Source organism: Patella vulgata, chromosome 5 (genome assembly GCF_932274485.2).
Source record: "Patella vulgata chromosome 5, xgPatVulg1.2, whole genome shotgun sequence".
NCBI classification, from domain to species: domain Eukaryota; kingdom Metazoa; phylum Mollusca; class Gastropoda; family Patellidae; genus Patella; species Patella vulgata.
In genome coordinates, this window is record NC_065883.2 from 17,249,483 (window position 1) to 17,321,571 (window position 72,089).

General features: G+C 36.4%; 1 protein-coding gene across 1 annotated transcript; it reads right to left on the reverse strand.

The window, feature by feature from the left end:
* Window positions 1-17,164: 17,164 nt before the first annotated feature.
* LOC126820992 (uncharacterized) lies at window positions 17,165-50,186 on the reverse strand. The gene is made up of 4 exons (XM_050549237.1): window positions 50,046-50,186; window positions 28,553-28,730; window positions 18,786-18,974; window positions 17,165-17,421 (listed from the first exon to the last, which is right to left on the reverse strand). The coding sequence occupies exons 2-4, from the start codon at window positions 28,725-28,727 to the stop codon at window positions 17,327-17,329; spliced, it is 459 nt and encodes a 152-aa protein (XP_050405194.1). The 5' UTR covers window positions 28,728-28,730; window positions 50,046-50,186; the 3' UTR covers window positions 17,165-17,326.
* Window positions 50,187-72,089: the final 21,903 nt, after the last annotated feature.

Below are 72,089 nucleotides of genomic sequence, written 5' to 3' on the forward strand. Positions count from 1 at the left end.
TTAGTAAAAAGTTACATGCATAGAAGTAAGCATATTAGCATACGCATTACTAGGTTAGGAGTTAGACTAATGACGTAAATTCCGCTCCATAATTTTATAGCAGTTTTGAAGGCTAGCTGGATATGCAATAAGTTAGTGCGTTCAGATTATTTTGAATGCTATTAGATTAATTACATATATTTTCATGTTTAATGTGATGAGGCTTATTTAATGGGTTTTTTTTCATCCTCTTTACAGACCATATATCTATTTTCAATTTTATAATATTTATACAATTACGTTATAGGAAACAGGAAAATAAGTCCCCGCTTCCTCGTCAGTAATTTCGGCAATAACTTTTCACATAGTTTTGATAACTGTAATTTAGGTACTGTGTGCGAATTTCTGGCATTCTTTTAATTCTTACGGCACAGAAAATCTTCCTACGATTGTTATGATTTTTACACATTTTTCTCATGAAATTTATGGGTATGGGTGAGGGTGTGTGTGTGTGAGGAGAGACATGAAGAGGGGAGGGTATGATGAAGACACTAGCCATTACAGCTATAACATTATATGTATATGTCATATTCCTCTGTGTGTTATACAGGTTATTATAATAATGGACTACCGGATGACTCTGCGCTGCACGGATAACTCCGACACTGGGAGTGGTAATCCATCGCCACCAGGCCTATGTTACTCCCCGGTCGGAGCTACCTCTACACACCAAATTTCTGCCTCGGGACAGCTCTAGTTTATTCGCCAACCCCGGAGCTTCCCCGTGGATCTGGAAAGCTCTGGGGATTCCGTCCCGGTCAGTTTTCCCAACAAAACAATTACGTTACAACTGATCACACCAAATTTCTGCCCCGGGACAGCCCTAGTGTATCCGCCAACCCCGGAGCTTCCCCGTGGTTCTGGAAAGCTCCGGGTCAGTTTTCCCTACAAAACAATTACGTTACAACTGATCACTTGGTGCTTATATATTAAACAACTGGATCCAATTGCCGGAATCTCATCTTCTCTGCAGTTGTAAATATGATTAGCAGCTAATGACAATTTTTGAAAACCGCCTACCTACGTACGCTACCTACTGTTTCAAGTCGTGTGGTGCTTAAAGAGTGTGATTAGTATCCATTTTTCGTGCAACACGTGTCCCAGCACTCAAAGAGGACGTAATTCAATAGACATTAATACAAGTACTACGGTTGGATGACTTCTATCAGCATTAATCAATAATCATTTTTATTTTTTTATTTTTTTCAATTCAATCAAATCTTTACTTCGTTTCGGTTTCATTTTTGTACTTTCGATGACCATCCGCTTAATGAAGTGAAGCCAAATTTTGACCGTAAAAAGAACCAAACGAAATCGGGCGTGCGTTTTAATCTGATTGTTTTTAATTGTACTATTTTGATTCAGTTAGCATTTCAGCACTTCAAGTACAGTGTAAGTCCAACTTGGTTTTATTTGATTCATAATGTTATTCAGCAATATGGCTACATTGTAGGTCTATCATAGTTCACACCATAAATTCAGAAATATGAAACGCCATCATAAGATTCTACGATATTCACGTATTGGATTCACAGCTTATATATTTGAACAATGTTAGCCATACAAAATTTCACGCTAGCTTTTGACAACCTGAATAAGACTGTTGGTTCCATATGGGGAATATAGGATATCTCCCTACTGTACCTCTTGAAAGAATTGCACAATAATTCATGTATGATAAAACATCAATGTGCAGGGTTTTTTTTAAAAAAAAAAAAACATTGACTTTTTGGATACAATTTACATTTTATAAGACCATAAAAACGAAATAAAAGATAATACAAAACAAACTTGTTAATGGCTATTCATGGCACGAAGCTTCCATCCTCTAGAAGTGTCAGCTTTTAAACGGTGCAGTCATATGGGTTACGTGAGATGGTGTTAATTTTTTCTTCTTCTTAACTTCAAAGTTCATTTTAATTAAACCCATAAATTATTGGATAAACAACATGGTTTGGTCGTCATTATGGGTTTCTGAAGCCCATTTATACCTTTATAACCTGTTAGATGACACAGATAAATTATGTTATTTGTTCATATTTGACACATTGTTCGCTGGAGAGATGTTGACTTAAATATAGCGCTGTATGAATATGCCAGACTGGTTGAATGCTCGACGCCATTTTACTTGTTCATACCTGGAAGAATACACGAATAATGTCTTTATTCAATTTATGGGAAAATAATCAAGGACAATATCAAAATTCCTGCAAATCAATAAGTCACTCAGGAAGCAATTCTGGTTATTCTATCCACAAACAAATCACAATATCAAATTTTACAAATCAATGGCGAGTATGGCACACGTCATGAAGTGCGGTCTCGAGTCGCGTCAGGTGTTAGGCGCGTGCTCACACGTGATCGGCCATCCATGTCGTGTGCCCAGTGTTGTTGCATTATAGGTCTGCCTTGCCTCTCGATTCGTATTTAGAAGTTACAAAGGTATAATTCCTAATTCAGCCTTTTCACTATTGCACATTATCGTTGGTGAATCTCCACGTTTGATCGCTGACATGAAACGTGAGAAACCTACTCGAATTGCATTTGAATTGATTTCACCATTGGAGCGAAAAAAGAGAAACAGCTCACATATGAACAGCAACATTCTTGATAAACATAGCTTACTTTCATTAAAATATTTATCAGTACAAACTTTATATTTATTTAAATGTTAGTATTTCAATTGGGTTAGAAGAAGACATTTAATAGCTTATTTTAGTTTGTTATCATATAGGCCAGGGAAGATTTTGTGGAGACTAAAAAGATTTCATTCTTTTATTTATAAAGTTCATGATAGAGCTGTTTTATATGGGCTATGGAAGATTTAGTTGAGGCCAACAGAAATGTGATTATTTAATTAACAACTTTTTTCAAAAAGCTGTTGTAACTATAATATTCACCAGAACATTAGGGCGGGGATTATTTTTTTTTCTTTTCTTTTTCAATCAATCTATTGTTATTTTATAGAAATTATTCTTGCAATATCATTTATTTCTGTTTATCAAGATAATATATATTTTTTGTTATTAATTAAAACGCGTGTTTGGTGTAACTATAACGACGCGGGGAAAAAAACAAGAAAGTTCGACAACGTCGTCAAGTAGCAGTCATGAACTATTGATTCCGGTCATGAACGGTTTATTCCGGTCACAACGGAACCTCTCTTCAAGAGAACGCGAGAGGCCATAATATGGTTCTAGCACCACGGGGTAGCGTCCATGAACGGTTGTCCCGATGACAACCAAACCTTCCTCAAGAAGAGCATACAGAGAGAGGAGAGAAATGTGGTTTAACATCCCATAACCTATGTCATTTCTGGACTAACATGGTGCGATTTTATTTTAATTATTCGCTTGCCCATGAGGGGTCTTTAGCTGTGGGATGAAACCGGGGGTTTGAAACCACGCCATTTGACTCAGTGACAGACCTTACGACCCAATGCAATAAAAGCAGAAGAGACGAGAACGCTCCTTTCGATGAGATTTTTAACTTGGGCATTTCCTGCTAAGACACTATGTCTCAAATTAAACTGGACCAAGCCTAATCCATACGGCTTCCTCCAGTAAGTTTCTTCGGAAACATCTTTGTCTACGATATCACCTTAGGTGGAAGTGGACGTAAAACACCAGAAATGAACGAACGAACGCGAGCGGTGATTAAACCATGGGGTATAACAACATATCTTCTTGAATGATTTAACTTGGTTTAGATAATCTTTCCGCGTCAGTGTATACTTTAGGTGTAGTCGTGTTTTTGCCAATAGTACCAAGGATTAAATCATGAAATTATATTCTTATAACTGGCATAATGATATAAATTTACTATAATATAAATGTATAACATATATTGTTCCCTCTGATGACAGATATAAATTTCTTATAAGAAAATCGTGTGGTTAGATCCGCTCTAACTCATCACCGACAAGAACCGGGAGGGCTTTTTTTGTCAGTAGCAAAGAAAATGAAATGAAATGAAATGGGGTTTAACGTCCTACAGTTCTGCTCCTATACTGGGCTAATGAAGACGGGCATACGCCATACAGTGTGCTATGAGTGAAATTTTGCCCGGGCAGCGGCACTATCGCCTACTCTTATATCGAATTCCAACTAAAAGTGAAGCACAAGGAAAAATATTTTATAGATATGCATATTGTACACATGATCTATTCGAATTTAAATAATTTCTTAAATAGTTGAAAAAATGTATAGCTAATTCAAATTGCTAAGTAAAATTAACTGATGGCTATATGTATTTTTCTACCACCCGTATAATGGTAAGACGCTGCTTTTTCAACATCTTAATTATAACCTTGCCAATAGTTATGAAATTAATGTTATGATACAGATAATATGCATATCTATAACATGTATTTCCTTGTCGGACAACTTTTGCAGTACTTTGGGTAATATTGACCAAAAACGTTCTTGTCGGTTCATGTCGGTGATAATAAGGCCCGTTAGATAACTCTGGGGGTGGGGGTGGGGGTTGTTCTGAAAAGACTGTTTTTAGTTTGATCCAAATAGTCTAGAGAGTCACGGTTTGGACTATGAGGCGACTCGCCATGAAGTCGATTTGTTGGATAGGAAAAAAAGGTGATATGTAGACGAAGTTATGTTTTCAAATTTGAAATGTTTTAGATATTTAATAAGAAAAAAAGTAGAAATATTAGCGACCTTGTTTTGTATTAATTGGTTAGAGATTGTGCCAGTTTTTTTAGTAAGTAACATATGTTATCTGTAGAATTTCTGGTTAATGAAAGAAAAAAGGTGCATTATGTAAGATTCAGAGCTTATCATAGTTCAAACGTAAATATGAAAATGAACATGTTTAAATTTCATTCAAATTACTGTATTCTGAGCTAAGTTATCAGTGTTTGAAGATGTAGGGTAGATTGTTCATTATCGTACTTGACAACCGAGACTAGGTCTAAATTATCCATTTTTGAATTAAATTATTAAATAGCGATCGTGTTTCAATTCATTTAAATATCGGCCATCCGATGGCCTAGAGGCTTGAATATAGCCTTGTCATGCGAATAAATGTCTAAATAATAATTTATATACAGTTTGAGGTCATAATTATATGCAAAAGGCAGACAAGACGTGGGTCTTGCATAATGTAGCTTTAAGTAGATATTGCACAACATAATATTCAATATTTGTTTTCGGGGCCGTCACGGCTATGTTTTGGCCGAGAAAGTTTCTCGGAGTTTCCCGTGTGCTTTCTCCTTGTCAGTGGCGTCGTAACTGTCACGAATTTCGAACTCCAACTGTCAACAGATTTGTTACGTGCATGCCAACATGTATACGGTTTACAAAACCAATTCGTTCAGATGGCACGAACAACAGGTTTTGCCGGACAAAATGTATCTCATAACACACGGTATGGATTATATAATATGGCCGTCTTCATTGGTGCAGAAAAGCAAGACTTTTTACACTTCAGTTCATACCAATTTTCTTGGATTAAAAGATTGTATCGTGACGTCTCGAGGATTATGTTTTTATTTTGTAGTTAAAATATGGATATTATTTAATGATAACAGTTTTATACATCAAAGGTATTCAAAACACGTTTTACGATCCACCCCCTTTTAACAAATTGGTGATTATGTGTCAAAGACAGGTGATGCAATAATTAATTAATATTTAAACATTAAAGGTGCACTGTTGCATGATACATGGTAAATATATAATCTTTCAGTCAAAACACAAAAAAGTCTGAACAAAAGGCTGGTTGGTGCACACCTTACTAAAATTGATCAATTGTAACGAAAATGTTTGTCACCTATTATAGCTTTTTGTAATTTATGTATATGTCTATGTCTATGTTTGAACGATAACTCCGTTTTGTCCAAGAAAATTAAATGGGGTTTAACGTCCTAATATTCTGAACCAACGTGTACTCAAGGCCTGGGTTTTGTCAGGCCCGCCTTCCTGCATCGTTGACAAGGGGACACCATGTTTGAAAATCTCAGCCTACAAAGGAACTTCCTAGTTAGTGAGCTAGCGCCTTTCTTACTGGGTCAACGTGGCTCCTTTTTATCCAATAACACTGGCCCCTTTTTATGTAAAGGGATCACGTGGCTAAGTTGGTAAGACGCTGACTCGCTAGCTGGAGGTCGGGTGTTCGATCCCTGCATTGGCCGAGAAAGTTCATTCAGATTTTCCGGCGTGTACCCCCCTTGTCAGTGATGCAGGATGGAGGGCCTGACAAGGATAGCTGTCTAGTCGTTCGGATGGGACAAAAAACCGAGGTCCCGTGTACACATTGGCGTGCACGTAAAAGATCCCTTGGCAGTTGGAATTCGATATAAGAGTAGGCCGTAGTGCCGCTGCCAGGGCAAAATTTCCCTCATAGCACACTGTATGGAGTATGCCCGTCTTCATTAGCCCAGGTTAGGAGCAGAACAGTAGGACGTTAAACACCATTTCATTTCATTTTTTTATGTAAGCATAGGGAAAATGCCTAATGCCGAATTTGTTCATTGAAGTGGTAGAACTAAATGGTGCATGTATGAACTACCAGGCTTTCCCGTCGAGCCATTGCCATGGGCGTAAATGACAAATGTTTGATAACAGTGCATACAGAATCCACTATGATTATCCAAATGAGTAGATACCTTCGTAGATTATTGAATTTTTGGACTAGGAACTGGTCTCCAAGCGGTACTAATTTAATCGTTGTTCTTTGCTGCCACGCACTTCGAAAAACCCCATGAGGCTCCGCCAATTCAAGTACGGTCGACATAAAACCCGCCATGCTTGATTCTTGGACAATTTCGCATTGATTGATGGACTTCGATTTTTGATGTGACGTCAAATTCTTAGATGGCTCCGGTGTCGCTCTTAAGAAAGGAATAAATAGGCTTTATTATATCTACAAAATGGTAGTTTGAAAATATGGCCATTTTATATGCCCTTTTCATAATTCTATTGTCGCCACTGTTGGTTTGTCGAATTCCTTGGTGATCGCAGGTCAAACTTGGTGATCGTCTTCGACTCTATTGGATGATGTTTATTGTTAACTTCTTGGAATTGTTGAACCCGTCAATTATATTTTTGGAGTTAATGCCCTTGTAATTGAATTAATGTAATCGACTTCATATATTTTAAAGCTTTTTTTCTTTAAAAAAAATGTTGTGGGAGCCTAGAGAAATTGTTTTGAATACATTAATTAGGTGACAATATAGCACAAACGACTAAGCTGTCTGAGAAAGTATGTTTCATTTTAGGCACCCTGTGTGGATTGCGTCAGGACGAATCTTGAAATGGCTGTGGTATTTTATACCTATTCTTCTCGGAATTTTATAGCTGACGGTTGTTTAGTCACATTTGCATTTGAAATTCAATGTAGAGTGGAAGAAAATTTCCCTCATAGCACAATGCATGGCGTATAGCCTACCCATCTTCAATAGCACGGTTTGTACAGATAGTAGAATGTTAATCATTTATCATTAGAAAGATAATAAATATTACCGTGAAAAAATTCTAAATTTGGGACTTTTTACTTAGCAATGAGTTCATTGTTAGTATAGAAGCTCCATGAACATTCAATATACATGGGAATATAAAGCCAGACATATCAACAATTGCTCAAATGACGGAATAACCCAAATCCTTACAGCTGGTAGTATTTAATAAAATGTTTTCAATGTACATATCTTAAGCTGACAGAGAGGCAACAAGACGTTATATTGCAAATATCCATTTGAAGTTAGTTGGGGTAATATTGTCTTTAAATGCTCTGTCTTGTAGAATACATCATATTTGATATTGTACATTATACAGTTCTTTTGGGGTTTAAAAACTTGATTTAATATTTTTTTTGTTACTTCGTGTAATATCTATGTAGTTTGTCTTTTCCGCAGGTTTTGTTTTGCGTGTAGTGCGTTTCTCCTTCACATACTATTATATTTAGTGATAGCGTATCTGTATGTAATACATTTCATATTTAAATTTAATTGAAGTGGTATTTCTTTTAAGTAAAGTGCAATTATTATATTAAGCATTTCAATACAAACCCACATCTATTATAGTCTGAATTAAATATCTATGAAGCAGTTTTTTCAGTAACTGACATATTTCAATGTAATGACTGTCAATTTAAATTTGTTAAAGTCGCTCTTACTCTATACATCGACATTAACCTGTTCAACGAAGCATTCATAATGTCGGTCATTTCCTACAGCGAGTTTTATTCGGATATTGAGAGGGTGTGTCATCCACGCGCACAACCAGTCGTGCATGGCAGAGCGTGCGATAGGAGGAGGGTTGTTCGCATTGATCGAACTTATATATATGACATAGCTTAAAAGAGGGGTTTCATCACGTACTCAACTTCATCAGTGCGAGCAGTGAAACGGAAGTATTTAAGGCTTGCTGGATTAAAACATGTCCGCTGATTCAACAGATAAATTATCGGGATTAACAGATAATATATTATGGAATATAGGATTATTCACAGACAAAAATCTATCTAATAACAATGTGAATTATTCGTCAATATTTGACGTTTCCTCAGACTGTGAAAACTCTCCGTTTCAATCTAAAAACGTCACTTCCACAACTCCATCGACACATGGTCGTAAAATGAAGAGCGTTTCCTCAAGAAAGACTCCACGACAGAGACGCAAAGTTAGCAATAAATGTACCAACCAGGAAGAGTTGCGTCAACGTCGTTTAGCAGCGAACAGTCGAGAACGACGACGGATGGAAAGTTTAAATGTTGCTTTCGATCAACTACGTGCTGTGGTTCCCCAAGGTGGTGACGATACACAACTTTCTAAATACGAGACATTACAAATGGCACAAACGTATATTCAGGCATTGCAAGAGATATTAGATAAATAGAAAATGATATTATAATCGGCTGATGAATGGGGGCAAATGAGAAATTTTGAACATTTATTCGTATGGAAGTGTTTTTGTGTGTTGTGTACATCGAATAGGACAAAAGTTTAAAAATTCCTAAATAGTGCTAGATTCTAGGGAAACAGAACACAGATTTATGTCCTGTTATATATTTATTCCCAACATTTAGTGCTCATATATATTACTAAATCTGGTTAACAAGGACTTGCGTGTCTTATACATTATATATTATATATTGAGTCTGGACGATGGTTTAAAACGTTCACTTCTTGTGAGAAGAGAAGTTGTAATGGGTAATTTGGCTAACTATTACCACATGTGATGATATGTTTAAAGGGATAATCACGTCTACTTGTTAAAGAGAGATACAGAAAGCATAAAATTACTGTTTTATCTTACTTTATCTTTTATGTTACTTTCATTTTATAGTTATTTATTCGTTAAATCTAATTCGAAATAAGATAAAAACAATACAGTTGTCTCAATTAATGCTGATCTCTTATTTTTCATATTTATAAAGAGACCTTATATTCTTAACATTAATAGTAAACAATGTTATGATATCTTCAACTAGTGTGTTAACTTTAATCCAACTGCTTGTAAAGGCGCATATATGTGATTGGGTGCAAATTATTACAATAATGTGAAACATGTCATCAATTTCAGTGTACATTCTCATAAATATATTGTTTTGTGTAAATATTCATGTATATATATATATATATCATATTAAAAGTTTTTAGTAGCTATTTTTTATATTAAAATCTCCATGTTTTTTTCTTGTTTTATCTTTTTGAACATTACCAATTTAAGTTTTATCTTGATGCAATCTCGCTTTCCCAGGATAATAAAAGCGGCTTCGATCAATGCAAATTGTAAAATGTTGGGAGTTTATTTATCCTAGAACTCAGAACTACAGCTATCCTCAAATGTCGGGGTTTTTTTTCAATGAAAGCCAATTAAAGCTGCGTGAAATGCTTTTTGATTATTTGGATTGTAGAGTGGAGAGTATTGTACCGGCGAATCGTTTTGTTGTCAAACAGTTAATCAATGTTTATAAGCATCTGTACTACCCGAGTAATTCAGAACAACGAAGCCCTTTATTTCCCTGCTATTACCCGAAAGTAAAATGTTACTCAGGTGTTCTTCGGTGCAAAAATCAATTAGCACCAGTGTGAGATGACAGGCATAGCGTATGGTGTGTGGGAGGCTGGAAATAATGAGACTCAGGGATTTCGTTCTCTAAGCTGGTATTGATGAAAGAGAATTGCTCATTCATTCGGCACTCCGTGCGATTTAGACGATTTAACAGGTAGCAAACAATAGGCTGTTTAATTTATAGTCAAGTGGACTGGAGTGTGATTCAGTTTATAAAAGTGCAGAATCATTTAACCCAGTTTAACTTTGAAGTTCACCAACAAGAATACGGAACCGTGGCTGAATGATGTCATCATTTATAACAACTTTCATTAGAACAACTATGCTAATTTTAATGTCTAAAAGATTTGACTATTTCTGCCCAAATTCAAATATTCAAACGACCTGTTCTGATATATTGTCATGGATTGGGTTAATTGCTATGAGAAAAATAATCCATAGTTTAATAGGTTCTTATTAAGAATATTGTCAATATTGATTAACTGGTGGATACCATGTTGTAATTGACCACTGTAGCGGTAATTCTTCTCAACTTCGTGTGATCCCTTTCAAAACTCTATCCGCAGCTGCTCAATAGTGACGTCGCCTCATTTCCACTGGAAAATTGACCCTTCATAAGAATACTTTTAATAAAGTTGGCACTGGGATGCAAATATGACAATATCGAAAAGGGTTACCTCCACCATGGCTGTCGGAACGAGGGGAGGGGGCGGTGGAGTCTTCAACAGTCTTCAACACAAATCATTTGCAAATATGTGTTCATTATAAAAGTTTTTCCCTGGAACAAGCTCCCCCCCCCCCCGTACCTTCCTCCATTTCGGTTCGCTACGCTCACGATAACCAACAAAAATCATTTGCAAATATTTATTCATTTTAAAAGTTGTCCTGGGGACAAGCCACCTTCCCCCATTACGGCTCGCTACGCTCGTAGTACCCATGACCACATTATGAATCCGTTTGAAAAGGGTTACCTCCGCCATGGCTGTCGGATCGGTGGTAAGGCGGGTGAGGTCTTCAATAAAAATTTGCAAATATGTCCCGGGAACAAGCCCCCCCCCCCCACCACCCACGATTCCCATTTCGCCTCGCTACGCTCACAGTACCCGTACACTCCTTCCCCCTACCCCACACCACATTATGAATCCATTCCGACGGGGTCTTCTCCTATATCCATCCTACTTAAGTGCATTTTGTGATATTCCTGCAGACCGGTTTTCAATTATTTCGGCGTGTCCCCTTATAGCAATTCGACTTAAGTGATTGTGGTGATATTTTTGCTGTACCTTTTCAATTATTTCTATATCATTCACTGGATTTGTTCCATGGCAGAATTTTAGCCAGATTAAAATAATATCTCACGTTGGCTCTCTCAACCTCTATAGCAGTCAACCTTTATTGTTGGGAAACGTATGCAACGCCGCATTACCTTGAAGAATAAGGCAATCTGCAAAATATACAAGTTACCAAGAATATTCTACCGTTTATTGTACAAAATACGGTAAAATAAAGACAAAGTCTTATAAATAATAAACGGACCCAGACTTGATATTTTCTAGTCTCTGTACTTAATGAGAATGCTGGGTTGTCTAGATTTCGTTGTCTAGGCTACACTTTAACAAATCTATTTCCCTTTTTGTTTATAATTGTTGTTTGCTCTTACGTCACATGGGATTGAGATCGTATTATCTTCACAGTAAGACTTTTAAACGTCACTAGCCCACATTGACGTATTATGGTGAGATGGGGTGGGACATTTCACATATTCATTGGGCTGTCGAAACAATAGTTCTTACCAGATTCTCCCAACAAAATAACATAATTAATCCCAAACGTAATTTCATCTGAAGTAATATGTGCTACCCCCACCCCGAACACTATTTGATGGAAGCACCGTCATATTTAGAAATATTGCCATGGAACAATCAAATATCACTCATAATACCCCCACTCCCCTAACAAACATCTGTGGCACTCTCTCCGATCTTTGTAAATTTTATTTTCCCTGTAGAAAAATCCGTTTGACATTGATCAATTAATTTTTATTTCAAAATCTGCAAGTGATTTACTGCAAAAATGATTCACCTGACTTGGCAACTACACTAAATATTGAACAACAAAATCCACGGTTTCCATATAATTTAATAAATATAATAATAAATTGAAATCGGACTCTAAATTACCACGTGGATGATCTGCTGCTCAAATGATCATAATGTGGTTATTAAGTAGAACGACAATGACTCGATTTGGTGCTTGTATAATTTGGCCATAAAAATGCATATCGTATAATCAACACTAACTAAAACGATCTAGCTTCAAAAAGCGGCGTTTTCTATGCCCTTCAATTAGCGTATGGATGCAGCATGATGATTATGGGGCAGATAAGCCTTTTAACGATTATTTACGGATGACCATCACGCTACAAGAATACAAGTTTTACACTGTACATTGATGTGATATTGGGCACACCTGGCCATCTTAACACTATACAAGTCTATATAATATTACACACAAATATGACAAAAGAAACTTAATCCATCTGCACCGAAACTTTATCCCTTATTTCAAGTACATTAATATAATATTATGTGTGATGAATTGATATTATTCACCTGAACGTTTTTATTTGTTTTTCCATGAAAGGCTGGTAGTTTTACTATTGAGGTGTGGTCTGTATAAATAATCTCTATAGAATATATATATAGAGAAATGGGGATTAACGTCCACTCGACAAAACTAGGTCATTACGGGACTAACATATGGTTTAATTTTATTTCAATAATTCGCTTGCGCATAGGGGTCTTTAGCAGTGGGAGGAAACCGGAGGACCCGGAGAAAACCCACGATGTTGGACAGGCGACCCTACTTCTTGTCACGTATAACCGGGGATTCGAAACCACGCTATAAAATATAACTAAAACATATATATCATTATGAAGTTTTAAATTGGTACAATTTCTTTTTTATTAAAGAGTACCTATTACAGTACCCTATTCAAAAACATATTTGGACCAACAGTTACTCAAAATCATCCATTCGATTGGACTTTTCGCCATTTAAAGTTTACATTAGTTTCTTCATGTAAATGTGATGCTGTATGTATTTAATTTGTGTCTGCTAACATCGATGCCATGACATTATGTGGCCTATAATATATATTTTTAGCATGCAAAATCACTATTTTAACAACCCGTGGCCCTTAATTTTAAAAAAAAATTGAAAACAACGACATTTGTTTATTGGCCTTCTGTCATATTGCTTGCAGTACATCTCAGAGTAGAATTGAAAATTCAACATAATAATGTCCATGGTTCAAGAGCATGTTTGAAATCAAATGACAGAGAAATTAACAAAGGCTATCTTCAGTTCCTGGACATAATAATTATCCGTTACGTTTTGGTGTAAGTGCAACACGTATGGGTCTATTATTTGCTAAAAACGTCAATAAAATCTAACAGAACAGGTAGGGAAAAAAAGCCAATCGATTATCCCAGGAATAATTACGTTTCACTGTTTAAACAAAACGTAATAAAAAAAATAAAACTACCATTGCATTGATTAAGTGTCAAAAGAGTAAAATTTTAATTTAAATTGACTATAATTTTTAAAGATAAATATTTTATGAAATATTGTTGTATTTACTGATATGTTGGTTTGTCCTTCTTGACAAAGATAGAACGCAAATCCATAAGAAATTTTTTTTTTTTTCGTTTTTATTGACTTCTTTATAGTTGATTTTATCTATAATTTGTAGCTTTCACTTGTCAAGTTAAATTCTATTTCAGAAGATGTCATTTGTATTGTTATGAATGCATACATTGTTACGACCTGTAATGAAACGGTCTATTGAGCAGCCACCTCCTCAGAGAGACAGCGCTGTTATTATTTCTTCCAGAACAAAACTTCTAGTTATTACGCTTATGATTGCAAATTATCCGGGGTTTGACACGTCTGTCAGTGGTCCCGGATATAACTCGAGGATTTAGTCATATTTAGTCTAACAAATTATTTATCTGTTTAATAATGCGATTCAAATTGCCCTTATATTTAGGTTATGTGTCAGAATCTTTTTTGGACCGATTATGCCTGCCATTTCTTTAGAAGCTTGGTGTCAGTTTGTATAGGAATGAAAAAATAATGATGTTTAAGTGGATGTCGATCTTAAATTTACCATTAAAGCAATCATTAAATATGAATTGGAGGGAGAGAGGGCGAGAAAGAGAGAGACAGGGATAGAGCAATGGCGTTTTAACGTCCACACGGCACACACTAGATCGTTTTGGGACTTACGTATGGTTTAATTTCCTTTCAATAATACGATTTTGCGTACGGTTTCCCGAGGAGAGAGAAACAACGAGGATGGACAGGCGACCCTATTCCTTGTGAAGTGGGAAGTCCAAACCAAGCCAGTTGCCTCAATGACAGACCTTGTGATCTTACTCTCACGCGTTAAAACATCTCCCCCCCCCCCAAAAAAAAAAAAAAAAAAAAAAAAATTAAAAAAATAATAATATGGTTTGGAATTTCGTCTCGGTGGGAATTATCTCTTGTTGAAACGAAATAAATAGGTAACTTTATCCATAACCCAGATGAATGACCTCCTTAGCCTGCCCGATCAACAAACTTTAGTCGATGGATCGCTGCCTTGACGTTCCGTGTTCGATTCCGGTCTTGGTCCCTTGACAAGGAACAGCGTCTAGTCGTTCTGACAGTTTGAATTCAAAATAAGCGTAGGTTGTAGTGACCGTACCCGTAGCCACGGGGGGGGGGGCTATGAGGGGGCCCGCCCCCAGCCCCCCAAAAATATCGAATTAGCCCCCCCCCCCCCCAAATATTTTGCCAACAATAATGATTTCTTAGGTGCGTTCTTAGCCGGCCACATCCTCAGCCCCTCCAAAAAATTCCGTAGCCCCACCAAATTTAATGACCTGGCTACGGGCCTGGTAGTGACCCCATAGAAAACTGCTTTACCTATGAATGGCCTATGAATGTTCATCATGAATCGAATATAGGCATACGGACACAGATCACCAAATATTCCTACGCCGTCACCACGAAACAAGGGCCAAAGCTATTTTTAGTCTTCCTCTCCCTTTTCCTTTTTCCCCCTTTTGCATGGCGATTTTTGTTGACTTTTTGGTGTAGAATTGAGGAAAAGGGTTTGAAAATACATTTTCTGCCAGGTTTTGGTGAATATTCATAATTTTGATGCGGAAGGATACAAGAGTTGAGAGGTTGGTTACGTTGAAATGTAGGGCCTGAAATTGCATGTTTACTTGTCTCTACTTCCAGCTTGTGTATCTCAAGTTTTTCATGAAGAACCTCATACGTGCTTTTGGGCAAGTGGTTGCCACATGTTGCTCCATCTGTGGTAGAAAGCGTTCTACCCAACGAAAATTTGGGAAAAAGTTAGAGCCGGTCTAAGATACGAGAATAAAAATTGGAGTCAATGGGGAAATCTTTAGTGATCTGTGTCCATACGGTTGTCACAGATCCTATTTCCGCGGGAGTTCTTCCCCTTGATCAACTTCTTGAAGGTACATCGTCATATAGAATTAAATAGTGTTCACCTATTTATAGCCATTCTTTCTGTTTCCCGCTTTGCCCCGATTTCTATGTGGTAGTTGCTATCACAAGCCAAAGGGAGTGTTCTAATTTAAATTTCTGTCCAGTTTTGGTAAATATTAATAACTTTAATGAATATTCAGGATTTCTGGGGTGGAAGGAGCAGAAGTAAAACCACCATCAATATTTTTATCATATGCTTGAGGCATGTCGTTATCAAGATTAAGATCCTCGAAATGTGCAAATTAGTATAGACTAAGAAATGGCGGGTTTAATCCTGACTTCAGCCATGTAATGTGGCGGGGGTGGGTGGAGGTGGGTGGAGGTGGGGGCGAGAATGTGTATTAATAGAGGAATCTACCCTTGATCAATTTCATATTCACCATCCTGCAGGTAAATCCCATGTCTCACTCTCTGAAAAATCATAGCCAGTCTCGAAAACAACATTATATTAACTGGATTTAAATATTTACATAAACATTTATTATACAGGGCGAATGAACAGTTACAATACTACTTTGTTTTCCATAATATATGTGCTCTTTGGTGGTGAAACTTTAAAATATTAGGTGAAGGTACATTTAGATTCAGAGAGAGAGAGAGAGAGAGAGAGATAGAGAGAGAGAGAGAGAGAGAGATGTACATCTTAACAATCGGGATTTAGGACAATATTATCATCACCTAAAATAAACTCTGAGATGTTCATATTTCATGTTAGTGATTCGTCGCGCTATCTTTTACAAAATAATATCGCGTTTATTTGTTTCTACAAAGGACTAATGCTCAATATGTTAATATCAATGTGTATTGTGTACAGCTACCGTCAAAATTGTGTTGTCACTTCCGAATCAGGTAACTTATTTCAATAACGTTCAGCATTTTAGGGTTAACTCGGTTTGTAGGTGAAAGTAACACACACATGCATTATATAAGAGCTAAATCTGCCTATTGCAGGGCTTTCATTTGTCTTCACATGTTATATAAATTATTATTTAGACAATCAACACCCTAGGCCATCGGATGGGCGACATTTAAATGGATTTAAACATCCATATAAAATGGTAAATCGAGGCTAAGTCTCGGGTGTCGAGTGGCATTGCTACGATAAAGAACAATCTATGCTATGTCTCCAAACAGTCAGAATAAAGTACTTTGAATGAAATCTTCATTATATTCATTTTACATTATCTATATTTGAACTACTGCTTCAATCTTTAATAAATAAAGAAGGGTTTTTATCCTTAGGTCAATATGTACCCCCTAATAAAACAAAAGGATGTTGGGGTGTTAGAGCTTCTCCGAGGACAGCGAATTACCATTTACAATTATATCACGATAAATGAACTTATTTTTCTTAGATTCTGAAACATTTTAAGAATGGTTTCTTTTTCAAATTTTGTTTTTTATATTTTAAGTAAAAGAATTCTTAATTTTTGTTAATTCTACCCCCCCCCCCCCAATTAAACAAAGATTCATATGTGATTAAGTCGACTGCATTAACCCCCCCCCCCCAGCCCCCATGTCCTATTCTCTTTATTTTGGAATACTGAAATATATAATTAGTTCTAAATTCTTATGGTATTCATTTATCCACAGCAGCAGTTCACTGATTATTCACCTATTAATATTTGATATATAATAATTGTCTTAGTGCAAGAAAACAGCACAATATATGAGTTGATACAAGTTGTTCAGAACGATGTATCACTAAAATCTGAATAAGGCCTACAATAATCTTTCACTGTTTCAGATAAAGTAGATATTCCATTTCTGGTTACCATTTCGCCTGTAATAAAAAAAATATATAACAATCTTATCATATTCATTAAAGTGTTCATGGAACAGGGTATTTATGTATGTGTGCCCCAAGTACCGTTCTGGTTACCAAATGGCAAAAATACATGGCGGCTTCTTGAGTAAATCGCTGGCTCGCAAACAAACCAGGTTGTCACAGTTTGGGCCGAGAAGGTTCATCGGGGTTAAAAGGGCTCAACAAAGAACAGATGTCTCGTGCGCGACTTATTTCACGGGACGGGCATAACTGTGGCATGTCACAATTCTGTGCCACTCAATACTAAGTCTGTCAATTCGATACTTACAGGACTGAAACCCGAGAACCTCAAACGCATCAAGCAATGTGCTTGATTGAAGCAATTCCGACAAAAGGTACGTTGGCCACCGCGCACCAATGACAAACCTTGAATGCCGAATGCTAGATAGAATTCGATTAAAATTCGACCTTTTTCTGATTCCTGACTCTATGAAGTGAATTTAAGACATCAAAATACTAAAACGTAAAACATTAATGTAAATAAAGGATTCAAACTTAAATTCTGTTCAATCCAACACGCCCTAAGCAGATTACCAGATCGCATTAAATGGGGAATAACTCTATTTAACATCGATCATCACAACTGCGACGCTTTTGCTTGGTTCTTTGATCGCAGCGTTTTTATCTTAAATATCAAATAATGCGTGGGTCGGTCCAATTCAGTTGTTAGACATTTGCGCTATATTTACATTTCTTTCTAATAAAGTTTAGCCCGAGAGCTTGGTTCAGAAAACTGAATCAGGGACATAGGTAGGTGTATGGGATTTCGTTTTATTCTGAATCTTCACATTACAAAAAGAGAGAAGCGATTATAGCTCGGACACTATGTGTGGCCCAATACCTGGATGTCTCGGTCTTGGAGTTTGCTTATAAAGGTAAAAAGTAACTCGTGATTTTCCTGTCTGGCTTACTCTTGTCAGTGATGCAGAATGAGGGGTCTTACAATGAAATGTGTCTATAGTAGTCTCGTGTATACTATTGGCATCACGTCAAAGACTCTGTGGCAGTTGGAAACCCCAATAATAGTAACCCGTAGTCTGCGCCAAGTTTAGAACGAATTCCAAAATGGCTGCCAATCTCCCCAACACCAGCTTTGGAAAAGGAGCAGTATTTTCAACGTTTTCAGAACTGAAGGCAACAATTAAGAAATGGGAAGGGTTAGGGTTAGGGTAGGACTATTTTTAAGACTATTCAGTTTTTAACTTCGCCGATGGAGGGCGTGAAAGCATCGTCGTAACAAAAACCTGAGGACTATTTTTACGACTCGTCGTAACAATAGCCATAGCCTTACTAATTATATAACCGTTAAACATACTCACATAAAAGTGATAATCGGGAGCCCAGATGTTGTTCTGTACCACCACGTTTGCTAAACTGATGTTCACAGGCTACAGCACAGTCTCGATATCTTCCTATCATTCTGAGAAGATCATTTCTCAATGGCCCCATCATTGGTCGATCATCTGTGGCTGTTATTAAAGACTTTATAAACTCATCAAATGATATATCTGAAATAAAAACGTAATCTTGACGTTAAGGAACCTAAAGCTTCTTGATTTAGATCATTAAATTGGTAATTGGGTTATTTGGATTAGTTCAACAAAGTTTCTAGTGATTTTCTAGTCTGTTTTCCCTTTGCCAGTGGCACAGTTGAGAGGTAAATAAACGCGTAGGTATGACAAAGTGGTGTATAACTTTCATCGAATTGAACGATAATTTAGGTGCATAGAACTTATTGACCCCAGCTGGGTTTTTTTTTATTAATATATGATATTGACCTTTCAACTCTGTATATACTTCTGTTAGGCATAAATTGGCTATGTTATAATTAATCCTATCTGTCATTTACACGCTACATATGATCTGTGTACAAGCTCCGCATGACGTTAAAGGAAATACGCATCGGCCAGTTAATCATACATACCATGACGTGATAAATAGACAATTCCATATATTATGGCCATTACTCTTTTCCATTTTCCCTAATTGTTGGGTTATATAACCAAGAGTTTACTGAAAGTTGGGAGAGAAGAGACGTAGACAAGAGACGAGCGGAAGAAGAGGGAAGTAGAGACCGGCGAAGGGCTCGTCTGAGTTCAGCGAGGCAGCAGGGCTGATTGGTTGAAATATAGTCATATTATACTATGTTAATGTACCGTGTTGATGTTTAATTTATGTTCCTGTTGTATTCATGTAGCTGTTTTATACTTTGTAGTGTAAATAAATGATATATTTACTAAACTGATTCTGTTATCACTAAAATAGTGTTACATAGGGTCTTCGGGTGGGACGAACAACCGAGGAAAATTGTATACATTGGCGTGCACGTAAACGAGAGAGAGGGAGAACTGGGGTTTAACGCCCAATCGACACAAATTAGGTCATTTCGGGACTAACATATGGTTTAATTTTTATTTCAATAATTCGCTTGCGCGTAGGGGTTTTAGCAGCGGGAGGAAACCGGAGGACCAGTAGAAAACCCATGAGGTTGGACGGGCGACTCTACTCCTTGTCACGTACAACCGGGTAATCGAAACCCACCAGTTTACTCAATGACAGACTGTATGATACAACGCGCGCGTGCTAACCATTCGGCTATCCAACCCCGCGTACGTAAACGAACACATAATAGTGACGACAGCTCAGTGTGTAAGGCACTGACTGACTAAACAGGACGTTCGGGGTTCGATCCCGGTGTTGGTCGAAAAAGTTACCCGGGATGTTGCAGCGTGGTTTACCCTTGTCAGTAGTTCAAAACGGGGGTAGGTTGGGGCTGACAAGGGATGTGCCTAGTTGTGTAAAAGTTGGTGTACATGTAAAACTGAAAAAAAGCCTTTGACAGGTGGAATTCGACGAAAGGGGAGGCCATAGCGCCACTGTCTGGTGGACAAAATGTTCCACATAACACTTTATATATGGCGTAAGCTCGCTTTCATTAGCCCAGTCGGCACAGAAAAGTAGGACGTTAATCCCTTTTCATTTAGATTAGTAGTGTGAAAAGTTCAAGATCATTATTGATTGGTAAGATTAATTCGGTATGATTACTAATATGGACTTGTCGGATGGTTCGTCAAGACGAAGCTGAGTGATATTTAGTCTAATTGTTCTCGAAAGCAGATATTTCTGGCTACTTATTCCAAACCCCAGCTTAAGCATGGGCCACTGAATAGGTCTCTTTTTTTGATCAGATATTATGCAATTTCTTCTTGTATCACATACCGTTTAATTGTTTGTTTCGCAATGACATTCAAAATGATATAAAATAATCTTTTCGTAGCATTAGGACCCGCTCCGTTTAAGCTGGGCGTTGACTTTCTTGAACGTATACTGTAACAGGCGGATAATCTTAACGTGCCCTGCATGTGTACATTCAAACAGGTGGCGGACCTATGAGATTAGGTGTGTGGATGGGGGGGGGGGGGCGGTGCGTCTTCTTCCGCCCAAGGAGAGACTTGTTATTTGTTGCGCATATCTGGACCCGAATGTAGCATTCAATTTTATCGGTTACCACTTCACTAAATGGCAATATAGTGAATGAAATTTGAAAATAAGTGATTTTTTTTTCTCAGACGTTATTTAAGAGGGTGGGGGAGAGGGTCAACTGGGTCTGCCACTGGTTCACATCCGAACGGCTACTACACTCTGAAAAAATCAGAAAACCTCGGCAACACAGTATTGTTTTGGTATCTTGTATGTATGAATTGGCCAGAAATATAAAATCTTAATCAAAATTATGTATTTAGAGCTCAATATTTAAAGCTCATATATACCAAAATAACCGAAGACGATCTTTAAAAAAAAAATCCATTTTAAGCATTAACTAGATATGAAAGGCGTGTGAAGGCCTTCAATAATTCAATAGAGGATGCTTAATACAGTGACGAACGGGGTATTTAATATTGGTCTTTGTACGGTGTGTACAATACACTTCAATATTTGTAGAATCACGTCCCAAATGCCAACAGAAAGTTCGCAGACAGATTATTATTGGAACTAGAAATTAATAGTAAATAGGTAAAAATTTAATATTCTTCGGTCAACGAAGAGAAAAAAAAAAGATTTTGACCATTCAGCTAAAATTGTGAATAGTCTCTAGGCTACATGATTTATAAAACGTCATTAATCACAGAACACGTGATGGGCGAAACATGTGTTCAATCGATAGATCAATAGATGTCTTTGCCTCATGGCTAACCTCGCATAGTGTTTTGTGTTTATCGGCGTGGCCAGCCTCAAAGTACAAAGTACAAATTGTCAGTTGTGCTGGGCGGAGGGCCTGGCAAGGACTGTTGTCTAGTTGTTCGGATGGGCCGAGAAACCGAGGTCCCGTTTACACATTTGCTTGACAGTTGGAATTCGATATAAGAGTAGACCGTAGCACCACTGTCATAGTCCACTGTATGGCGTAAGCCTGTCTTCATTAGCCCAGTCGGAGCAGAACAATAGGACGTTAAACCCCATTTCATTTCATTTCATTTCACAAAGACGCACATGAAATTCTGACCTGAAATTTCATATTTTATTGAACGCCACCACCTACGACCCGTACGTATCTATCGCTCGCAAACTAAATATAGCTCTAGCTGCATACTTCTCCACAGGACGACCAGAATGCCTACAGCCAAGAAACTGATCATTCTAATCACAATGAGCTCAACATGTCAAAATCATTTTATAAAAATATTGAAGAGGTTTGACCTTAACGAATTTATTTCTACGCGTAGATAATGGAATCTATAGGCTGTGGTGTCATGTTTATTTATTTCCGCCTCAAAATCATAAATACATTTACTAATACCTGGCAAATAATGTAAATTTAAACACTCTTCTTCGATTGTAGACTAAAACGTCAATACAAATTTACCTTCTATATGGGGAGTGCGGGGGGGGGGGGTGTCATTGCTATAAATAGACAGGTTGTGAAGTCGTGCACTGTCTGACTTATCTGGCTGGTTTTAGTTTTTCAATATCGGCTCACACCGGGCCTGGGGTAGAGTGCGTAAAAGATCTCTTGGCAGTTGTATTTAAAAAAAAGAGCAGCCATAATCGTGAATTGGCCGTATGTTAGTGTAAGAAAGTGTAACAGCCAATCAAGCCATGCCCATAAATACCCCCACCCGCTACACTATTTCAAGGTAAGCAGTACACATTTATCATTTTCAACCGGTTTGTTAGACCATTCAAATCATGCTTATATGCACTCATACCGGTAAAACACACCTAAATGTATACACTTTAAAGGGAGTAAAATTACACAAAATTATAACAATGTATATATCACCCTTAGGCATGACCAAATATATATACATAGATTGAAATTGGTGTGAGTGATTCCTTTCCCATGACAATTTATTTCCAGACAATTATGGAATTAAATTCTTAATAATTCAATATTGTCGGTTAATTGAAATACGTAGGTTAACACGACGTTAAAAGTTTTGCAAGAACGATCTGGTTATTATCGACTTGCTGGTCAGAATCAGTGACTTCGATATTTCTATCCAAATGCATGCATGCGTTCTTAAAGAGTAGGTATGATTCTATTCTAATAAGCGGCTTGCAGCCTAAATGACCATACTTGCAGCCATGACAGTAAGTAGTTGACACCAATGTATTTGATTAAAAGTTACAATAATTGTTTTAAAAAATTCTAAATAAATCACTGTGTATATACAGTCATATTGTATTAATATATGCTTTTGGACCCATTTGGTCTATTTTACGGTTCAAAAGAATTTTGCCATTCGCCCTTTAACATACTTTTGCCTAATTAATAGATTTATTGTGACAACTGTTCTGTGAAAATCCGAATCAGCCGCCTTGTTGGTGGTCAATTATCTGATAACAGTATATATGTCTCTAGTTCATTTGTTCTATTTTTATGACTATTATGAGATAAGAATAAGTGCACGGGATAACTTTTGTACTATGATATAGTTATGGTCTCAGACTAGCAATTATTTGCTGATTGACTTCAATGTTAAATGGCTGCAACATCACAGGCTACAGCTTTTTGCTAGGAGTACTGGATGCTGACTTGGGCTAAAATCTCACTTTTGGCGCGATGATTGCTCTACACAGCAACTAGGCAATTTACAAACTCTATCCCTCCGCTATAATATCACCAATATTACCTAAAAGTACTATGCAATTGCAAATTTGATCCATTTTTTCATATTCTAGACCTAAAGGTCAATTCAAAAAATGCAGAAAATGGGGAGAAATAAATTAAGCGAAAAATTGTCTATTTATAGCTCTTCTACATTCATGAAATAATTACTAGTCTCAGTCCTTATATTAGATCAGGCCTACATATTTCGTACACTTGGTAATTAAGGAAGGCCATGTATTATGTGTTTTATCTAGAGGGTCCACAAACAAATTGTGGACGGACGGACGGATAGGGGCGACGACAATATACGTCCACATGAAAATGTGGGCGTATAAAAAGGGGGTGGAGAGCCGCGTGGACTCAACAACTAAGTAACTGGCTCAGTCGGTGCAGAAAAGTGGGACGTTAAAACCCATTTCATTTCAATTAAAAAAAACCCCAAAATGTGACCTGAAATGGTAATGGAATGTCATTTGGATTGGTGTTTTTTTTTCTTTATGTATTTGAATAAAAAGATTGATAACTCAGGATTAAGAGAATTCGTGTAATGTCTTTTATGATAGCCCTTATCGATAGAGTAAAGCTTGCTTAATCATCTAACACATATTGACAATAATTTCCATTGACAATCTTATGTGATGAGAACATAATTCATCGGATTGTCAATGGCGGAAACCAAAAACACGCTTCTTCTAAGTATTTACAGCTTCTGCGGGCCATGTGGTTTTTTTAATCCGTCGTCTATTAATGGCATGGCATTATTAAATGGATTTTCCTATATATGTAATCACAGGATTAGATTTGTAACGACGGTAATAATTATCTCTGTACGAGTGTGATTTCCAATTTTAGTTCGTGCCAAATGCTATCAAAATGGCGCGTCGAAATGTCAGACTTATCTCCACTTTACTTCCACTTTACAGTATTAGACAAGTTTCATTTATAGCCACCAAATTAAACGGTATTGCACAACTGAAACAAACCTAGCAAGAACAGTGGTTTTATGTCAATCACAAGTCCAGAATAGTACACAATTAATCGTGGGGATAAGACAATTACGATTCTATGGTATAACGGCTTGGGTTGGAATATTGTAAATACCAGCGTTGACATATTGGAACATTTTATAAAATAACTGAAATAAATCAAGATACCGACCAGGCCTATACGAATTCTAAGAAGAATGTAAAATTACCAATCTAATCAATATTCGCAATTTTTCTTCTCTACAGGTACAAACAAATGCACCCCTTTTCCCTTATAAATTGGAAGAAATATCCAACTTCTTTTAAGTTGCTTTCTTTTTTTTTTTATCAGAAATGAATGCCATTAAGCCTATACTCTATACAGAATATGCTGCCAATTTAGTACATTTATAAACAAGTATCATTTACCAACTTTCTAAAGATGCGGGCATTTCAAATGCAGTTTTATTAACCAGTAGTTTTGTAATTGCACCACCATTCAATAAATGAAATGAGCACAAATTATCAAAGATTGTTGTTTCTTTTTAGAGAGGGGATGCAAAACAGGCTAATAATAAATAGATTTCGGTTTCGGAACAGAACATAACTTTTTTACCATATCACATATTTTGTCCTTTTTGAAGGGGTGGGGTGGGGGTGAAAAAGAGTCGCTTAAAGCCGAAGTGGTATTGAGAAGGGGCTGTGGGTGAAGCGGGGGTGGGGTAATTTATTGTAAAATACTCAATATATAAAGCAGATGCATTTCATGACGATGGTCTGTGTTTTAATGAATCGAAAATTTAAAGCGATTTTCAATATACGATATTTATCAGCAACAGTGGTTACGGGTGTATCTAAAGGTTAAATAAATTTGTGGCCAATTCGTTGGACCTTCGTGTATATTTAAAACTTGAAGCTCCAAACCCAAACCCTGAAACTGCATTGCAATTGACAAACGCGTTATTAACGCGCTCCTTGATAAAATCTAACCAAACTTCCCGGTTGATTCTTACAGTGTTCGTCTCTACATATAAACAATTCAATGTGGTTGTGGGCCAACACATATTTCTGTTTCGTTATAATTATCATTATATCCACGTAGTCCTATGGTATGATAAGGGAGCAAGTTTTACGATTGGTATCGTTTCCTGAACAACGTCCACGGTTTCGAACGAGCTTGCGGTCATAAACAGTTGATTTCTGTGACAAATGAACTGTCCAAACGGACACAAACTAGGTAATTTCTGATTTCGGGAATAGCATATGGTTCAAATTTATTTCAATATTTCGCTTTCGTATAGATATCTTTACCAGTAGGAGGAAACCGCAGGAACTGGAGAAAACTCAGGAGGTTGAACAAGCGATCTTACTTCTTGTCACGTACAAGCGTGGAATCGAATCCACGCTACTTGACTCAATGATAGATCTTGATCCAAGGTGCACGCGTTAACATTTCGGTTACCCAACCCCCTCTTCGTTTTTTTAAAAGTTCATTTCCTTCTGCACAATTCTGTTGGTATATATATATCAAAAGAAAGGTATTTGGCGTCTACCCAACGCTAGTATACTAATTGCCAAAACTTGTGTATACGATTTTCTGGGTTTCTTAAAGTAAAACAGATGGCTTAATTACAGACATTGTTAATATGGAGATTGGTATAAGATATAAAATATTGTCATTCAACGTCTATACCAGATACTGTCCAACATTTACAGTATCTGTTATTATAATTAATTATAACGGTTGGAGTTAGCGATAATAGCTCGGGATGGTTCACATATATGACACTGTTGGTCTTTAGTTTAACGTCCCATGCGCGCCCAATAGTATGGAGTTTAAGCGTACATGTTCGATCCCCGCAAGGAACCCCGATTTACGTAATGTTATCTTAAAGGGGTATTATGTAAGATTAGATAAAGAGCAGATAAAATTGATAATGAAAATTGAATATGTTGAAATTTTCTGTCAAATTTTCAGTCGAGTTTTCGCCGTTACAAAAAAATGTCTCCTCGATTGTCATTTCTACCCCTGTTAAGATAATAAACAAAGTCCCCATTATTCATTTTGAAATTAAATCATTAACCGCAAATCGTATTTAAATCTGTTGAAAATCTAGAGAATAGGGTGGCATTGAGCGTTGATTATGATCTTGGTAAGTTAATTAATTTATTAATGTCTAATTAATAATGTATATAACATTTAAGGCGAAAAAAAGACATGCAATATGCAGATTTAGCTCTTGCATAATGCCTGTTTAACGACTGAAGAAAAAACACCCCGTTCTGAAACCCAGGGGACATTATCCAGGATATTCACCAGAAACATGACTATAGCTATAAATCCTAATTAATAGTTTTATTTCGGTTCGTCTTTATGCTTCTTCAAATGTGTTCAAAGGGGTTTACATCAACGCGCGTCATGTTATGCACCAGACTTCAGCGAGTTTACAAATAGAGCAGTGGAGGATGTTTTGACGTTATTGGGAGAGACCCTTTTCCGTTGACAATACACAAAACAATGACAAAGCTTGTCATATGTCAAATAGAATATAGAACATAAAACCAATGAATAAATGAAATGGGGTTAACGTCCTACTTTTCTGCACCTACCGGGAAAAACATCAAATGGGGGTAAACGCCGTACTTTTCTGTGCCGGCTGGGCTAATAAAGACGGGCGGGATAATCAAGAAGGGCATATGCCAAACAGTGTGCTATGAAAGAGATTGTGCATAGGTAATTTATTTAACTGCCAAGGGTTCTTTTACACGGAACCTCGGTTTTTCTTCCCATCTGAACGCTTAGCCACTGTCCTAGTCCGCCCCCGCCTCCTTCCAAGCCTGCATCACTGACAAGGCGGAGCCGCCCAGGTAAATACCGAGAAACTTTTAGTTCCCAACACCGAGATGGAACACGGGACCTCCACCTTACAGAGACATCGCTTTAATCACTGAGCCACCGTGGCGTTTAAGGAGCATAAAACGAAAGAAAGGGAAAAAACAATTCAAAACTGGGTTTAATCATATTGGGTATAAATGACTTGTTCCTTTATAAAAGACATTGCATTGTTGTATTATTAATTTACAATTGGTTTGTAAAATATTATAAATGTGACATACAGGATTACTTGTATGAAATTGTTGGTTTTATCAATTTATGATTACAATAAACAAAAGACACAGATTATGTGCTGTTTTGGTATAAATTGAGTGCACGTACACGTTATATTGCATTATAAGACTAATGAAGCAGGTGATAAAAGTATTTGCTATTTGAGTTCTGTTTCAACACCAGTACATTAAATTTAAACGTATCGAATCCATATCTTTATCAATGGCAAAAATACTAAAGGTTTTACTAATCTATAAATTTCACGAAACATTTAGATACAAAATTTGATAAGGATGGCGTTGGTGACCAAGGAGAACCGTTTACAAGGACATGATACCTACAAATTCTATTACAACTTGTAGAATTTGCCAAATTAGATAAATTGAATCTATTCATTTTAATAAAAGAGTACAATGAAAGAATTCATTCCACTGAAAATATATTGTTCAAAAGGGTATGCGAAAAGACTAAAATCAGCAACAGTCACCAAAAATAAAATCTGATCTTAGTACAGCACCTCAGAACTGGTGTAATGTATTATGCAAAGTAGGATTTATAAGTTGTTGTAAATGAAATGAAATGAAATGGAGTTTAACGTCCTACTGTTCTGCTCCTAACCTGGGCTAATGAAGACGGATAAGTTGTTGTATCTTGTATACACGGGTAATTGTTTTATAACAGGCCAACATGAGAAATAAAATTGTTACATGATATTCCACTTGGCGGGAAAAAATATGAACTGTTTGGGGGGGGGGGATATTGAAAGCCAGTTTGAGCTCTGCTCACAGGTAACCAACATGAACGTCAGTTTTAAACCTATAAAGTTAAAATGAAAACAGAAACCCAAAGACCGTTGCTGATATATTTGATGTATATGATTGAAAAGTAAATACTACCTACCTGAACCTGTCATTCTTCTCAAAGAACGGTTCCACAGAATTTTTAAAGTACGGAGTCGTGGGTTTGCCCTTTCACACCGATTTTCACATAACGTCGATGCCGTGCTAAGGGCTAACAAAAATGTCAGTAAAAACAGATACAGCGGAGCTCTTTGCGACTTCACCCTTTCCTGCATACCCTGTGAAATAAGAAATAAGACGAAATCAAATCAGAAGTGGTCTAAAATAGAAGTCAATTTGATCGATTACCAGAACTGTTCATTTCCCACGCATGTAAATACACAAGGCGGGTATTATAAAGCATTATAGGGTTAATACAGCCCAACCGCCCACAACACCAAATAAGGAATGTAAAATGATTTTGAGTGGTTTGTGACAAATTGAAGGAAAGACTCCTTATCCGTTATCGTCTCGGATCTGTTCAGTGCGTAATAATTTCTTTTGATTTGATAGAAAATACGATATTAATGGATGGCAATATTGTATAACGACTTTACACACTGGATCAGATACCTGTAATATAAATCATTTTTTGTCAATATTATTGAACGATTTTGACCACGGTGTAAATATCCTGTCTTTACTTTCAACTTCTTACTTCTCTCTTGTTCCAGAAATGTCTAGATGAGATTTCTACTGAAGCCAGTTAATGAATTAAATCGTAAGTGAAGTGTCATTAAAAAGGGGCTTGTTCGTTTATATTGTTTTCCTTTGTAAATAATAAGTCATTTTAATCATTGTTTCAAACAACTCCGAAAAGTAGAATAATATAAGCACAACGCCCACTGTCGCCAGGTTAATCCTATAGACATGCTTTTAGTGCAATGTGTGCGTTTACACGTCTTCTTCAAACCGGTTGGTGCACAACATCATTGCTATCACCTTTGGTAAAGTCACTAGCGTCAACATTTTAAATACACTGGAACTCGTTGGAACCGGATTCAAAAATCACCTGACAATATGTCGCCTGCTACCGGAAATTGTTTATTGGGGATGGCTAATAGATGGGGCCATATCGAATATTACTGTATGGGGTTCGCTACAAAATCATTTTATTGTAAAAAAAAAAAAAAAAAAAAAAATCCACGACAAACATGACTATCCTCAGAATTACTGATAAACTGAACATTTACGCTAGCCGGTTATTCGGGAACAATGTATACTTTCTTAACCACCGACATCACATAAAATTAAGATCCTAATTATCTGTAAATGGTTCAGATGAATATGTTATCAATTAGTTTCGTGGATAGTCTTTTCATGGGCACAACGGTTGCGCCTTTAACCAAGGAGATATACACCACGATTCTTATTGCCATCCTATGCTGGATTAGCCTCTGAAAAACGACAGGCGTTTATGCTTAGTTTCCCCCAAGATCGCACCCAGTGGCATCTGATTTAAGTCGCACTAACGACGAACAAAGGAACTTTAATGGGCTTTTTTTAAAATCCGATTGAATCCAAACCTTGCGATTAAATACCGTCGATATTTTGCTTTTGTTTTCTTGATTAAATGTTAAATAATGAATCAGGAGACAGTTATCCCAGACTAACTCGTAAAAAAAAAATAGATATTGTTTGACAAATTCAAATGAAAATCGCCGGCTTTAGTGTCATTTCAAATTTCACTAAATCAGTTGTATCTATATTCAATGGCAAGACGAAGATCCTGAAATCAAACGAGTTCTTATTGTAATCAGTACAAAAACTACAAAAAACAACATTTTAACACATCTCATGATAAGCCTGGCTTCTATCGTGTTAACGGGATATTTGTAACTCCTTAAATAACTTATATACATTATTCGAAACGCGTTATTTTCTTGACTCAATCTTCCTATATTAAATTATTAAAAATACCCAAATGACAGAGACATAACCTAGGTCATTTGGGGACTAACATAATGTTGAGAATATATTAGTGAACTCGAAAAGCGTTTAAAATCTGTAGATATTTAAAAAGGTTAGATGACCCCCAAACTTCTCCCAAGGAATGGGAGATCATTGAAAGTAACTATGGCAGTCATCATTACAAACGATGGAGCTGAACAACCTAGTAAAATAGGTACCATGCTAATTACAAACAAATTGGCAACAATATCCAATCACATTAAGATTTTAAGGTATTGAGACGGACATTTCATATGAGGTGCCTTAAGATAAATGTCTTGGTAAGGGCATTTTACTATCAAGGTTCTAATCCTCCGTTTACAGTTGTCCGACGTCGTTACTGAGTACGGGGTATTGTCTTCACACGCGTAAAATGTAAACAGATGTGAATGCAAAACTTTCCTTGTCAATCGGTAGTAGGCCTATCGTTTGGATTTGGCAATACAGACTCAAGCCAACGCTCCACTCCGCTATACACTCTTAAGACCAACTAGAAATCAGCCTGATTTCTTCATGTTTAGGAATTTGACCTCAAAGATAATGGAAGTTTGTTGAAGAGAATCCTGTCATCAACTTCTCAAAGATAATAAATTGTCGCCCAATTATTATCTATTTAGATGGTGCAGTGTATAAGTGTCATATTACACTGCTCTATATTTAGAATATAAAAGCTAGATGATTTGGAGATCAGGTTCTGTGGGATTTTCAATTGAAATTAAAATTAAAATTGAATAAGAGAATAAAAGAAAATAATCAAATTGAATGTAGAAATAAACAAATTTAATAACAATTTAATACAATAATTGTATCATGAAAATAAAATTGATTCAAATATTACATAAAGTAATAATTAGCTTATTTAATTAGATGTAGCATCTTGTTTTAGCCAGGGTATACAAACATAAATTTCAAATTTAAACCAAATCGGCTAAAAATTATGACCTCTACACTGTTCACGAGCTCAAAACGTAATATTTCGTACAATCGGGGGCCATAATCCATGAAGTTACAGTCCGATACATGCCAATATCGAAAGGAACCGAGATCTTAGGGGGATTAACCTATATTTCAAGTTTCATTGAAATTGGATAAAATTTGTGTCCTGTAGAGTGTTCACAAACAATTGTGGACGTCCGGACAGAGCCGACGACAATATACGTCCACATGAAAATGTCAGCGTATAAAAATGGATTCAAATATTACATAAAGTACCGGTAATAATATGCTTATTTAATGAGATGTAATATCTAATCAGTTGATAACTATCTGGCAGTCATTATCAGAAATCGTTGAAAATCAACAGGCTTCTTCGTCTGATGACCTTAAAGACTGTGTATATATTTAAAGTCAATCGGATATTAACTTTAGCCCCTAGAGCGTCCACCAGATTTTTCAAAGTGATAAAGGGCGATATATGTAACTCTGGCAGTAATTATCGGAATTTGGTGAAAATCAATAGGATTCTTTGTAAACACGGATATTAATTTCAAGTCAATCAGATATTAAATTTACCTCTAAAGAGACCACAACCTTGTATTACATACTTTTAGGCTATTCTTCAAGTGTCATATTGAGTAATTTGTATATAATAGTGTTAAGTTGTTATCTATCAACCTCATCATCGATAATAAATATGATTTATATAAAAAAGAGCTTTTTATTTTAGAAATTAAAATGTTGTCATTTGATACTCACAATGGCAGGTTTATAGCTATCAACACTTATCTAACTGGACTATTTATATCAGCAATAATGCCACTCAGGCTGGACATATTGTTTAGATTAGCATTCCAGGCAATTAAAAATCAGTGAACCGGGCCAAACCCAAACATCCAAAATTTAGCTCTTTTTTCTAGATGGTCTTAGGACTGTATAACTAGTAGTTTGTTACTAATTAACAAAGCCATTTCACCAACAAATAAACAAGCAAAAGCTAACTGTCACGGCCATTAATAGAAAATAGAATTATTTCAGTTTGATGGAAATCCCTAAAAGGTATTTAAAATATTTTTACAGGTTAACACCAAAGGTGCGCTAACGCACATTCCGTCATTAATTTACAGCACAGTGATCAATTTTGTAATCGTGTTTTCGGAGCTAAATTGTGAATGTCACGTCACATTAAACGAATAGCAGGGGTACCGATTTCACGCACTACTGCATCAAATGTGAAACTTTGACTATTTTAATTTGTTCACCATAACAGCAAGTCTGTTTTTAATGTGTATTGTAAATGTCAGATCTTATGAGATACCTTTTTGCTTGACTGATTTTGAGATACAAACTTTCCAACGTTGGCGTGGTAACGGGGTTCAGCGTCCAGGAGTCAACCACACTTTCGACCTATTTTACTAAATTTGTTAGATTGCATAATAAAGGAAGAATAAAGCAATGTTGTGGAATATATTTTATAATTGCACCGAATAAATATTACAATTTAAATGGTGTCATTTATATTAGAGCAGTCAAAAATTCTGATAGTTTTTTCAGAATGATAACACGTAGAGCCCTATTTATTTTCGGAAGAAGATGTGCCTCTCTATTACACGACAAAATTCGATTACTATGCAATTTTCACATCCGTGCGTTTAATTCTCTGAACATTAATAAAAAGTACGCACGCTACGTAAATTGAAATCCGCGATAGCTTAACAGATTTGTTTCTAATTTTGCACAATCTAATCTGAACATGCTCGATTGAACTGTATTGTCACATCACGTCAAATCGATTCTATTTACCAACTGGCGGATACACCGTTAATTAATTCTAAAAGTAAGTTAGAAATAAGACATTATAGATAACTGTTGAATGTCACATAGTTTTATTCTAATTCTAAAATTTCGTAAAATTTGCGACAGCCAAAATTTATAAGTACAAATTTATCGAAAGTAAACCGTTGCACGGGGTTTATAGCATCCATAAAAAAATGAATAATACGAGTCGGATCTTACACCATAAACGTATTCACCATGCAAGAGTGCGCGTGATGAATTAAACTTCACAAAAAGGTTGTTATATTTGAAGAAGTATTTATTATATTTAATAATCGTATGTGCGAATGGTGTTAACCGGTGTCTAGAAGTGGCATTGGAATTGACATTTTAATAATGGATTTGCGATCGCTAGGGAATACAATTACACAGGCGTCAATAAGCATAGTTTAATATTATATCTTTTTTACATCAACGATGGGCCGAATAATACACGGATGTGTATGCCTATAGTGATGACTGATGAATTTAAAGTACGGCTAATGTTTCTTAAGAATATATATGGTTTTTTTGTGCTGGAAGGAGAATTTGCTCGTTTAGTGGCGTTTCTGGATACTCTTCACCGAATTCCCGTAGGCGACACCACTGACAAGAAACCACAATTACAAGATCCAACTCCATGTTGTTGGCGATTTTAATTACATGCAACATTCAATATGTGAGGTGTGCTGTTCATATACAAATAAAATTGTCTCATTTGGCTAAAGATGTCTTATCACGGACAAACTGTGATTTGCTGATATAATTGGACTAAAAACATTCAAACTAATTTATCTATGAAAAGTTTGCTTCAAACCCCTCTCAAAACATTTGAATCCCAAGAAACTACCAAAAGTTTGCTTCAATCGGCACTCAAAACATTTGAATCCCAAGAAACTACCTAAACCGTAAAAATCTATTTTAAGCAAGTTTGTCACTTGACTTTATTGCGAGAGAGTCCATCGCAGCTTGTATTTGCCGCTATCGCTGTCCATTTACCATAAACATCGAAGCCTAAATAAATCCTTGTATTATTCTCTGCAACCCGTTACCACAGTTTAATCGTAAATCTGTTGCATACATGTAAGTATCTCACTGTTCTCACAACCGCTAACCAGTCGATCAAGAAATACCAAGCGCGTTCCTTCAACAAGTCACAAGAATCATCCGGAAATTGTGTACTATGTTTCTTAATTTCATACTGTTATATAGACCTACGTAAGATGCAAATTTGTCTGAAAAATAATGTGGACCTGTTGATGCATCGGAAGATTTGGACGATGTAAGATACGTTTCAAATAGTTCAAATAGACACCGCTTAACCCAAGTATATTTGTTAGAGACGACTTTTTCTAAGCTATTTAAAAATGCATTATGTAATATATAGATAAAGAGCTGGCTGTCCTTGCTAGAATGAAAAATGCATATTTCAAAATTTCAGCCAAATTACTTTATTCTGAGCGAAGTTATAGGCGTTTAAAATTTAGACAAGATAGTCTGGATTGCCAAGTATCATTACTGCGATAATAAACAAAGTCTCGATTATTCATGTTAACGTTAAATTATTAAATGGTATGGGTGTTCTAATCTATTCAATACAACGGCCATCTGATGGTCGTGGGAGTTGATTATAAATGTCTGATTAATAATTTGTATAAAATTTGAAGCTAGAAATAAACACCTGTAATAGGCAGATTGATCGGTTATGAGAAAGAATACAAAGTACCCAAGGTCCTTTGAGAAATAAGACAACACAAATACGTCTACACTTTTAATAAAAGAAATAGCTCATGTCTTTAGTGAAACATGACGTGGAGTGTCTTTGCATGGCAAAAGTTATATCAACTTTTCTTAATATAATATGTTGAAGGGGTATAAAGACAGAATGAACAATGTGTGCATGCGGCTTACAAGCAGTTATACAGAGCTAAGCTTGCACTACATTCTACTCAATGTATATTAATCCAATTAGGTTATTCTGTTTTTTGTCTACTTGAGTCCAGGTCATAACCCATCAATTACTACTTCATATGTGGATGAGAGGTAATCAGCGCCACCTACAAGCTTACTGTCAGATCACTATAATCACCACTCGCAGACGATAAATCTCTACCAAGGATTTCCTATGACCATATGTATTGCTCTCTGGGGAGCTGCAAATATACAGCTTATTCGATCCTTATTGCCGTACGCCCAAGCTGTGTGAATGTTGGCATATTGTCCATATTCTCTTTTATAGGGCGCATGATATAAGGCCGGTGGGTCTTTTCTCTTATGCTAGTCTAATACTTTTCGGTTTATTCTATTTAGAGGAGTGATCGACGGCACGAACGGAACGAAAAATAAAATCCCGTCTTAATTAGATTGTGGGGAGCCGCGGTGGCTCAGATGAATAATGTGCTGACTCTCTAACCTGGAGGTCTCGGGTTTAATCCCAGTTTTGACCCAGTTCCTCGGATTTTCGGGCGTGGTTTCCCTTATAGTCAGTGGTGCAGAACGGAACAGCGTCCAATCGTTCGAATGGGCAGAAGAACCGAGGTCCTGTGTACTCATTGGTGTGACATAAAATAACCATTGCCAGTTGGAATTCAAAATAAGAGTAGGCTGTAAAGAATTTCACCTAACTAAATAACTAGAAAATTTAAATTTCCCCAAGGGTGCAAATGTGCCATCATCCAGAATCTGAATCTTACATAATTGTCTTGAGATTTGTATAAAAGAAAACTTATGATTGAATTACAATATTCTTCAAATTGCGTACATAAGTCATATGGTAGACGTTTTTTTTTTCCTGAACGTCAGATTGTTGAAGTGAATTCAGTATTGTTACCGATTTCCAATAAATTTAGTGGGCCGTATTGAAATGTTGATCCGTCGCCAGACTTATTTAGTCCTCGTAAGCAACGTGAACAAAATGATAAGGCTTCATCTCCTACATTGGAGCACATTTTTACTTTGTTATTTAATGCGATTAATTGGCTCTATCCAAAACATTATTGCATGATACATCCGACAAATTATATTGTTTTGTATAAAACACATTTTGATACGTACGGCTATCCATACAAGAAAAGCTAGCACGATCTCTTTCTTTCGGCTTCCTCCACACTGATATACTTCATGTCTAAATAATTATTTGCCAAAGTTATAGCATTTGGCCGGTGTGTTAAATTAGATCCGGTATTTTTAAAGAAATGAATGAAACGTATCGTCATCGGTGTGTTTGAGACAGACATAATTTTAATGAAGATGAAACTCACCACAATTCGCCACATTCTTTTGCACTGAGAATCAGCGAGTTTATTCCACATTTGCCATGATCCAGAATCTTAAAACTACTTCGTATGCATTTTCTAACATAAAAAATCACCTACCTTGCTTCAATAAGTATTTAGGTATTTCGCTCAATAATTGCACTATGAACAAAGCGATATTTTGATTTTTCATTAACACTATTTTCTTCGGGGAAATCAGACCAGAATTTTGTTTTATATACAAATTCTTTAATCAGCATTGGGAATAAAGTAGTTGGCTATATTCACTCAAGGTGAAATGTCACAGAGTACAATATTGGAAATCTGATGACAAGAAAAAAAACTTTACAAAACTGAAATGAAAAAGGAGACTGGAAGTGACAATAAACGCCCACTACACTGTAAAATTAAATTGTATCATATATTTTCATTTCTAGCAAAAGAATGCCCGGGCATGAAATTTCATATCTATATTTCTAAAATACGTTTTAAGAGTATTCATAATTAATAGATCACAAAAGAATGTCCGAGCACGAAACTTCATATCTATATTTCTAGAATATGTTATATTAAGAGTATTCATAATTAATAGATCACAAAAGTCATCGACAGATGTATTAATCGATAGATCCCGTCAAGTTTGTTAGTTTAATGATTGCTATAAAAATTAATAGACGTGGTTGAGCTCGGTCCACGCAAACGTTTTGTCTTTTTACGTTACCTTGATAGTACCTTTTCTTCGTTATCATTATGATTCTATTGCGCCATCAAATGCAATAAGATCTGATTTCATTATCAGCAATATGTGCACGATTGCAGGGTGGTAATATGTTTATAAATAACTCTTTTTGAACATAAATACAAACCGCATTCAACATTTATATTTCAAATAACGAGAGCATCGCTAACGCAGCAATATACGTCCACATTCCAGCTTTGATTGATATGGTACTTTTTTAAAATGAAGAGAATGAAATATAAATGGCTGTAATATGATAAGAGGCAAAGAAGGCTAGGCGTTGGGTTTGTTTTGCCAATTTTACAGACAAAATGCTAACAAAAAAGTGGGTGTCACACTGCCCCAGGAGGTCGGGGGAAGCATCAAAATAAATAGTTGCTGTCTTTAAGCTTTAAGTTCCAAGATGATCCATTCAGAATTGCAGCCTGTAGACGATAAATACAAAAAATGAGTGTGGCTCTGCCCCTGGGGGTTGGATATGGAACAATATAAATAGGTACCACCCTGTTACTGAAATGACAACATCAATAGTTGCCGTCCTTAGGGTATAAGGAATAAGTATACCAAGTTCCAAGATAATCCATTCAGAATTGTGGCCTTCGGGTGCTAAAGGCAAAAATTGGGCGTGGCTCTGCCACTGGGGGCCGGGACATGCAGTTGTCGTCCTTAAGGAATACATATGCTAAGTTCAAAGACAATCCATTAAGAGTCGTGGCCTGTAGGCAACTCACAGAGACACAAAGAAAAAATGGGTGTGGCTCTGCCCCTGGGGGTTGCGGTCTGTAGGCGACACAAAAAGCACACAACCATTTGTCATGGCTCTCCCAGGTGGTCGGGCATGCATCAAAAATAATAGAGGTCAGGCTTAGGGTATAAGGAATAAGTATAAAAAAGGTTTCAAGATGATCGATTGAACATTGCAGGCTGTAAGTGACATACAGACACACAAAAAGAAAATGGGCATGGCTCTGCCCCTGGGGGTTGGGTATTCACCACAAACAATAGGGATGTTTCTTAGGATAGAAGGAATAAGTATGCAAAGTTTCAAGGTGATACGTTAAGAAATGTGGTCTGTAGATGACAAACAAATAAATACAAGAAATGGGCGTGGTTCTGCCACTGAGGGTCAGGCATGCACCAAAAACAATAGGGATCTTCCTTGGGGTATAAGGAATAAGTATACCAAGTTTGAAGAAAATCCAGTAAGAATTGCGCCCTGTAGGCGACACAAAGACACACGAAAAGAAAATGGGCGTGGCTCTGCCCCTGGGGGTTGGGCATGCACCCCAAACGATAGGGATGTTCCTTAGGGTACAAAGAATGTGTATGCAAAGTTTCAAGATTATTAGTTAAGAAATGTGGCCTGTAGACGACAAACAAACAAATACTAGAAATGGGCGTGGCTCTGCCCCGGGGGGTCGGGCATGCACCAAAAACAATAGGGATCTTCCTTGGGGTATAAGGAATAAGTATACCAAGTTTGAAGAAAATCCATGAAGAATTGCGCCCTGTAGGCGAACCACAGACACACACACACACACACACACACACACACACACACACACATACATACATACACACACACACACACACAGACAGGGGCGACGGCATAATACGTTCACATTATGAATGTGGACGTATAAAAATGAAGACTATTACCAGAGATACGCGAACAAAAGGAAAGTGATAACATTATTGTAAAATAGTTCTATCGGAATCAAGAAATGAAGTGAAATGAAATTGGGGTTAACGTCCTATTGTTCTGCACCGACTGGGCTAATGAAGACGGGAATACGCTATACAGTGTGATATTAGGTACATTTAGCTCGGACAGCGGCACTATCGCCTTCTCTTATTTCGTGTATAACTGCCAAGCGATCTTATACGAGCACGTCAATGAGTACCCGGAACTTCGTTTTTTCTTCACCCACCCGAACGACTATACCTTGTCCTTTCCCGTGCAGGTCCATGAGTAAGCTCGGACTCGTTTTTTCTTCCCATCCGAACAACTATGTGTTATCCCTTGCCGACCCCGGTCTTTACCACGCCGGAAAATCCCCATAAACTTTTTATGCCCACTTCGGGTTGGAAGACGGGACCTCTAGGTTAATGAGCCAGTGTCTTACTCACTGAGCCACCGCTGCTACCTCCAAAATAAATTACAGTAGAGCTGGAAAGTTTCAGTGTATCATTTATTGTAATGCAAGGAAGGACAACTATCTACTTTTTCACGGCTTAAAATGTTTTCAACTTTATTATGTAACATTTAATTGAAAAAATAACATCAAAATATCGGTGGTATTAAAAATATATATTCATATCAAAGGATTTTGGCGTATACTGTAGGCGATAATGGTTTGCATCGACAATATCCCGTTAAAAACGACCGAAGGGTGGGGTGGGGATTCTTGGCATATTTTCAATGGATCATATCTTTGTAAATGCGGAAACAATTACTTTAATTATAGTTTTTAATTATATTTATTTAGAAACGGTATCAGGATGTCTAAAAGAAAAACTAACCCGGCTTTTTTACTACTTACAGTGAATGGAGTATATATAGACACAGATGTCAAAACCGAAGCAAAGGATGCTTAATCCTACAGTTATTATGCATGAGTCGGTGGTTGGGATGGCCTAGTGGTCTAGAATTTCGTGCTTCCAGCTCTAGCTGACAGGTCACCTTGGCTTGCGGTCGTTTTTTCTATCCCTGATATGAACGTATGTGGCTTGGAGATAAGAACGTCTTTTCATCAACCTCGTGAGTTTACTCCGGGTCCTCTTGTTTCTTCCTACAGGAAAGACTCATTCGCGTCCGCTAAGCATAATAAAAGACGACTTGTCTGCGATACCACCATCGGTTGAAGCGGACGTTAAACCATAATAAAAAAATGCATAACATGATCCTGTCTATACATACCAAAGTACGATATTTTAGTTTGTAAAGTCAGCTGAGAAGTAGTATCTATACTAATATTTGTGACTGTCGTTTGTCTGTCTGTTCGGGGTTGGCGGCTACACTAGGTCTGCCCCGAGTCTGAAATTTGGGGTATAGGGGTAGCCCGGACCGGGGAGTAACATAGGCCAGGTGGCGTTAGTCTACCACTTCCGGTTTCGGGGTTATCACCCCGAGCGAAGCCGGGCATTCTTTTAGTCATATATATTCTAGAAAGGGTAAGTATACCCTACCTCGTGCACAGTCTGACATTATCGTTTTATTATACTGGCGATTTTGAGTGAGATAATGATGACTATATCGTTTTATTTATGAAATGAAATGAAATGGGGTTTAACGTCCTACTGTTCTGCTCCTAAACATAATAAACCAGTGATTGTTGTCCCATATAACTGTGTCAGTTTTGTTATGTTTCCAATTGCTAAATGCCACTAAAGGATTATAAGTTAAATATAGTGGTTATTTGGTTTCTTGACAAACTGGAGATATGAATCTACCGATAATGAAAACAGCGTCCTATTGGTATTGTTTCTGGGCTTATTTCTGTATATTCTTACGAATCTGATTTTGCTCCGTTGACACCCGTCCACTAAATTTAGTGGTTATTTGGTTTTCATCTACTACGATGAGTTACATATTAAGGAACTATCCACATAGCATGCTAAATTGTTGCAATGGTCGCTACCTAGAAATTATTAAAACCTGTCGAAGATATTTTCATTGACAATTATTTTCAAGAAATTCAATGCGTGTGATTTTATTTTATTCGCGACGGTTGTTGCGCGCTGGGCTAATCATGCACCCTCTTTCACTATTATTACTAATGCTAGGTTCCCACTGTCGTGCGATGCGTTACGACAGGATTGTCCCTAATGAGTCCACGATCTAGTACGTGCATATACTTTCGGATACGATCAGACCTCAATATATGATACGACCTGATAGGATCCCCACGATTATCCCACGATTTCAATCGTAGAGCGAATCGTGGTAGTGGTAACCTAGCATAAGGACGCCCTATCAATATTACCCCGATTTGTGGGTTGTGACCTTCTTGTAGGTAGTTTCCTCTTCATTCCATACAATATTTGCATTATCGTTTCATTGATGTTAAGATTATTTTTTTAAATCTGAAAAACTGGTAAAATCAAACATCAAAATGGCGGTGGTTTCGCGCTGGGCTAATCATGTACACTCTTTCACTGTTATTACCAATGACGTCCTATCATTATTACCTCGATTTGTGGGTTTGTGGCAATCTTGTACGTGATTACACTTCTTTCCATACAATATTTGCATTATTGTTCCATTGATGTCAAGATTTTTTTTTTAAATCAAAAACTGATAAATGAAATATCAAAAATACAATTGGAATATTTGACAAAACAGCGCCAACTAAACTGGTCAGATAAGAATAATGTATGCTAACACAGAGATGATAAATGTAATATTGCTTCATTGTTCAGATAATGTAGAGTTATAGCCATTTAAGAAATGGGACTTTGCCTTATAAAAGCTGTGAGAAACTGGATAGACCGTCAAGTGGTCTACAGGGACATGGAAGTATTAACTGATATTTGCCACATGGTATCAACTTATAACAAGTACGGTTGTGTGGTAAGCACTTTAAACATTAATTTAGTAGCCGCTTTGTATATTTATTTCTTAAGCAAAGGTCACCAACGCTTGATAATCGTGAGTAAAGGAACCTGATCAATAAAATTCTATGGGAAGGGATACAGATCATCTAAAAAAGTCTCATGTGTTACGGGGAATTTACCGTCCGACTGTTCTGCCCCTACTAAGCTAATGAAGACAGGACGGACGGATTGGGTTTAACGTGAAATGAAATGAGAGGTAGAAATGGGGTTTAACGTCCATTCGACACACACTAGGCCATTTCGGGACTAATATATGCGCGTAAGGGTCTTTAGCAGTGGGAGGAAACCGGAGGACCCGGAGAAAACCCACGGGGTTGGACAGACGACTCTACTCGTTGTCACGTACATCCGGGGATTCGAAACCTCGCCAGTTGACTCAATGACAGGCCTTATTATACAGCACGCACGTGCTAACCATTCGACCATCCAACCCACCTGAAATGAAATAATATGGGGTTTAACGTACTACTTGTGTATAGCGACAGGGTTAATGAAGTCGGGCATATACAACGTTAGAAGGGATGGTCAGTCAGATCTGTATACGGATAACTCAATATGACCCCCAGTTTCTTCCAATAGGGGATCCAACCTTGTATACATCTTTGCTCATGATAAATTGAAGATTATATTGAAAGAACCGTTCTTCTTGCCCAACCATATCCGCAGATATAAATACATAATCCTGATATGAAACTCCACATCTTTGTTCATAGCCGCACTGATGCCAAAGCATGATACAAGAGAATTCACGGGCTGAAATATCTCAGCAACGAAATAATATTGCTACGTGGCTGGTACTTCTAATCTAATTATAGAAAGTTTCGTTAAGACAAACAGGTAAACAAAACAAAAAAAGAAATGATGTAACGATAACGCCCTTCCACTAAATTTATTTTTTGTGTGGTTTCTATTCAATGATAAATTATACCCTCCATATGCTGCAATATACATGTAGCTCTGCTTATGGGCTATGCACATCTCAGTGAAGCCAGTAAGCCAGAGTATGTACACTATATGATGGATTCTAGATTCCTTGGGCTAGGCTTATGGTCTATGCTGTTGTGGTGCATATCCTCTTCCGTAGATACATGATACCATTTCACAACTGCGTACTATGTTTTTCAATTTTCCCCTGTGCCTTTCGTTTTAAGTACTATCTTGTATTCATTTTAAAATGTACGGCATGTATATTGTGCAATCATCTTCATTCTTCGTTGTCTTTCACTATTACGTATGGAAACTGTCATTGTGGTCCACGGGACATCAGCATTGGGAACTAAAAATACTGAGCTTTAGCAATCTGTTTTTCCTTTTTGCGCTATACAAAGTATATTTTTAAGACCAATTTTCAATACCAAAATCTCGGATCTAATGCTAATCCCATCGCCAGATGAACATAATTCAATACTTTACACTTAAATCAAAACATTTAGTTCCTCTAAGCCATTGACTGCTTTTTATAAATGAAATATGAATAATAGTCGTCGCCAACTTTATTACATATTCGAACACTAAGAATTAGGTTTACGTCAAATTCGAGATGTTAAATCGGATGTTAAATACTAACTCAACAAGTTCGGAAATATTTAGAGATAATGCATCGATGTACCCGTGAATTAAAGAGAGAGAGAGAGAAAAATTAGGTTTAACGTCCACTCGACACAAACTAGGTCATTTCGGGACTAACATATGGTTTAATTTTATTTACATAATTAGCTTGCGCGTAGGGATCTTTAGCAGTGGGAGGAAACCGGAGGACCCGGAGAAAACCCACGAGGTTGGACAGGCGACCCTACTCCTTGCCACGTACAACCGGGGATTCGAACCGTGAATTAAAGAAAAGGATTATGATGCTTGTGCACGCCATAGGATCGTATCCGGGTGTGTGTGTGACAAAGTGTCGGGTGTCATGCCAAACTTCGAGTAGTGTCTCTGGCTTACCCCCATTTCCATACAACATAAGTCAATCCTAAATTTACCTGTTTAGTATCGAGCGAATGGTGGACCCAATCTTTTCCTCTCTAAACTAAAGGATGTAGCTACGGGTTTTTTGTTCGTTTGAAAGAGTACTTCGATTATTTCTGGTGCTCGTGGGAATACCAATCCTCAAAATTGAATGTATATTTTGTCATTCTCGTTGTGTTTTTGATTGGTGAATTGGAATTGATGTGTGGAATTGGAATTAATTCGATATTTACCTGTAAAGAGACTATTTATATATTTTTAAATCTAGCTAAACCGTGTGTGCGGATAAGAAGATATACTATCGAAGTTCTAAGTTATTGAATTATGGATGGTAGTATTAAATTACATAGTGTTTACGTTCAATTGATTTAACCCTTTAAGATTTTGTTGTGGGTAAAGGCGGGGGGGGGGGGCAATATCTTTGGTCTTTCATTGGGTCAAGTTGCGTGGTTTCGATCCCAAGCTTGCACGTGACAAGGAGTGGTGTAGAATGCCCAACCTCATGTGGTTTCTCCGGGTCATCCGATTTCCTCCATGGTAAAGTCACCCACCCCTCCTTCTCCCTCTCTCTCGTCTTTCAGGTAACCAAACTAAAGAGGGTGGTTTCGGTGGAATCGTTCTGATATTGACAACCCCGCACAAACCAAATTAAGTGTGTGACAAACAGCAAAGTGAGTGGACCTCTTCTATGAAGAAGGATAGTAATAAATATTATTTCCTGCACCTGGTAAAATAAGTTTTGACGCGACGTTTACAATGCTGTGTCATATTACCACACATTCTTGGATTTATGACATGTGAGTCAGACACCTTAATTAATTGTCTTCAAGTATAGGACAAACAAAACATGTCTGTCAGCAAACGTTTTCACATCACATTAAAGATATCAGATATTGAATTATCGTCGTCGATTACTCTGATAAAAAAGGAGGGAAAACTAGCTCGAGTTTTCAGTCATGGTAATTAAAAATCAATTTACGCCATTATCATGTAGTAAAGTCGTAAACTATTATATTTATTTAGTGTAAAAAGCGTACAGTCGACAGGTAGACTAGTCATATGAAAATTTAATATGGTGATTACGAGTAACGATCACCTCGAAAGAGAGAGAGAGAGAAATGGGGTTTAACGTCCACTCGACACAAACTAGGTCATTTCGGGACAAACATATGGTTTAATTTTATTTCAATAATTCGCTTGCGCGTAGGGGTCTTTAGCAGTGGGAGGAAACAGGAGGACCCGGAGAAAACCCACGAGGTTGGACATGCGACCCTACTCCTTGTCACGTACAACCGGGGATTCGAAACCACGCCAGTCGACTCAATGACAGACTTTATGATACAGCTATCGCACGCTAACCATTCAGCCATCCAACCCCCCGATCACCTCGAAAATACTGTACTTATGAATACTAACCCATTACTGCGTAGTTACGGGATTTATGATAAAGAGTGGATCTAACCAAGAGATAATCTTTATTAGGGTTATTCAGAAACGAACCCTAACCCTAGTCTCTTTACGAATGTTCTCTAATATTTTACCTATGATTTCTGAAAAAGAAAGAGCCCTATCTAAAACAAGCAAGATTTGGTCTCTTTTGTGTCCTTTTTTAAAAATGTTAAAATACCCTAGGAAGGCTGTAAATGGTGCGGTTTTTTTGTTTGTTCATTGACGCCAGCAGCAAGTTCGACCTGTAACGCTCAACAATGACGTTTTACCACTTTTAGTTTACGTGGAGTTACCTTTCGGTGTAGAAAACCATAACCGTTATATCTACTTTGGCGATTTTTACATTAGTACTAATTAATTGCCACCTGTCGTAAAACAAGGAAACGTAATAAATTGTGAAGAGGAACATGTAACCCTCTTAAAGGCAAGTAACGTGTCCATTGTCTGTTAACTGGGTACCCAACTAATGGAGATAAAGATGTGTTCTAAAATTATTAAATAGAGCCATCTAGAAACGTTTAATAATTAATAATCATGGGATTTATAGATGGAATCAGTAAAATAATTGCCTCCTGGTAAGGTTCATGTTAACTGTCACGGTTAGTTTCATATTAACCCGATAGTTTTGACTGACAATTCTTCCAAACTATACCTGTATGTTGCAAATTCCAATTTTCAACAACGTAACCGTATGTCTAAAGGGCTTCACAACAGACCAAAATCAACAAATTATTTAAGAAAGACAAGCGCAGATGATTCGGGAGCAGAATAACAAGCCTAACATTAAATTAAAGTGTTCATCCATTCACGCCTTCCTGAATCATTTCTTTCCTGCCTTTTAGAAACAGTTAGGAAAACACCCAAGACCAATTCAAGTAAAACGGTCGACATGAAACCTGGCATGCTCGTTCCATTGACAGTTGCGCATCGGTGTTTGATATCACGTCACAGTGGCTATGATGACGTTATGCTTGGATTGTGGTCCAGAGTGCTGCTACTTCTTGTTAAAACAATGTACAGTGGGGATGGGGCTGGGCGGTATTTGGTATGTCGAATCCATCTAAATCGACCGAAGTATACTTTTAAGGAATCAACGCGTAATTAAATATACAAATCAAATCTTTTCAGCCCTATAAGTTTTATTAGCCAAGACGGATGACATTCCATAAGGATGCCAGACTTATACATATTTTGTTATTGTGGTACCTATCCAATAAACTAGCGCCATGCTAATCCTTGTTTCTAAACAGACGAATGCGTTACAATCAGGAGGAGACAAACACTGATTACTTGCATAATCTTATTAGGTATTATATGTAACAAAGGAAACATGTCTGGATATGGAAGCTATGGAAGAGCACTTTTGTTAACTTCCACGCACATTATCTTTTAACCGTGGGAGAAATTCCGTGATGCCGCCCATTTTGCCATGTACAACGTGAGAAGAACTCAGTGCCAGCAATATATATATATATATATTCGAAATAAAGATGTTTTAGGAAAAAAAACCTAGGTTTTTGCGAGTACTCTCCGCTTTATTAAGCTTCTTCAGGCAAATTGTTGGAATTGGTAAAATTTGCCTGAAGAAGCTTAATAAAGCGGAAAGTACTCGCAAAAACCTAGTATTTTTTCCTAAAACATCTTTATTTCGAATATCTAACACCTAAGAGTAGCTTTAACTATAACCTTTTATTATATATATATATATATATATATATATATATATATATATATTATATATAAGCAACAAGAGAGCGCGTCGATTGCACAAAGCTATTCATATACGAAGACACGTCAAACCAACGATGAACAGAGATCAAGGATTGTTCCTCCCCAGGGCGTATGACACCCTTATTGGATAATCATAGGCGAGGCTTAATAATTTCTATTTAATCAATATTTAACATTTAACAATATTCTCACCACTATTCAAGTGAATAATCTAAATTTTGTAATGATTACAATAATCCTTTTTTAAAATAATATTTAATAATTAGCTCTTATTTTGCGTTTCAGGGCTGCTGTTACTGAAATTCAATGCGCTTAATAGTTCAAATCCTGCCTTTATAAATCACTATAGCATCCAATGTAAATGCTACCCATCAATTCAAAGAGTCGGCCTTCAGGGGACCATTGATGATTTGTGCAGTCATTGTTCTAAGGGGTTTGTCGTATTTAAGTGGAATCACTTACATCAAAATGCATATATCAACATTGTTCGTTTATAATATAAATGAAATTTCATCTTTTTAGGGCGTTGTGCTTATTAAAACCTGATCAAATCATTGTAAATACTCCACAACAAGCTACCCATTAATCAGTTATGTTAAATTAAGGTAAAGTGGTCGTTGGTATCATTAATCTAATTTTATCCTCTTTCTGAGTTCGTGATTATTAACACCAGATCAAATCCCTGTATATACTTCACAACAAGTTATCCATTAATCAATTTGTGTTAATTTTAGGTAAAGTGGTCTACATGCCATATTGATGGTTGTTAATAGCATTAAACTTTTTTAATCCGTAGCCAAGTTAGGTCTTCTTTATTAGATACATGTAATTAGTAGAGTATCTCTGGTTGGTCAGCATTAACCAAGTATTGTTGTGTACATGTATATATTGACTTGTTATATTCTCATATTTTATCATTGCTTGATAGAGAAGCCTGGTCGAAACGTCGCTCAGTAATAAGCAGTAATTGTATTTCACAGAATTGTGGACTGTTTATCAAGCACCCGATGAGGTCCAAATGCCTCGAAAGAAGTTGGTATTAAACTACGGTATACATATTTATTCAAGTTTTCATATTCAAGATAATTGCTGGTCTCTGTTGGTCAGCCAGTATTCTGATCCACTGGTCCGAAAATCCATTGGTCTAACGGAATAATACAAATCTAGAATATTACCTTTGGTGTTTGAATGTGGGCCATCAGATTAACATACATATCTTTCGGACTTGCGAAACCTGTTACCTGTAAAACAGAATTAAGCACTGCATCCCCTTCCCATATTTCTGAATCTTTGAGTTTCTTTCTTAAAATGGGCCATTTTTTTAATTGTATCTCTACAAATTGTGTTTATTTAATGTGTAACCAGATTTAGATACTCTAAAGATTTCTAGAATGCTTTTCGGAAAGTCTTGAGAATTAATCACAAAGATAAAACCCCTTTTGCAGACACTGCAATTAAAAATAAAAGGAATGCAAAACGAATTTCGATGCAAACTATAACGGCAACTATGAACTTAAAGATGCATTCCCGCGTGATTTGATAATATATTTGGAAATGAAATGAAATGGGGTTTAACGTCCTACTGTTCTGCTCCTAACCTGGGCTAATGAAGACGGGCATACGCCATACAGTGAAATTTTGCCCGGATAGCGGCACTACGGCCTACTCTTATATCGAATTCCAACTGCCAAAGGATCTTTTACGTGCACGCCAATGTGTACACGGGACCTCGGTTTTTCGTCCCATCCGAACGACTAGACAGCTTTCTTTGTCAGCCCCTCCGTCCTGCATCACTGACAAGGGAGAACCACGCCGGAAAATCTGGATGAACTTTCTCGGCCAATGCAGGGATCGAACACCCGACCTCCAGGCTAGCGAGCTAGCGTCTTACCCACTTAGCCACATGATCCCCGATAGTATATTTGGACTATACACATATTCAAACTAAATTGTCCATCCAAAGTTTACTTAAATTCCCTCTCAAACCATTTGAATCGGAAGGAAAGTACCCCATTATGTTTAAGCGATTTTGTTTGTCACGTGATATGACTCGGGGGATCTATTTTTGGCTTGTATTAGCTTAGTCGTTAGTCGCTGTCCATTTACCTCAAATATCGAAGCCTAACTAAATTCTTGGATTATCAGGTCAACTTCTTTACCGCCGTTAGGCATTAGATCAACACATAAGAAGCACTACTTACCTAACCCGAGCTGATAGGCTATCGGTTAAGGACACCCTTACATGTTTGTCTTGTGCTCGCCCCATGAGTGTTTTTCGGGGAATCTAGTATTTTTCTAGTAAGATTTCACATACCAAAATTGGAAATAACTACCCGATAAATACTTTTGTGCTAATGTATCTTTAATTGGTGTGTTATTGTTAAAAATATATTGTGTAATTGTTACATAATTATTCGATTGCTCTTATAACTATGTTTCAATCCAATGGATTTGTGAATACGTTTGTCTGAAGGGTCATCACAGAATTACGGGACCGCCATGTCTCGACAGTGCGATATATTCTAATTGTCCAAATACATATTTACATTATTTTTTAAGCAGCAAGCGGTGTATATGGAAAGCATTGTATTATTCGTTTTGTAAACAACACGAAACTATAGTTGGCACCAGTCTATTTCTGAAGTTAGTATTCCTCGTCATTTTCATTAACCATATCCCATTGACAGTGCCACCATAGGTTGTAGTCAATTAAAACCACAAAACTTAAATAACCAATTTCAATCTAATTGTAGGAAATTTCAGTAATCTCATATCTTAATGGTGTTCAATTAAAAAGTTAATGGGGAATAATACCACATTAGCACCAAAGAACCTTAACTTCTAGAGAACTTTTTTTTAAAAAGGCCTTTAAATCAAATTAACGGGAATATTTTTTTCTTTAAAATTCAAATAAAATAAAATATCTTTTCTTAAAATCAAACAGCCCTGTGACACTTTTTTAAGATAACATAACATTTATGCACTTAAATAGTGTAACGCTGTCCATGGATATTGATCTGACAGCTTCCCTGACCTGTAATATACAGGTTTTGTGCAGTGAGAGTGTTGTAATAAAAGCTAGGAAGAAAAGAACTTACCTTTAATTAATTAAGAAGGACAATATACGTATGAATAATAATCGCACAATAACTGATGAATTCGAGTCTCTTAAAGATGACAATAAAAGATCATAAGTTGTCCACATGACAGTAAGAGAAATAGTACTCTAGATTAGCTTCAATATCCCACCACAACACTGAACCAAAATATCGTGGGCAGATCATTTTCTGCTATGGGACAATTGGTTCTCAACTCGCATTGGCTGTTTATAGCTCGAACAATATTTCTTGCCTTGATCTTTTATAAGAATCTTGACTCCTTTATATGTCGATTTTATTGAAATATAAGAAAGACATTTCTTCGGACGCTCAGTGCTTTGTTTTTAAATCACATATACTGATTCCTACTCTAATCTCGTCTATCTCAAGTGCTGTTCTATTATAGTTTTTCCCTGCTTCGTTAAATAAGAACGTCGTCCTCCATGAAACTTTATTTAATAACGGGGATCGATATTTCGCATATACCCTTTGTTTTATTAAGCCCGGAATATCTAGGATGCCTTGACAAGTTTTAGACCATAGGACATGGTCGTCTCAGCCAACGACTATAAAAAATCATTAACGCTAATGAAAATGGTCTGTTTTTAGATTAAATGCAGCGATTTTTTTCACTCTTAATAGCGCTCGAATTACTGAAATAGTGGCAATTAAAGCCGGGTTTAATGCAAAATAAGTACCCGGGTCTTGATTGGTTCAAATCTGACAGATCAAATCTGTTGGCATTATAGGGAATACGTGATTAAATTTCAGGGTAAACGATTAAAATGCGACGCAATAAAATCAATACAATGGTCTGTACGAAGATTTTTAACGTCAGGAGCAATGTTGCAATATCTCTAGAATGAATGGGTACCGTAATATGCGAAATGTCATTAGGTAATTATTGAAAATTGCATTTTTACAGCATATAGCAATAGAAAAGTATGAAATGAAATGAGTTTTAACTTTAAGACAAACCCATCCTTATTTCCTTTACTAAGTAAGGCGTTCAATAATGATATAAAGAAGAATTGAATCGAACGGGGGTTCAATAGCGTCCCACAGTTCTTCAGTGACTGTTTAGCACAGTTTCTGTGGACAGATTAATGGTATGAATTTCATTAAAGATACATTAGTTAAGAGTTTTATAAGGGGTTGGCCATTCTTGCTATAATAATTCAAAAATAGATGATAAAAAAGTTGAAAAATTCAGTCAGATTACTTTGTTCTGAACGGAATTGTCACTGTGGGGAGTTTTGACTAGAAATAGGCATCATTTGTGTCTGCACCGTCTATGAGAATTGGCGATCGTTTGATTGACAGACGATAACTCTCAATTATCAAGTAACATGCTCAATGGCTATGGTAGCCTCGCTTGGCAGGCCTTTCATCACCAGTTTTCGGTAGTAACATCAGCGACTAACGGTAAACGTTAGCTTGGTCCGCCATTTATTGATTTAATTTTAAATGGACAACTGTTTAAATCCAAACTGTATCCAAGCCACACTGTTAAAAATAAATGTAAAATTACAGTGAAAAATATGTAATTTCTTTAACGTAACGCTGTTAAAATACCACTGCATATTTTTATAATATAAATTTACTGTATTAGTGCGGTAACATGGGATTACTGTAAAATAATTGGTAAATTGACCATAGTTTTACAAGTTAGAACTGTATTTTGTTACATACAACCTGTATTGATACAACTATGTTTGTTAACGTACATGTATGATGTATTTTAACTGTTTTTGTGGGTAATTCTACTATTCAAACATGTTTAAATACGGGATGTGTGTACAATTTACAGGAAACGTGTAATTGTACATCTCTTTAGAACTTTAACATTGATAGACCTTTTAAGGTTTCATTACTTTTCGTCTATAGTCCACTTATGAGGACATGTTTAAATACGGGATGTGTGTACAATTTACAGGAAACGTGTAATTGTACATCTCTTTAGAACTTTAACATTGATAGACCTTTTAAGGTTTCATTACTTTTCGTCTATAGTCCACTTATGAGGAGGGGGGGGGGGTCTCGGTGGGTAAGACGCTGGCTCGCTAGCCTGGAGATCGGGTGTTCGATTCCTGCATTGGTCGAGAAAGTTCATCCAGATTTTCCGGCGTGGTTCCCCCTTGTCCTTGTCAGTGATGCAGGACAGAGCGCCTGACAAGGACAGCTGTCTAGACGTTCGGATGGGATGAAAAACCGAGGTCCCGTGTACACATTGGCGTGCACTTAGAAGATCCCTTGACAGTTGGAATTCGATATAAGAGTAGGCCGCAGTGCCGCTGTCCGGGCAAAATTTCCCTCATAGCACACTGTATGGCGTATGCCTGTCTTCATTATCCCAGTTCGGAGCAGAACAGTAGGACGTTAAACACCATTTCATTTCATATCATTTTATTTCTGCTTTCCCTTTTTTAAATTAAATTTTTAAATGGCGAACCGTTCAAATCTAGTTAAAATCTCAAGTATCTGATGCCATCGAGAGCTGATTATGGTCTTGTTTTGTTCATAAAATGTCTAATTGATAGTTTATATAACATCTCAGGCCTAATGAAAGACCTCTGTTATAGGCAGATTTAGCTCTTGCATAAAGTATGTTTAATCAGATTGTACAAATAACGAAGTGCTTTATTGTATATAATTGTACTTAGATTATGAAATCAACCGGTCAGGCGAGGACATTTTAAAACTTTTACAGTTGTTGCCTAGGTTATTACAGGTGTGCGTTTCCGAATTATTCTTTTCCTCTGATTAATAAAATTGTGAAATTAATTTAGATCGTCTTGGAACAATGTACCTATATTAAGTACATCACCTACTTTGAGATTGTCACAATAATTGTTTGGGGAAGAGTTTCAATGTTTAGTTTACTCGATATTCCACGTTAAATCAACAAGTTTAGCTTAGTTGCCATTTTAAAAAATATAGACAAATATTTGAGTGTCGTTGCTCTGTATGGGTTCCTTTAGTTTGCAATTCAAGTTTAGTTAACGGGGCATATTCTGGTGGTATTTATGGTCCATTTTGTAATAAAAACGTTCAGTTTTGTTATACATGGGGTTATTACGTGTGATGTCATATTCATCTGGTAGTCCGGTTGATGGCGAGGTATCATTATTTCCTCTAGTAGTAATCGACATATCCATTTAGCTGTAGATGTACGATTGTCATGTATGCCAAATAAATTACATTCATGCACACATGAATATCAATTCTATATCAATAGTGATAAGTATACTATAATTAATATCAATACCATTTCTTTAATAGTAATAATACATACTATAATTAATACCAAGTCTACTTCTTTAATATGTATCCTATATCAATAGAGATACGTATGCTAAAAATAATAGCAATGCCATTTTATGAATATTAATTCTATATTCATAGTCATACGTATGCTAAAAATAATATTAATATCATTTCGTTAATATAAATATAAATTATGTGTAATAATACATCCGCTATATTTAATAGGAAGTCTTCATCTTTAATATGTATTCCATATCAGTCCTAATAAAATCAATACCATGTCTTTAATATGTATTCTATATCTGTTTAATACATGTACTATAATTACTATCGATACCATTTCTGTAATATGTATTCTATATCTATTGTAAATACATGCACTATAATTAATACCAAAACCATCTATGTAAATATTTTATATCTGTTATAATACATGTACTATAATTAATATCAAAACTATTTATGTAATATGTATTCTATATCTGTTGTAATTACATGCACTATAATTAATATCAAAACCATCTATGTAACATATATTTTATATCTGTTGTAATACATGTACTATAATTAATATCAAAACCATTTATGTAATATGTATTCTATATCTGTTGTAATACATGCACTATAATTAATATCAATATCATTTGTGATAGATAGACTACAATTAATGAGGAGTTATCCTCGTTCAAAAACAAAAATAATTTTGTCATTCAGATATTTTGTTAACATGTATATAAAGTCATTGAAACAAATTGGGGAAGACAACTTCTTTATAAAGGTTTTGTAATAATAGGAGATAAATACTTCCTGTTTTGAAGGGGTTTATTGTACATGAACCTTGCTGGAATCATTAGAACACGAGACCCGAGTTTTTCTAATGAATAATTTAAGCACTGAAGATCATTGAACACAAAAATGAAAAAAAAAAACCCAAAACACAACAGTATTTATACGCGGTAAATCACCTTGCTATAGTAGAGAGGGCTTATTGTCCACTTTTTGACCAATCAGAATCGAGTATAATGATGTATTATTTGTCCTACAATAATAATGTAAATGGTAATATTATATTATACATTTCTTGATAATACATTACGATATATCATTGACTGTGCTTATGTCTCTCAATGGAATTTATCAATCGTAATGTAACATCTTTAATGGGATTTTTATCACAATGTGCATTTGTATTACATGTACTTTAATTTTTCTGTCTTGGCCAGCTGGTGGAAACATCTAAATTTTGCATGCTCGATTGATACACAAACCAGCTTTCAACACATGATATTGTGTGGCTATGGGGACCATATTTACATCCACAATGAATGTATTTATTATAAAATCGTGTATCCAAAGAAAAGGTTACCTCTTACGATTTTAGCACATGATATGTTGTGGCCACATAGTTACCATTTGCAACAAAGCAAATTTGATTTTTTCCAATTAGAATCGATTTGAGAATTAAAGGCCCTGTAATGGCAGAGGGTGTTGATTTACATACATTTAATAGACTATCTTGTTGTTTTGGCCCACTATAAGTCTTGTTAACTATTGCGATTTTATACATGTATATACAATTCGGTCAAGTACCGAACATCACGCCATCGCAGCCATCTTGGAATTGTGACCAACAATGGAAGTCCGTCAATGGATATGCAATTATCTAAGGAACATGCGTGCTAATTTACATGTCGATTGTACTTTAATTGTCTCCAAGAAGAAAGGCAAGATAACTGGGCCCAAAAATTATATTGCAATACGCACCAAAACGACGTGCAGTTTTGCCATTCATACAGTAGGATATCAGGTTTCTATAGTTTTAAATGCTTCTTAACACAGGTAGACTTATTTATGATTTATGGAATAATCCATGACTTTGGAAAAACAAGATCAACAAATTTGAAACCATAATAAACCTACCGAACAGTGTTATCAAGCCGTGTCTTTATTCAATCGAAACATAGTACTGGATAATCTGTATTCACAAGATATGACCCACCGAATGTTGCTTCACGTACCATTTCTGTGATGAGCATCATTGACCATGTTTAAAATCTCTCCACTACTTAGATTAGTGAACGTTATTATGTAATCGTTCCAAATTTATCTTTCATATGTGGCAAGCGTGTATGTTTTAGCTCAATTTGGACCAGCTTCATCTAAAACAGAACCTTAAAGGAACTAATTAAGTGAAATAATAGCATTCCTAACCTATTAAATATACAACCAACTGAGATAATAAAAGTACATTAAAAGGCAGTGCAATACAAAATTATCGATTTTTAGAAGAATAAATGAAACAAAATGAAATGGGGTTTAACGTCCTACTGTTCTTCTCCGACTGGGCTATTAATGACGGGCATACGCCATGCAGTCTGCTATGATGGAAATTTTTCCCGGACAGCTGCGCTACGGCCTACTCTTATACCGAATTCCACGTTCACACCAATGTGTACACGGGACCTGGGGTTTCGTACCATCCGAACGACTAGGCGGCTGTCCTTGTCAGGCCCTCCGTCCTGCACCACTGACAAGGGAATCCCCACCGCATTTTACAAGACACGCCATAAACATATGGTGCATACGTATGTAAAAAATATGATCAATATATGATTTATTTATTTTAAGATGCGTTATGTAGATTCAAATAAAGACCAGGCATATACTAGTCTAAACTATAGAATTTATCAGTCAAATTACTTCATTCGGAGCGATATTATGAAGATTTGAAGAATAGCGTAGTCTCGACTTTCATTGCAACCGTTGTTGTAATAACAAACTAAAGTTTTCATTATCCATTTTAAAATTAAATTATTGAATGACGACCGTGTTTCAATCCGTTCAAAGTCACAACATTCCGATGTTCCTGAGAGTTGATTATTGGCGTTTTATGTACATAAATTTCTAATTAACAATATATATAACATTTGAGGCTAAAAGAAAGACCTGCAATGGACACATAAGGTACGTTCACTTTGATTTAGTGTCTGGTGTTTACAGGGTTTCGTTGACATGGCCAATTCAAAGCTCCAAATTTCGATAAAATACCCGTAAACACCATTTGTAATGACGGACTGGAATTATTGCGGGTTAACCTCCTTGTTTTCTGTCACCATCGGGTTATTGAAGACGGACATATGCCTAGACCAGTTGGGTGGACAGGCAGATAGATTGGCGATAATACACCTCCACATCTTGAGCGGACATATAAATAAAAACTCCCACAAAGTACATGAAAATTACTATTGTTTAACAAACACCAAAATAGAGTGCTTTCAGATAACTAACACATAAAGGTCACTGAGCTTTTACAGTGTGTTTAATGACGTTTAAATTATTTGACACGATCTTAATTTTTATAGAATATATTTGCATCAGTTTTCTTTGTTAAATGTTTATTTTTATCCTCTTATCAGTTGACGCCGCATTACTTTCAATTTAAAATGGACACTAATGCCCAAAGAGCACCGTCTGGTGGCTTAATTAATTAAATGTATCGCTGAGTCAGATGTTTATATACGGTACTAATAGTAAGTGCAGGAGGACCGCACTACACGTAAAACAAAAATCTACAAGATAAACCTGCGGACAAGACAGAAAATAGACATTGCACCAAATAAACAAATATCAAATTAAGTGAATGGATCCGGGGGCCAGCCGTAAGCGTCCACTGCACTGTACAGTCCCGGGCCTGTAGTGACACAGTCTTCACTCAGATTTGAAAACAATCAGGAATACAAAAAAGACGTAACAGCAATAATGCGACCAATCTTGACAGTGGTCGACTCCTCAATGGCGATAGTCTGCCAGTTGACGTCAAACAATTTTAACAATAAGGGCGATAATCCGGATAGAATCTCAGAAAATGCTAAAATAATAAGTGTAGTGAGCAAACAAGAGCAAAATCCGACAACGACAACATTCTGCAGTACGAAGGGTTAAAACTCTACTCTAATAGTAAGTGCAGGAGGACCGCACTACGCGTAAAACAAAAATCTACAAGATAAACCTGCGGACAAGACAGAAAATAGACATTGTACCAAATAAACAAATATCCATTTCAATTCGTGTTACTTGGGAAGGTTTGCAAATTGGAAAATCTTGAAACACACCTTGTGTTAAAAACTAAATTGTCGACATTTTTGGTTAAAAATAGAGTGTGGAGCAGGAAGTGTTTTAGGCGTAACCCTGCTTTCATTATCTCGGTGGGTGTAGAACAGTAGGACGTTTAACACCATTTCATTAAATTTCAATGTACATGTATATTCCTTGGTCAAAATATTAAATTTTCAGTTGTAATGTAAAACATAAAAATAAAATGAAGGACTATAAATTGACCAGGCGAACATAATCATTTATAGGGTGCAATTTAACGTTACTGTCATTGTCTGTTTAAAGCCTGGGGAAATAATATTTGGGTTGACCTACATGGAAAAATGATTAATTTCCCGTGGGTGTCTGAAAAGTCATATCTTGAAATAGAAGAATTGGAATTTTGAATATATCAAGCCCATTGTATACGTAAACTACATAAAGTGTAATCTTCAATGAAAAATCAGATGTATAGGAACTCTCGTAAGACAGTAAACCGTATTACTCCCGGACCGATAGATTTTTGAAGACGCTAACTGTGTTTCTAATTGGGCGTGAATGATAAAACGTGGTGTGTAGTGTTCAGTTTCTAAGCACAAATAAGAGAATTAACCAGTGGAGACTAAAAAAATGTTTTTAAACAATATTTTATTCAGAAATTGAAGGGGATTAAGGAACATGCATGGCCTATATGACCTCTCTCCTCAAAACAAGAATTAATATGGATATACAAAAGAAATAAGTGAGTAAACAACAAAACTATACAATGAATACTTACTCAACAACATTTTGTATATACATATTTACACATTGGCTACGCAGTTGTTCATGTACGGATTTTGATCGATATAGATTTTACACTGACCTTTAAAAAACCTTCTGCTGCTGTCAAAAAATATGTGGACCTTTTCAAAGATGGCTAACGAAATGAAATGAAATGAAAAGAAATGGGATTTAACGTCCTACTGTTCTGCTCCGAACTGGGCTAATGAAGACGGGCATACGCCATACAGTGTGCTATGAGGGAAATTTTGCCCAGGCAGCGGCACTGCGGCACTACGGCCTACTCTTATATCGAATTCCAACTGTCAAGAGATCTTTTGCGTGCACGCCAATGTGTACACGGGACCTCGGTTTTTCGTCCCATCCGAACTACTAAACAGTGATAAGCATGTTGATTTCTCGGTGCTTGATAAAATCATGAATATGAAAGTAAAATTTGGTACAGATCTAGTGCGCGTTTCATGGGATTATAGCCTTTTATTGACTTCAAATCAATGACAATTCTGTTTCCATGAACAAGTTTCGATTATAATTTGAGGTACTGGATTGAAGGTTGCTACCATACATTGATGTTAAACTTTTGGGGTATTGATTTAAGGATGAAATTATCTGCTGTAATAAATAAACAAAAATCTGACCGTGTACCAGTTATCTAAATTCTCTTATGGTAGATAAAGCTATATTATGGCATATTTTGTGGAACCAAAGTGTTGAATTGGGTTGATTGATTAGTGATTGGAGAATAACTGAAGTATTTAATTTTAGTTTCGAAAGATTAAGGGGGCGTTAATTTGTTTAATAATTTTAGTTTCCCTTTTGGCATATATTGTTGTTTACTATTTTTAGTTTCTTTTTTGGCATATATTGTTAAATGTGGAACAAAAACCCAGTTCTATCTTAACATTGTCTTTCATAAGTGGACCAAAATTTTAAATATGAACAGATTCCCACTTTACATAATTATCAGATAAACACATCACACGTAATTAATTCGAATTTTGATTTCTTATAGCCTAAGGAAACATAGTCTCTACTAAGGTGAAATGTTAAGGAAACATAGTCCATAACAACTAAGGTTAATTGTTAAGGAAACATAGTCCCTAAGGTAAAATATTAAGAAACATAGTTGCTAACGTAAAACGTTAAGGAACCCAGTCCCTAAAAACTGAGCTGAAATGTTAAGGACACGACTATGCTAAGATTCCTCACTATGCATAACCTTAAATTTAGGAAAATTGATTGATTACGACCTTCAAATTACTAGCTATGAATCTTATTCACGCAGCTCGCGAAGTAGAACGTCAGACATTCCAGTGATGACTGCCAAGATGACGTTTGTCAGCTTATAAATAGACGAATTGTTTCTGAAGATAAATATTTTTAACTTCTATACAATTTGATGTTTACCCATTTATAGATTCTTATATTCTAGTATTTCCTAAATAAATCATGAGTCGATAGACTGAGGTCGTAAAATGCCATGTCATATAGTAAAGTGCCTTCTTATCTTGCAAAACGTGAACAATTGAGGAGCAATCACGTGGAACTATCCATTATTTGACGCAATATGATTCACGTCAACCGCAAAGTTTATTTCATGTTAAAAGCTCATCAAAGTCCCTGAAGTGCTCCTACGACAATCTTACAATCTGTTCTTTATTCTCAGAGATGAGTGCCAAGTTTTGAGTAGGGTGATTAATAATTTATCAATTCTAGTATTGAGTTGATTATTTACAGTCAATAATAAAAATGTGTAAAACTTCACCTTCCGCTCATGCGTTCAAGAGGAGAGATAAGAACATCTTAACCGAGGTATTAACTCAATAGTTGTCACGCCAGCTTAAAGGAAGATTTGTCCATGGGTGTTATTGTTATAAAATACAACTATTAGTCTCGTGTCTATAATATGCCATGTTCCTGAAGCAACGACTGCAAGTTTTACAACATCTGGACGATGCTAGATTGCTTCACAATTCCCGAACTTATAGCTACGTTAACTACAAACACGTGAACAGTAGCGTCCAGTCATAGGTTGTGACATAGCGACCTCCACGGAAACCTTGACATTGAACGAACCTTGAATTTTGCAACTCGATTATCACATGTAGACATTTTAGCTTGAAAGCGCGAGACTTGGTATTCGTGACGACCGAGGAATCTGATGGGCTCACAAGCTGGGTTTGTACCTAATCGAAATAAGTGCCGAAATATGCAGGGTATTACGTGAAGATGTACGTAGTTAAAACGAGATCACGCCTTCTATTGTATGACGTATACGCATACGGACGTTTAGGTGAACAGTTCACTCGCTTTTGAAATATTATAGTTTTAAAACAGAAATATTACCCCAGAAATATTGTTGTAAAAGCATTAAGAGTAGTGCCCTTGGCATAGCGCATAGTTTAAAATCTATTTTGTTGACTTATTGGTAAATAATCGAATAAAGGTGTTTCTGACAGGTGTTGGTTAATATTCATGATTTAGATAGTCGGTAAGTTAATAGATTGAATACATAGAGAATCTCCTACCAGTCTTTTTTGATATCAAAAAATATCAACACAAGTTGATAAAAAACGAGGCTCTGCCGAGGTTTTTTTTACTTTATCACCGAGTGTTGATATTTTTTGATATCAAAAAAGACGAGTAGGAGATTTTATTTATCACCCAATCCCTTCTTACATGCACAAATGGATAAATATAATTCTTTACTATAGATTTCACTTTTACTGTCAATTACGGGGTAGTGATACATCATTTTTTGACAGCAATTCAACCATTGCAAAGTCCTTTATATTGACCCAGTGTTTCCATCAAGGTCAATTGAATAACAATAGTTCATTTTTAATTTTAAAAAAAGTTATTTTTAATAAGAAATGAACTGTTCTTTGAAAATAAAAAAAGTAGTTCCTTTTCAACTGACCAATCAAATTCATGTAAAGCGATATCTCCTAAGGAGATATCGCAGTATATTATGAAATATATCACACAAGCGATATCTACTGTAGAATGTATTATTGGGTCATAAATTTCAGTTTGTACAAAGTGTTCCGGGTAAACGCCTCCTATCTCGCATTATACACGTAATAACCATAGAGATATTATACTGACAGACATCAAATCTCATTCAATGCCGTTAATGTTAATGTATTTATGAAGTGAAAAAGGGTTTAACGTCCCACTGGGCTGATCAAGATGGGCATGCACCATACAGTGATCTAGGTGGAAATTTTGCCCGGACCTAATGTTATATCGAATTCCAACTGCCAAGGGTTCTTGCACGTGCATGCCAAATGTACACGGGGCCTCAGGTTTTGTCCCATCCGAACGACTATACCCTCTGTCCTGCATCACTGGAAAGTTTCTAGGCCAACACCGGGGTCAAACACGGGACCACCAGGTTAACGTGCCAGCATCTTATTCACTAAGTCACAGCGGCCCCCTAATGTCTTTATGACCTTTAGGTTAGGGTAGATATTGTTGATTTTACAAGGAATAAAATAAACCTAGGGATGTCATAGAAATACATCGTTATGTTATTTATCATAATAAAATCAAGCATTAATGTTACAAATGATTTATTCTATCATACGTATTGACCGTCTACAAGAAAAAATATATTTGAAATATGTTCACCGTTTTATCCAAAACTGACATGCGTAACACATTGGTGTCATTCTCAGACAGTAATAAATGTTTCAATACTTAAATTCAAAACTTGTAAAAAATCGCAAAACAATTTCATGGTTTGAACTATTTAATCAGGGGCAAATAGCACTCCCCGTACCGAAATGAAGTGTTCACTTCCTATGAAGTGTTCATTTCTGACACACTTCTAGAAACGCTTCCCCGGAAGTGTTTAAAAAACTCAACCGAAATGTTCATTTCTAACACACTTCTAGGAACACTTCAAGCGACGTGTTCACTTTAAAAACATTTCCAAAGACACTTCCTTTCAAGTGTTATAAAAACTCCACCGAAATGCTAATTTCATCGACACTTCCAAAAGATGGTCTGTTTTCACAGCATTTTATCGTCACTTCTGAAAGACAGTCGATATACAATTGCATGCCGTTCACACTTTTCGGTGCCCCAAAAAATTGATGGAACGAATAATGGGCATATAGATACCGAAATACTTTCGCACCACCGCAGAGTGGCTACAACTATACAGACCAAAATGACATCGCTCGGTATTTTAGTCCACTTTATATTTCCGACTAGAAAAAAAAATAATAAAATATTATATTCTTTTATTTATTTTACTTTATTCGTGAGTCGAAAAATCATTTAGCCCTGTCTTTGCTTTAACGGTACGCTGAATCAACTGATGTGATTGTAGAAAAATGGCGTCTGTCTAAAAATAGGTCATTAGCGGGGTTCGCTCTCCAGGAAGTCCAAATACTAAATACACAGTTTATTATTTCGGTATCCCCCTTTCTGTTGCGGGAAATTTAATCCTGTAGTCAGTAATTACACATAATAATTAATCCAATTGGTGGTTATTTGCTGTTTCGTTCCGTCTTTAAAAAATGAGGGAACAGCCATTGGCATTATCAAAATGGCCGACGAAAATTGAATGTTTTTTTGATAGTTGAATTTCATTAGAGCCTAATTTGGCTTCACACGAAAAGTAATATATACAAGCATGCCTTATTTGACATTATATTATTTCAGATTATACTGTCGCCATGGCAGAAACGTAATCGGAACTAATATAGCGATTAGCGAGGATTCTCGAAAGAGATAACGGACACGGTCGGCATATTTCTTTCATTAGGCTACTGCCTTCAAAAAGTGAACAACGAGTCTTATGTAAAGCTCAATAATCTTGGAATTTCTATCAATGATTCGGTCATTCAGGTACCTAAAAATAACAACAGACCATCATGTAGCCTAGGCTACACGGTAAAAGTAAATTTGCTGGAAATTTGGTAATCCTTGGGTGAGATTTGATGTGTATAGTCAGTACGGTTCACATTTTAAATATTCCATTCAATACAATATTTTAAAAGACCAAAGCCACGAATAGGCAATAGTTTTACATCTGACTGAAAAAAGGGGTTTGCTCTCATTTAATTTTGTACTATAGCCTATGCTGTGATGTTTAACTAGTTTTTCAGAGAAGATTTTGTAAGAAAAACTTTATTCAAATAACCAATCCCTTATCAAATTAGATATCAATTACTTTACAAAAAATAAAGTAGAACATCAAAAAAATGGACTAATGTGAAGCGAAGTAAGATTTTGTAAGTTATATTGCAGGCTATATGGTGTGCTGAGAAATAAAATTTGTACCTGTGTTTCAATTTTCCATCATACATTTTTGTCAAATAAAAATTCCAGTTGGCCATAAAATATATAAACAATTTTGCATGTGAAAATGATAGCTATTAAATTTGTATATGTTTACAATATTTTATGCTGCTGACATTTTATTGTTGTTCAAATGCATATTCCTTTGTTTTGAAAAAGCGGTGGACAAACTAGTCGAATCAATCGGTGCTGATATTCGCCTATAGTGTCCACTGTTTTTCCGCCGAATATTCGCCCAAATCACACGTTTTGAGTATTCGACCGAATTATATTCGCCTAGTGTGTCCGCTTCGCCGAAACAATCACAAGATTATATAATTCATTAACCAATCACCAATCATATATCGAAAAGTCATGTGATTGTTTTAAGACCAAGGTGATGCAATCGACCGGTGAATCGGGTGAAGGATTCGGCAAGTGTGACCACACATTTGGGTCGAATTAATTTGGCTGTGATTTGGCACAGATTGATTCGGCTAGTGTGTCCACCGCTAAAGAGAGAAGGGTGATTAATGGGGTTTACTGTTCAATAATTCGCTTGTGCTTAAGGGTCTTTAGCAGTGAAGGAAACCGGGGGGCCCAGAGAAAACCCACGAGGTTGGACAGGCGACCCTACTCCTTGTTAGATTTAATTAAGCATGGAATCGAAAAAAAGAGACACAAGCATAGAACCAAATGTTAGATTGGAAGTGACCTGGTTTGTGTTGAGCGGACTATATATTATACAAACACAGAATGTGCAGTGTGATATGAGGAAATTTTACATATATCGTATGACCTCCTCTTATATCAAATTATAACTGCCATGGGTTCTTTTACATGCACACACATGAGTACACAGGACCTCGGGCTCTTTTACGTGCACACCAATGTGTACATAGCACCTCAATTTTGCCTTTGGTCCAAACTACACCAAATATAAACAAATTCTTGACAGGCCCTCCGTCCTACACCGCTGACTCAGAGAAACCATGTCAGAAAATCCTAATGACCTGTCTTGGGCAACTGGGAGCCTGGTCTGTGAGCCTGCATCTTACTCTTTAAGCCACGGCATTAGCAACTGATATGAAATGAAATGGGTTTAACGTCCTACACTTCTTCTCTGACTGGGCGAATGAAGACAAGAATAGGCCATTCAGTTTCCTATGAGGGAAATGTTGCCCTGACATATTGAATTCCAATTGCCAAGGGTTCTTTTATGTGCACTCAATTACATTGCTTCTTGTCAGGCCCTCCGTGCAATGTCAGTATTTTTTGTGCCATCCGAATGACTACACAACTATTTTCTCCAGGTCCCCAGGTTTCCCCCCACTGCAAAAGACCCCTACAGGCAAGGCAAATAATTAAAATAAAATTGAACCATGTGCCCTGCTATGGCGTAGTTTGTACTGTCGAGTGGACATTAAACTCTATTTCTCTCTCTCCTTGACAGGCCCTATGTCCCATACCACCTAGTTAGTGTGGCCACGTCTCACTCACTGAGCCACATTGTCTCCTGATATCAAGCAAGAATTTTCTTTGATCTTTTTCAATAAAAGAATGGGAGCCATACTGGCTAAGTGGGTAAGACACTGGCTCGATATCCTGGTGGTCGCGTGTTCGATCCCTGCATTGGCCAAGAAAGTTCATCGGAAATTTCCAACATGGTTTCCTCTTGTCAGTGGTACAGGAAGGAGAGCCTGACAAGGACAGCTGTCCATTCGTTTGGATAGGAATAAAAAAACGAGGTCCCGTGTACCATTGGCATGCACCATAGTACTGCTACCCGGGCAAAATTTCCCTCATAGCACACTGCATGGTGGATGCCCGTCTTCATTAGCCCAGTCGGAGCACAACAGTAGGACGTTAAACCCCATTTCATTTCATTTCAATATAAGAACCAGAATTGTTTCAATTTCAGACAGGGGTCACGGTGTCTAAGTGGGTGAGACGCTGGCTCGCTAGTCTGGAGGTTGGGTGCGTGATCCCTGCATTGGCCAAGAAAGTTCATCCAGATTTTTCGGCTTGGTTCCCCCTTGTCAGTGATGCAGGACGGAGGGCCTGACAAGGACAGCTGTCTAGTCGTTTGGATGTGACGAAAAACAGGGGTCCCATGTACACATTGGCGTCACGTAAAAGATCACTCCACAGATGGAATTCGATATAAGAGGAGGCTGTAGTGGCACTATCCACGCAAAATTTCCCTCATAGCACACTGTATGGCTTATGCCTGTCTTCATTAGCCCAGTTCAGAGCAGAACAGTAGGATGTTAAACTCGATTTTGATATATTGAAATTTTTTCTTTCAGTATTTGACCAAGTTTCTTTTTGATATGTCGACAAAGTTTGGTTTTGATACCATAAATTACATGTAACTTCAAATACACTAATGCGTAAACTTTTGATAATAACCCAACCATATATTAAAGATACATTATGGGAAATTTTTATAGAGAGTTGGCCATTCTTGCTATAACAGTTCAAAAGTAGATGATGAAAGAAGAATATATTGAAAAATTCAGTCAAATTACTTTATTCTGAACATAGTTATCATCGTTGTAATATTTGCCTAGAAATGGTAGCGAAATGTGTCTTCACCTTCGCCGGTCGTTTGATTGACAGGCGTTAACTCCACCTATATATCTCGATTATCAAGTAAAGTTTTCAATGGCATACGGAAACGCTTTACAGCGGCCTCGCTAAGTACACTCTACCATTTAGCCTCGATCTAACTGACGTATTTTCATCAGGTTACCCCTTATCTGATTTAATCAATTAGTGAAATCCTATTTAAATCCGAGCTGTAGCCGAGCCATCCGTGGGTCTACAGAGTTGATTTTGGTCTTGTTGTTTAAATAAAGATCTAATTTATAATTTCTATAACATCTGAAGCCTAAATTAAGACTTGCAATAATCAGATTTAGCTCTTGCATAATGCATGTTTAAGTAGACCTATAGCCTATATTAAAATTGGGAGAATCCCTTCCTGTAAGAAAAAAAACAAAAACAGTAGGCCTATATCATATTTTCATTGTCATCGAAATTTCAGAAATGAAATGACCTGAAATGGGGTTTAACGCCCTACTGTTCTGCTCCTAAACTGGGCTAATTAAGACGGGCATACGCCATACAGTGTGCTATGAGGGAAATTTTGCCCGGGCAGCGGCGCTACGGCCTACTCTTATATCGAATTCCAACTGCCAAAGGACCTTTTATGTGCACGCCAATATGTACACGGGACGTCGGTTTTTCGTCCCATCCGAACAGCTAGACAGCTGTCTTTGCCAGGCCCTCCGTCCTGCATTCAGTAATTATAATTCATAAAAATTGCTATGAACTTGAAAAAAAGTGTTTTGATACAAGTATTTAATAATTAACAATTGGCTTTGGCAGAAATGTAACACATAAAAAATTACTAAAAATATTGACATTGAGACATTTATTTCTGTTTGTTATTATTATTATTATTACAGCATATTTATAGACCCCTTGCCAGTGGTGCAAGACAGAGGGTCTGCACATAAAATATCCCTTGCCAGTTGGAGTAGGCCATATAGTGCCGCTGCCTGGACCAAATTTCCCTCATAGCACACTGTAGGCCTACGTATGGTGTATGCCCGTCTTCATTAGCTTAGTCAGATCAGAATAGTAGGACCTTAAACCCCATTTCATTTATTTCTTTTCATATTAGGTGTTCAGGGGCAGTGACAATAAAAACAAGCCAACAGTGAGGCTGATGTCCCCCGCCGAAATAGGAAAATAATTAGAGGACACATATAAATTTATCTGCTTACCATAAGCGGAACGGACAGACAGACAAACAGACAGACGGACGAACCCATTTTAATAGTTCCCTGCTTTCTTCGAAAGGCGGGGGACAATCAAAGTAGGAGAGTTATTGTTTTCCAAAGTCTCGACCAATCAAATTGCGTATCGCTCTGCTTACCCTGAGCAGAAAATTCTCATTATCAAACTTAGTCAAGGTATTACTGTAATGAAACTATACACCAAGTTTCATCAATCTCACTTAATTAGAACTAAAGTTATCGTGTCCCAAAGCATCAACCAATCAAATTGCTTATCTCTGCTTACCCTAAGCGGAAAATGCTCATCTTCGAACTCCATCAAGGCATTGACCTAATCAACACATACACCAAGTTTGAACATTCTAGCTCAATTAGGAAGAGAGTTATCGTGCCCCAAAGTATCAACCAATCAAATTGCTTATCTCTGCTTACCCTAAGCGGAAAATGCTCATCTTCGAACTCCATCAAGGCATTGACCTAATAAACACATACACCAAGTTTGAACATTCTAGCTCAATTAAAAGTTATCGTGTCCCAAAGTATCAACCAATCAAATTGCTTATCTCTGCTTACCCTAAGCGGAAAATGCTCATCTTCGAACTCCATCAAGGCATTGACCTAATCAACACATACACCAAGTTTGAACATTCTAGCCCAATTAGGAAGAGAGTTATCGTGTCCCAAAGCATCAACCAATCAAATTGCTTATCTCTGCTTACCCTAAGCGGAAAATGCTCATCTTCGAACTCCATCAAGGCATTGACCTAATAAACACATACACCAAGTTTGAACATTCTAGCTCAATTAGGAAGAGAGTTATTGTGTCCCAAAAAGTGTGACGGACAGACAGACGGACGGACGGACAGACAGACGGACGAACCCATTTAATAGTCCCCTGCTTTCTTCGAAAGGCGGGGGACAAAAAACAATTTTATGAGGACATGGTAGTCTAAATCTAAACAGTGAACTTAACAGGGTTAGTTAAAGCCTGTTTAAATAAAATGTGTTTTTAAGCTGTTTTTTTTTTAAAAAGAATATAGAGATGTACAACATCTTAAACTAAATGGAAGATTATTCCATAGATTTTTAATTGTAGGCCTAGTAGCTTGTATACACAGACAGGGTCAGTTAAAGCCTGTTTAAATAAAATATGTTTTTATGCTGGTTTTTTTTTTTAAAGAATATAGAGATGTACAACATCTTAAACTAAATGGTTGATTATTCCATAAATTTTTAATTGTAGGCCTGTTAGCTATAACTAAATTACCCTATTAGTATTAGACATTATCAAAATGGCAATAATCAAGTACTAGTATTGACAAATAGCCTATCATTGACCTATTTATTTATTTTTGTTGCGTCTTGTTCAACAACGACTAAATATTAGCTTATTAGTCAAGAAATGCAATTTAAAGACAGTTATTTCATGACAAACAAACTTTTTAGCTGTAATTATTTATATTTTCAAACATATATTTCAATGGTTAGGAGTTGGACATTCAGCGCTGTGACCCAGATTGGCCAGATATAGATAGGCCCAATCGTTGCGAGGAAAATTTCAGAAACTATATATAGGTCATGAAAATTGTTAAGATATTGGAAAACAATGCTTTGAAACATAATTTAACATACGTTTAGAAAATAAATCTATAACCAAAACAAAAAAGAATTTATGTTTATGATAGTAAATGATTTTTAAATTTGTGTATTTGACTTGTTCGTATTCGCACTGTGGTTAAGCGGTGTTTCCTAAACGGTCAAGGATTGGTCAACAATGACGTAAGTGGGATTTAATCCAATCGTAGCCTTCGTCTCATATTATCGACGCCATGTTTTTCGCAGTCATAAGTCTGACGGTGATAACAGTTTAAGGTAAGTTAATATATTAAATGTTTCAAAGTTTTAATTGTTGTAATGAATGACCGGTTTATTTTTATAGCTAACCATTTTAATGTTTAGTTACAATTTATCAGTAATAAAATATCGAAATTGGTGAAAATCGCGGGGAATATATCGAGGGCTCAGAACCAGAAGTGAATATCTCCAAAAACATGATTTTGAGATAATGGCCTTTGAATATTTCAAAGCTTATATTAAATACAGATATATCTATTTAGATGTTTTTCTATTTGTCAGTTTTGGGCTCATACTTTAATATTGTAACAAAATTAAGCTATTTTATCCTCAAAAGTATAAAATATCCATATTTAATGTATATATTCACTTCTGGCAAGAAAATTATTGACTTTTCTTGGTTGATATTCAATTGGATCATTGGATAATAGTGATTTGTGACACAATTAAATGGGGTTCTAAGCGTAACAAAGCTTGAATTTTATTCACAAAATTACACAAAAAAATGTTATGATAAACATCAACTTCAAGTATCAACTTCAGCTTCGTCGTCAGAGTCCTCAACGGCTGGTTCAGGTACTGTATCTGTAATCCTGTTGGACGTTGGGAGAGCTCTATACCAGGCTTGTACTTCTTGTGGTATGATCAATTGATCACACAGTTTTACTAAATCTGCTTTTTTGGCCTCACTTACAGGGAGCTGATGAAAATATAATGATGAAATTTCATCTGGGATAATGAAAGGTCGACCACGGCGATTAACTTTAATTTCCTTGAACTCTTCATTGTAGTTATATCGATAGAACAGAACTCCGGGGCAAGACTTTCTGAATTGGAAGGACTTGACGTGAAGCCAGTTAATGATGTTTCCATCTGTGTCTTTGCGTCGATTATGTATAATATTTTTTGCTAAATTTTGAAAGTTGATAAACTCTTTATGGTGCAATTGTACCACCGTATACGGGTTCCTTCGCCTGGATTTTCTAAAGATGTTTATCCAATCAATCATAGTGAAAGTATCCACATACTTCTTCTCATGTTCTATTGCTGAATGCATAGAGTCAACTTCCATTTCCGAATGGCCGCTCTCTAGAAAGTTTTGGGTAATTGTGTCAATTTCTAGTTTATTAACAGCATACATAAACATAGCAGCTACATTTTGATTGCGATTTTGACCAGAACAGGTGTCTGAGTATAGAGAAACAGTTTTAGTTGTACCAGGTAAATTGCGAAGCCATCTGATCAGACAAGTACTAATCTCATTACTGCCCCTGTTTCCCTCAACTTCATTCCAACAGTAACAGTAGGCATCATTTGGTTTACGAGCCTCCCAAATGCAAAGATTATAAAGACAAATTTTCCTACTGTAATACATTAAAGATGCATTACTGTGGGGTATTTTTAAGACACTCTGGAGGTCAAAAGTAGCTGAAACGAAGGAATCGTCCTCATTAGTCCGTATTTTGTCTTCTTCCTTAGCCTTTTTAGATTCTTGATTTCCTCTTAGATGTTCTTGAATACCAAAATCTGCGTTTTCTTTCTCACTAGCTGCCATCATAGTGTACCTTGTACACCTTAGACATTGATCCTTTTTAGGTTTGAAGAAAGATAAGTTGAACTCCTCACAGAATATATTCCGGTAGACATTTTGTTTAACCGACGTTTGGGACTTGATTGGCGTCAATTGGGACTCAACATAAACGACATTGGGGACTCAATATAAACGACAGTTGGTACTATTTATTTATAAGATATATAGTAACAGCTGTCTTAATTGTCTTTCGTTTTATTTAGTTGATCGGCGATTGTTGAGACCGCGATTAACACTGCTAGTTCTCCTTTGTTTTGTTTTATCTGCGAGTAAACTTGACAATAATATATTGTTGAAAATTTGTGTATATTTAGTAATACTTCGCTGTTTTTCTTTTATCAAATAGTAAACGAGCTTGATTGACCGACCACTGCTAATAGAATGTTTTTTCGTGAAACGGTATAACTGCAATCAACACACGGCCGCCATTCTCGATGATTGACAACTCACGTTTTTCCTCATCCACCAAAGAACCGTTAGGTTTCTTTGAACATACTGCAATAACATCGGGATTATCAGTTAAAGATGGGTTCCCGGGTACAAACTGGGTGATTTAATGGTATATATGGACCAAAAACATATTCAAACTAATTAATTTGTCATAATTATGCTTCAAATCCTTCTCAAACATTGTAATTGCGAAGGAATGCCCTGCTATTAAAATTCGATCAACCCAGGTCATGTTTACGTCACGTCTTGGGAGTCAGAGGAGAAATCATTGCATACATAAGAGGATGTTGTCTTTAATCGCTTACTATTTATTACAAATATCGAATCCTAATTAAATTCTCGGATTATCCACTACCCTCGTCTTTTTCCGTCATTTTTATCTCAGAAAGTATTGTACGTCTAACTCTTCATAAAGTTTATCAACTTGTACATCAAGCGCTCAATGTTCGCTTGTGACCTTTGACATCGTGCGTGCAGAAGGTCATAATCGTCGGGCTGTTGATTAGGGGAACCCTTACATTTTTGTCCTGTATACGCTCCATGAGTGTTTTTTGGGGAATCCAGTATTTTTCTAGTAAGATTGGATATCTCTACTTTCCATATATACCAAAACTGCCATACTTTTATTGGAACCCATCTTTAATCAGCTTTAATTATCCCGCTTTGATTGTTGCCATTTCTTATATTTTCCACAAAAAAAACTTTGCCTTGTACGCACTAATTTATCGATTGGTATTGCCATCTACGACAAGCATGTCAGCGTGCATCTCACGGATTATCGTTAACAAGTTCTAGGGGCTTGTAAAAAAGATTGCATGTCGTGTAAATATTTATTTTGTTTTTTGTGTAGGTCATTTTCAAATAAATTCATCAGCATATTATTCGTTTTAAATAAATATATAACTTTTA

Coding starts and splice junctions, on each gene's coding strand:
- LOC126820992 (XM_050549237.1), bottom strand. CDS start 28,727: ATGCAGGAAAGGGTGAAGTCGCAAAGAGCTCCGCTGTATCTGTTTTTA. Junction 18,975..28,552: donor GAGAAGAATGACAGGTTCAG/GTAGGTAGTATT, acceptor TTTTTATTTCAG/ATATATCATTTGATGAGTTT. Junction 17,422..18,785: donor CTCCCGATTATCACTTTTAT/GTGAGTATGTTT, acceptor TTTTTATTACAG/GCGAAATGGTAACCAGAAAT.